The following is a 71008-nucleotide window of genomic DNA, read 5'->3' as shown; positions in this document are numbered from 1 at the left end:
ACGATATTTTACATCCACATAGGCTGTGGGTCTATGTCAAAAGCTAAGCGCATTTTCTGAAGCAAAAGACAAGCTGTGCTCGACCATTTGCCTTGGCATTCCCTCTAGACAGGACCTTATGCAACACAGCGGATTGTATCTCGAAGGGAAATGTGGGGGACGGTACAGTCTTGTCGTCAGCTCTGTTAGAACGGACTTTCAAAATGTGCAACAAGGACAAGAAGAATGAATAGTTCCATCCAGCCGGTGTTCGACAAGCAATAAAAGCAAACAAAGGTGAATACCCAATTCAGTGACAGAGATGAAAATGCGTGATACTTAAATTATGATACCTGATAGGTTGTAAGCTTTACCTTGCATTCCACTGGTGCTCAAAGTATCTATGAAATAGCTCCACAAACAGAGCAGTTTGTAAATTAAAATGGCGCTATTCCAGCTATTGCAGAAGATAGGAAGTTGCACAGGAGAACTTCTTCCAGCGACTCATAGGTGGGTACTATTAAACATTGCTTACTTCTTTGCACAGGAAGTGGGCAGTTGACGAAAGGAATGCATGCACATCTGTTACCTAATCTAGTCCCTTTATTCAACGCGCGGCATGCTTTGTGTTGTTTGAGGTATGGGCATCGTCAATGAAGTGTACTCGCTGCAAAGACGTCCCACACACGTTCTTACTTGGCTCACTGATTCAGGATGTGCGTCTTGCTCATTTATTTTTGGGCAAGGGAACGTGTCAATACGGGATATCTGATGAGTCAGTTTCGTCGCGCCTCACTGACCACTGATGCGTGAGCCCATTTCATTTTGGCAAAAGAATGCGAGTCAAAATAGTTTTACCTTTGCTTCTAAATCAGGGAGTAAGTCTCAAATCTATGTCGCTTTGTTGTTCTTAGATAACACCTCGCAAGCGGACAGTTGTTATGCTCAGCCTAGATTTATATCTTGAATTGGGGTTTGCGAGTCCCAACAGAAAGTGCGCCGCTGTCTCAAGTTCTTTGCTAGGTGCTTGTACATGCTGAAGGGTAAACTTAGAGGAAACCAGCAAGTGCATCTAACTGCGGAGATGATGATTACTAGATCGTAAGTACCTCTAACGGGTGATTGCTCCCATACATGTGTGTCCGCGCCCTCCGTGTACTGCTGCACAGTTGAACGATTTTTGAGCGCAGCTGTGCCTCTATTTGGAACCTGCAAGTGATCAGATTGTGGGTTCTCGGCATTTTCTGTGCTCCTCTGTATGCACGGCTGGGTTGTCGGCATTTTCCGTGCTCCTCTGTATGCACGGCCATCTTCAGAAATTGTAAGCCCAGGAATGGTATTTTTCTCCCCACCTCGTTTATTCCACAGGCCAGAACTCATTCGTGCTGTCCAACATGCAGCTGGTGCGCAGAAAACAATGGTCAACCTTTTGAAGCTTCGTGTCATTGAGCAGATGATACAAGACCAGAGAATATATGCCAAATTCATCAGCAGCGTCCATATTGGTCAACGGCGAGCACCTTCTGTAGCGAGTGAGACCCTACATAGACCAAGAATCATAAGCGTACACAGCGGGCAAGATAAGGTGTTTGCGGCGTCCAAAGCGCTCAGAGCATGTTTTGAGTTCTCAAGTACACACTCCAATATCCTAGGTACGCTGGTAGACGGTGCGGTTTTTCTTGACGCTACTTTCACTGCTGGCCTTAAGAAACTGGGCATCTCGCCGTCTGCCGAATTTACGAGCTACACATCTAGGAGTTTGAGAAAAGCGATATTTTTTCATTTGTCAAGGGCGTGAGCGCGATTGACGTTTTCAGGTCCTGCAGCGTTCTTAGAAACGGGTAGCGGCGAACTCGACTATCGCCCCTGCCATCAAGGTAAATATGCTGATATACAGTAGAGTTAGCGAATGGTATGCCACTTCAGAAAGTGCGTAGCACCTTGTTTGCGAGCCACTTGGTCTGGTGGACATTGAAAGCTTGTGTGCTCAACCATCGCCACGATTGACTTGTCATCAGTCTTACTGGTATTGTGGCAACTATGCAGACACTACACTAATGCAGAGAGTGAGTCGTATTCTGTACGCGAGGCATCAACATCGGCTGCTGTTATTTCTGGCATATGTGTACTCCCGCTTGTCTCTTACTCCAGCTTCTCATTGTTGGTTCAGTGACTTTGTGACCACGAAGAGCGTGTGTTGATCGTGCATACACTGGGTTGTCTGGGCGCAACGAGATCTCCTTAAATTGCACGCGCGCTCATGCTTTGTGGACACCGTTTTCTGCTCACTTTGTCATTCTTCCTGCTGCTGAACTCTTTAACTACTTTGTGAATGCGTGCGTTGAAGTTATAGGGAAGCACCGACATGCTATGAACCGCTTGCGTCTAAATTGAAGAGTTGACGTTACCAAATGAAGGGTTACAGAGCACGAGGTTGGCTTTCAAATTCACCGTGACAGCGCTATTTGCGATCTACTTGGTCTCCGCAGTCTGCCTCCGTATATCTTAACCCTAGCATTTTCAGACCCGATTAAATTTTAGGGGGTGAGTAGGATACTGTGAAGATAATGGCCGGACAAGAATTAGCTATATTGTTAAAGTGCCTGCTGCGAAAAACAGGGGGCTACAAAAGGTAAGCAAAATTCTTTGGACTTACACTTGCTGAATACATTTTGTGCCCAGAGAGTGCGCCGCTTGTTAGCGCTTGTATAGCGTGCAAATGGATGCCCGTCGGAAATTGCTTTTTTGGCCTTATTGGCGTCTGCTGAAAGCATCAGAAATTATCACAGGACAAACAATAAACCATCGATCCCCGCATAAGCTGTTTATAAGGACCTTCAGTCGCAGGTGCCTTGTTGCTCTGCATCTTAAACTGAGCGTGCACATATCAGAGCCAGTGGTCTGCTTATGTGCAGACAGTGAGTGTGCTTTCCGAGTAGCCGCATCCGCGGTTGATAAGCGCAGGACCGTTGCTATACTGCCGAATATCGCGTCAAAATGTCTGCGCAGCATTCTTTTCTTCGTGTACAAGGTTGCTGTGGTACTATTTGCCTCCAAAAGCTCGGTTTTCTGTTGTGAACGTTACCTCTGAGCGTTACTTGATGTTACCCTCGGATGTAGAGCTCCAGGTGGAGGGATAGACTATTATTTTTATTGATGGGCCAGGTCGTAAGTCACGTCGTTTCAGCAGGTGCATTGAGCTCGCGAAAAACTGGACGTACTTAGACTGCCGCAACTTTGGTGGAGTCCAAAAAGGTTCATTGGGGGGATCGCTGTACCGGATGCACAGTTGGTGGGTTCAGCGGCTAAGTTTAGCAATACGAGAAAAAGAGATTCATGTACAGGAGTGGATGCATTTCGCCATATGATAAGCAAACTAAGCGTTTTGTAGAATGAAAAGGCTTGTAAATACCAAACACACTGTTTTTAGTAGAGCAGCATATCCACAATTTTCGTTCACAGTGGGATCCTGAGGGTGGTTTCTAAATTCTACAGGCTGTGAGTGTAACGTTATATTTAAGTTGTCCAGGTAGGCAAGACTTTACGTGGTGGAGCTGTCTACGTGAGCTTTTACGTTGTGCTGTGGAGTTGTGTTATGTGCAAGCAAGGGCTACAATGTCTGCTTCGCGTAGTTGAAGTACTGAAGGGCAACATCGGTAAGTTGCTTGCATGATGTGCTAGGTTCAGGTGATTACTACGTTTTTCGCATCACCAAACGAAGCCACCTGTTTCGACAATGAGCGTAAAACCTGCAGGTAGTATGCACAGAGCAGCTTCGAACTTCCCACCACATCTTTAAACGAATGACATTTTCCTAGCTAACTGTCCCCATAACAATTTTTTTTGGATTGTCATTTGCTGTAAACAAAGCAGTGTTCGGTTCACAAACAGAGTACTTGAATGTATCTGTCTCAAACTGAATCTTAGCTCGTACGTTCCGCCCTTCTTAGTAATTGCTGCAATTTTATGCAATAATTGACAAGTAGAAGTGGAAAGAGCTGAGCTGCAGGGATACGTTGCGTGCTGTTGTGCGTGCGGGCCGTCAATCAGACTATGCGTAGTGTTTGAGGCCGAATGTAGGAGCGCTTGGTGCATCAACAGCAAGTGCGAAAAGCACCTCATCTAAGGCACTATTATCACAAAGCTTACATCTTTTGAAGGGACCCTTCGATGATGGATTTTGCTGTCACTCGAGGTAGTCTGAAGAGCCTCATGAGCCACAGTTGCTTCAGGTCGCGGGGCTCTGATACAAGTATTTTGCCCTTCTCGGTCCTATTCTTCCACTGTATAAAATGCAATTGCTTGCACACAGTATGGCAAGCTTGGCTAGCAGCATGGGGAATTGCCGATAGCCTAATCCGAGAGCACAGGAAGTAGGTAACGCTGTCATGGAACATTTTTGCTCAGTATTCCAAGATACTGCGCTGCTTCCACGATCTTTGCAGTGAATATTGATTTATTTGCGGTCAATATGTGCAAGGGGCGCAAGTGGTGTAACTGCTCTATGTTCAGAATGCGAACAGAAGCGGCTGCCTCTTTTATTAGTGTTTGGTGATTGTTAAGCGTTGGGGTGAACTTGACCATTCGCTTTGTGCTGTTTCGTTTGCCTTTGTGATTATCCAGGCTGTAGGCCCTCAATCTTCGAAAGCCGCAGGCTGACGCTGTCGCCATGCCATCTGGCGTGCATCTTTACCATTTGAGAATACCCGTTGGACAATTGAAAGGCGCGGAGCTTGATAATGACGCCTGCGCAATGTGTTTATTATGGCTCTTTACGTATTGGAAGTACTACAGTGCTCATCTTCGAAGCTCAAAATGCATGAAACGCCTCATAGATGCATGCGAGGGAGGCTCCCGTCGTGACACATACATTCCGTCCTCACAAACAGAACATATTGTAGTCCTTCAGTAAAGATTGAGTGTTCTGCTCAGAGCGGGCGTGGGCGCGGTAGGAAGTACGTGAAGTGCATTTTTGATATACCTGAGATGTCGCACAAAACAGCACCACAGCTAACAGCTAATCAAAGACGTCATATTGATCAATTGAGTCGCACCTTGCAGTAGGAAAACCTAGGCGCCTGCTGGGTGCATGCTTCTTGGTGCGCATAAAGCGTATACTGGGTCATTCAAAACTGTTCGTCGAAAAACTGTTTTTGCCGGAATTTCCGTGGATGCAGGGGGTACGAACTCCCTCCCAAGTGCATTGCTTTAGTATTAAACCCCGAGTGCACGCAGAATTTTGTTGCGCTAGCCACACTCTTAGGTTTCGTTGTAAGAATTGAAATAACTTCGTTTCCAGAAAGGGACGCGATGCCATCATGAGAATTTCAGGCTACTAGGCTAACATCGGGTCCCAACTTAGGTGATATGGTGGTTCCCGACGAGCTTTTTGCTTTTATCCTCGTTGTTTGTGCACTAATGTTGAACGCGGCACCACATGAGCATGCAGCATGTTTGCACATTTTCAATGAATGACTGTCAGCTTCTTGCCCCGGCTCTGGCCCAGACTGTACGGCCTCTGCGATTCGGCTGTTTTGGATCGTCGTTTATTTGTGTGGAGCTCATAGGTCGAGCAGAGTGCGCTTACCCTTTGCGTTAGGTGCCCATCATTTGTCGTGGCATCTTTTGATTCTCGGCATATCCAGCTAGTGTGTTCCTAGTAGAACCAAGGCAATCCCAGGCAGCGTGTCACGCCTATTTTTTGGGCGAATCTCCCGACATTTCAGGTCAGCGGCTTCCAGCGGCAGCGACGGGGTGCTCAGGTTGTGCGTCATCGGCTTTTTGACGCAGCAGCAGACACTTTTAGTAGACGCAGCTACAGATTTAGGCTTACAACGGCATAATTTCGAGGTAGGCGTGTTGCAATGAAGCTTCTGTTGCCACTGTTGACTGCTCATCAATGATTGATCAATGCAGGACGTATGCCAGATACCCCGTCGACGTCTAATTTCCAACGCCGATCGAATCAGGGCTTGCTTCGCTTGACAGCGCGGAGTTGTACAGGGCAGGACAGGTGAGAATGTACATGCTTTGTAGAACGTGCGTTTTGAGGGCGGTTGTTGATGCTTTTGACAAAATCTGGCACAGCCTCCATATGAAATTTCCCAAATGCGTGGCGTTTTGTTGTTTGCACGCCTCAATATAGTGCACCAGTTTTGAGGCGAACTTTCCTCTGTATAGAGAGTGAGTTGGGTTGGAGAGGGTGCTGCAGCAATCCTTGCATCAACTGAGCTGCATCCTCCCTCATATACTTTTTTGTCCATTATATTTGGATTGTGTTTTTAGTAATACGCTTTCATTGCTTTTGGGCGCAATTCAACGCACAGGGAGTGCGGCTTTTTATGGGTAGCGGGAACGTAAATTCTCATGTTTTAACGCGATTAGTAAGCGTTGCTGACAACTACATAATATGTGTTCTAGCGTGTACACGCTGGCTTGCTGCTGCAAAAGCGAGTGCGTCTGCATTGGTCTTCTAGAACGCTTACTTAGGATATGAACCCGCATTCAATACCACGAGGCTGCCATTGCTCTTCATACACACCCTTCTGGTCATGGCCGCCAGCACGTAAGTTTTTACGGATGAATAGCTTCTCTATAGAGGTAGCTTTTCTTTTCCCTGCGTGGGATGCCAGAGCGTACGCTATTCTGTGTATCACTTTGTTTTCCGGAGCAATGGTTATGCAGAAAGCGGTTTTACTTGGCGAAACAAGGCGTGCAGTTCAAATTTGCCCAAGGTTTTTTGAGTTACTTGCAAAGATCGTGCGCCGTGTAGTCTATGTAGAGCTTTTCTGTGCACCGTGAATTGTGATGGCAAGCTTTAAATCTGCGGGCGCATGCCTGGATACAAGTGTTATTGAAAAGGTAGCTCTGTGACGTTAAGTTGGGCGGATATCTTTGTTTTGATAGCAGGCTACAACATCTGCTAGCTCATTTTCTTGCCGCATGTGGCCTTTTTGCGTGACAGGTCAGTTGCATCGTTGGGTATTCGATCAAGCAGGAAGTGCGTCTCATCTGCCCACATATCTAGCAAGAATTGTGAAGCTACCTTTTGTTTACCGTCCCGAACGTTCCAGCTCTGCCTCCTTGCTGCTTATTTACACCATAGCAAGTAAGTCATGCAGTATATTGACAACCTCGCATATTGTAATATGCGAACACTCATACCCGAATCCCGGAGCTAGCAGGCAGGTATACTTTAGTTTACCAACGCTGTCCGTAATGGCATGAGCCTCTGACCTATGTTGTACCTTTTTTGTAGCACTGCCTGAAATTTTGGTGCTTCGCGAATGTCGGCGAAGTGTTGCATTTCGTCGATCCTTAGATACGTAAATCTTCGTTTGCTAGATTGTGAGCCGAATAAAGTACTTATCCGCCTCGGGACATGGCAGGTACATAACAACTTGCGTGTGGCAGGAAGGTCTGCATCATGCTGGCGTGAACAATCGAAAGGAATTGTAACAGCTGGTAGAGCGGCTGAACCTGGCAGATCGTGCGTATGGTAAACCCTGAAGTGATTGGCTGCCCTCTTCCTGAACCTGGTGCGGAACGGCTGAGGAAGGAATTAGCAGTAATTATCACGCTTGTCATCGAGCATTTTGCTCGTCTCCAACCTCCAGATGTAAGTCAGCAAAAACGGTTCACATTCCTTGCAGCGAGTACGTTTGTGGTGATTGCATTCAAAGAAAGGTGAATTGTGGACAGCTATGAACAAGCTTGCTGATATTGTTCCACTCATCTACAGGAAGCATAGCTTGCAGAGCTTTTCTGGCCTACGGTTCAGGATGTTAGTCAAAGGAGCCTGTCACTTGTTGGTGTACGTAGCGGTGCGTGAGCTATGGAGGCCTTTGAAGAGCTTGCTGTGGAGTTCCACGACCGGAGAATCTCTATAGCCGCATATCAGGAGTTTGCTTTTTACAAGCGGCTGCTTCCATGGCTTTTGCTACACACGTACAAGCGCATTGTTTCTAGGCCAAATCTGCCCTCGTCATGAGCAGGCTGTGCGCTGGAAGTTTCTTTGAATCGCGTTTAACTGCAACTCAACAACTCTGCAAGAAAGCATTTGTGTCAAATCCCGTCACAGCAACCTTCGTCGTGAGGCTGGATGCCTGAATACTCTGTGACAGCGTCGTGATGCGCGCTGATGCTTCTGGCTAAATGCACTCAACATGACGGCTACACCTGAATTTCCAGTTGAAAGATGCGGTCCTGGTGGTCAGTCGCAATTTATTTCGTTGCATATCAACTGCAGGACTAAACTCAGGCATTTCCCAAATTCGTATCCTGCATAGGAATTGCATGATTCTCGGCTGCCCTCGTCTGCACGTTGCTTTAGATGTATAGCAGCACCCAAAGGATGCCGGAAACCTTTCGTATACCCAGGAGGTGTGTTATGTGGCCCTAACACGCTCTATGCGTAGAACCCGTGCAGCAGAGCAGCGCTTCACATAGCGAATGTTGCTGCGGCATTTGCACCGCGGTATATCGGCTGTTTCAGCACCTCCCGACAATTCAGAGCGTGGGTTGTACTCGCTTCTAAAGAATCTGAACCAAGATTCACGGGTCGCCGCGACGCATCCTGCTGCAGCAGTTTGAGCACATTGATTTCGTTACAAAGCAATCAAGCACTGAGCACCCCATACTGGCACTTTTCTGGCAGGTTTCCGTATGCATAGCAAGTGGGTTGTGCTCCTATTCAAACAGTGGTCTAGGCATAGTCTGCTGGAGCTGCAAGTTCTGTGCGACTCCATCGACGTATTCTGCTGGAGAACAGCAATTTGCTCTTACTCTTTGCACTATGCGACTATGGGGCGGACTTTGGGGTCTTTGCGTCCTTTATCCCCGTTGTGAAGGGAGTGAGTGACATGATGCAGCTGTGAGCGACTGACCTCAGCTTGCATTTTGGCAGTAATTCCACGTTAACTCATCACTCCACGAGCATTCTTCTTGCACTATTCACAGTTATTCCCCATCTCATATCGCTCTGCACGCTGCATCTCTTGAGCGAGACTTTGCAGTTCCTCTGCTCTTTTTGTTGCGAAGCCCGTGAGTAACGCATTGTAGCCTTGAACGGCTAAGTTCGTTTCGTTCCAATTCTCTAGTTGTCTTACGCTACCTCTTGGCTGATTTCTACACTGAAGGTCTCGATGCGTTGCTTTATACGATTGGGTCAAATCCTTGCTATACTAGTGTGCTGACGTTCTGCCTTATCGTGGCTGCTCAGCGTTGTGCAGTCCCTGGTTTTGTGCTTTATCAATTATCAACAACTTTAGGAAAGACGTGCAAATGTTTTGGGGAGCTTTTGCCTCGGCACGGGTCTTTTCAATGTCGTTGCTATAGCGTCTTGACTTACAGGTCAGCATGTGGCGTCCAATTCCGTGCCTTTCTGCGGCAGCCTGTGAGAAAATGGTTCTATGGACATAAGCAAACTGTTTTCCAGCTTGGAGCAATACTTGTCAGCTACGACGCACATTTTAGCTGCGATTTGTTTTCTATGCATTTTGTCAATTTTGTGCCTGCTTTTCACATCCTAAAAAGTAGTCGAATCTGCCCCCAGCCTGTGAGCGGGAAATTTTAGAAGCTCGTGCTGTTGGCAGCCATGCAGGAGAGATTGAGTTATTGTTGCTCTGTAATTTGTGGCACGCAGGGCAGGTCTGGCGGGGCAGAACGTTTTCGATGGGCAACTTAGGAGTTTGTATGTCTACGGTTCTGTTTCTAAAGTAGCCAGGATGCGCTTGAGACACTGTAGTGTACATAGCCCTGCTGCAGCTTTCCGCAGTACTAGGGTGCCTGAGTTACCGCTTATTTTGTTTTATCTATATATAGCAATGGCTTGCAGCGTTATGAAACCTTTTCCCTCAATGGGCGCTGCTCTCGATATTTTCTGACACTTTTTTCGTTTCCTTCGAACCTCAACAAGGTTCATGATGACCTGAAAACGTGTGATGTGTTGCTTCCACATTGTGTCACCCTGTCGTTATTCATCAACAGAGAGTAAGGTGGAGGCAAATAGTTCGTAAGGTGGTTGTCTTCTGGGGTTATGTGCGGCATGTTTTCAACTGGTTGGTGTATTCGCGACCCCTGATAATACTGTTCGCTATGCAACGCCAGCTCGTCCGTTGATACACGAATTCTGCAACCAACAGCTGAGCCTTTGCTTCCGAAATTTCAGCGCGATTCGAGCCCGCTTGCCCACCGCCCTCGTCTCCGTCCACATTTAGGAGGTATTCTGTTGGTTGGCCCTTCATTCAAGCAGTGCGGCGTTTACAAGCCCAGGTTTCTATGCTGTTTCGCGTAAAGCAACGCTCTTCACTTCAACCTTAGATGGTGCGTCGACGCTTAGACACTTCAGTATAGTACCTAGTTTTTCATGAGACTTGCACTTGGCTTGCAGTTCAAAAATGTTGTTGCAGCGGCAAAGTTGATACGTAGTCTTCTAGACATGTAGAGTGTGCGTTGTAGGATTTGCTCGAAAAAGGCAACGGCATTTTGCACCGGTTACTCCTCAAATTGAGAACGAGAAAGCTGAGCCTTTTAAACGTCATTCGGCGAGTATATAGCCATTCTTGTGATGCACTGGCACTAGGTGCGCAACTGCTGTCGATCACCAAGGTCTGCTGAATTGGATCCCGCCACCAGCCAGTAAGTTGGTCTAGATTGAGAACTTTGCACACTTCCTGACCACCTGAATTCACAGGCAAACGGAAAACCGTATGGAATCAACTGACTTGATCACGTCACCAGGATGTGCGTGGATTAGCAGACACATGGCAATTAGCCCTTTAGTTCACGTTGGCATAGCCACGCAACTAGGTGATCATGGTGCCCTTTTTTGTCTGCGCACCCAGATTCTCAAAGACCTTGAATTCTCTGCGCATAACTACCCATTTCAGCTGCCGATGTCTGGAGTTTTCTGGACGTGTCTTGCGTCGCTTGGTCTTTCGTTGTATGTTCGCCTGCTAACGCAGGAGGTATGTAGGAACACCGGCATAGCTTGGTCTTTCGTTGTATGTTCGCCTGCTAACGCAGGAGGTATGTAGGAACACCGGCATACTAAAGTTTGTAGCCGGCTTGCAGCTTCAGACGCTGATTAAATTGTGTTAAATAACAGTGCCCCTCACTACTTAAAGTTGTTACTCTTTCGAACTCAGGAAGTGTGCTGGTGCACCTGCACACCATATACAAGGCCAGTGAATCAGCACCGGCCTTTGCAAGGCAACGAATTCAAATGAATGCGGCCAGAATATTTTGCGGCTGTTGTTCGGTGACCATCCAGGCGGTGCGTTCGTGCGCATGCTTGGTTTTTACGCCAGCATTCACGCCAAAATTGTTGGATATTTTCTTGTTTCCTGGAGACGTTGTCTTCGGTAAATCTAGCAAGTACGTTTACGTAGTTGTCACCAAAAGCGCAGTTTGCCTATTGAGAGTGGGCGACACAGTCACAGAGTTCCGCTGACACTTGCTTTAACGCTCTGCGCGCGTGCCAAATCAGGCCGTACGTTTACGGTATTCCGGGTTGCTAACCCATTATTCAGAAACGATGCCTTGCTTTAACGGCTCCATAGATCGGGGCAAGTTGCACTGATCTTTTTCACCCCCACATCTTGCTCTCTCCGCAATGCTTGGCAGCAAAGAGCATATTTACAGGGTAATTTAGTATTGATCGCAGTCAAATGAATTCAAACGCATTCATCATTTTGCTCCTGGGATGGGTCGTTTTGTGCAAATTCAGGAAGTACGTGGCGATGCACAAAGCATAATTGCATTCATGACTACGTTGTCCACGCATTGTGTTTCCGGAACCTTACGTTGCCGCCCTTCGCCGTCTGTCGAGTACGCATTACACAATCCTTTTTTTCTACTGCGAAAAACATTAATTACGCTGAAGTCGATATTTTTTTGCCATAGCGAGTGAGCTCTCTGCGCGTTTTGGACTGTTGTCATCTTATCAATACTAACGCAGGGTAGCTGCTTCAATGAGCACTGCATAAACGTTTTCTAGGCATTATTCACCGGACGTGTTTTCGCAAAGCAAGCGTATGTTTTTCTTCAGTAAGTGAAGAGACTGCGGAATACGCGGGCAGATGCTCAATGTCGTAAGTCATGCACTCACCAGAACAGCCCTGCTGTCTACTTGGTCCAATAGGAAGTGCGTCTTTCCTTTTTCTCCCGAAAAAGACTCAAAAACTGGGTCTTGTTTTGTCAATCATTCCTCTTGTTAATGTGAAAGATCTGCTTAGCTGGCGCATGGGATATATGAAGAAAGTGAGTCGCATTAGCTTGCGTGTTTTCCTGCCGGACTTCTTATGCTTTAGAAAGAAACTTTGGAGGCTGTCTGTGTCCCAGGACGTCCTCAGTATTCCAGAGGGTGCTTTTATAGCGGTTATTCCATCAAAGATTGTCAACACTCATACTTTGCATTTAATTGTATTGCTGTGGTCCACGCATTCCCTGTCTATAGTACAAGGTTAAGGACTGCCAGATTGTACGCCAGGAGAGTTTACGTAGGAGTATTTGAAAGTTGACGCCTGCCTAGCCCATCAGATAAAGCTCAAAAAGTATACCGGCGAAACAAACAGTAGCAGTTCTCAGTGAGTGCCTACTGGCTGGCTCAACTGTCAGCAAGTGCGGATTTTGAGCGAAGTGCAGACGTATTTTAGCTTCAGCGCGTCGACAGAGCTGTGCCAGGTAATTGTACGGACATTCTTCGGGAACGTTTTTGCGTTAGCAAGCTTTCCCGCATGCACACAGCTGGAATTACTTCTTAGGTAGCTTTGCCTCGCCTTGTGTCTTCGTAGGAAGTGCGTTTGTCCTAGGTTTAGCATGAGCCACATGAAAAACAAAATGTTTCTGTATGAGGAGGGCTATAGGATCTGTGCTGCAAATTGTCGCTTACGACTTTGGAATGGTATCAACTTCGCACACTTGCAGCAAGTGTGTTTGTCATTGAACAGCCATGAAGATAAGGTGTTTCATAACTCTTGCATTTGTATGAGCGCACACTTAATATGCTGCTTCGTGTAACTATAGTCTACAGCGATGCGACTGATTTCGTTTGACTACCTCAATCTTACCTTCCGACGAACCGGTGGAGACAGTCTTTGAATTGCAGGATACATGAGGTCGACAGTGTATTAGGGACTGACATGAACAGATGGTGGGTCAAACTACCCTGCCGATTGCTGTATGGTTGTCGTTGTCGTATTAGAGTAGACGTCCTGTTCACTGGTCGTGTCTTCTGAACTCTTCGGCGACGATGCACGCAAAGATAGTGCGTACCAGGTAGCACACTTTCTAGAGCGTTTCCATTTTCCGAGAAAAATGCCTGGTTTGTCTTCAGTGCATTCATTCCAGAAATCGCACTCACCGTATCTCTAACACGATCTGGCTAGTGACGTGCCTGCCCAGCATACGTTCGCTTTATGCTCTTTTGCTGATTTGGCGTAGGTTTGCCACTCTTCTGTCTTCTACTATGCGTTTGAGCACTCTTCGATTTTATCAGGAGTGGCATTCACAGTTGGTATCCACCCTTTTAAAGTGCTATTGATGTTCAAAGGGACCGGTAAGCTCCAACATCCAGGTAGTTCGTTGCATCACACTTAGCGCAGCATGTGCACAGTCTCTATCTATGACGGTGGTAATGAGCACCAGTGGCCACTGCGGTCCATGCATGCACTTATTTTAAGGAATTTGTGGGCTGTGTGCCTGTCAGGAAGTGCGCCACGGTCACTTGTACAGCTTGGAATCTGATGCCAGAAACGGTTGTGGTACACGTTTCTGCTTTCTTGGTACTTTACTTGCGTTTCATAGATAAAGGGAGTGCGTTGCTTTTCTCTTTGTACGGCGTCTCAAGATCTAATGGATTCATGTTGGTATTCGCTTCAGCCTTTTCGTCGTTGTGTGTCTAGTTTGTAGCGCCTTGCATGCTGCGACTCTAAACAAAGCATTTCCGTCTGACCATGCATTTGGGGCTAGTTCGATATACCGTGACTCTTTGCTGGTTCTTGCATGGTGCCCGCCGCATAATCTCGTAATAGAGACCAAATGACCAGTATATTGGTTTCATGTCATGTGTTTTCAGCAGTGGGTAATTGCTCCCAAGTGCTGCGATTATATGGCTCACGTTACACTGGAAGTCCTTCCTGGCGAGCTTTGTGCCTGCGCTCAAGCCATACTCTGCTCTGCCGGGGTACGCAAAGACACAGACGAAAAAATGGCAGCAGTTTTTGCTTCGTGATATACTATTCTGCGATGAATCACGAATGCACACAGACGTTAGTGCGTGAACGCGTACCCGTGGTGTAGTTGAGCACTCTTCAATAGCATTAGCCAGATGTATTGTTTTTTTAAGTCTCATTCCGTGTACGATGCTCTTGACAAAGGTATCCTGTGCCCCGTTTTGACAGCCAGTGCGTTGGAAACAATTCGTAGCCGAAAGATATGACGTCTGCAGTGCTTTGCAAAAGGCGCAGCAACTGCCTTACCAAGCATGCCGAGATGATGTCCCTTGTCGCCTTATTTCCTGCAATATCAGCTAGTACGTCGTTCGCCAATGCCGTAGACTTGGACTGGATGCACTTCGTTTTTTCGGGGCAACGAAGACGCTTGTCAGCAACCACTGGACATGCGTGGGTACATAATTGACAGGTTTCTATCAATTGTGTAGATGTAGGGGAGTACTCACCCGGGTTTCCCGCATAGACACGTTTCTCCATGCCGAATAATGTCGCTTCGGGCAAACAATACAGTGGATATGGATACAGTCACACCCCAGATCCACAGTTGATTTGCCGGTATCTCTAGCCATACATGTAGTACTCCAAGGTGATTGTGCAAGTTTCTGCTGCATGGCTTTAGTTCGTGTAGTTCGTGGAGATTCAGACTGTGCGGTGCAGTTTTGGCTTTGAAAGAGTGTTGATTTCTTCAGATTATTTTTGATATGTAAAGCGCCTGTTTAGCTGCGCCATTTGTTCTTCCGGGTTGGATCCCCTACAATATCAGGAAGTGAGTCGAGGAGCATGTGACTAAAGGCGCAACTGTTCAGGTTATCTTGGCTGCAATTCGACACATTTCATAGTGATCATGCCGTTAGTGGGTGCAAGGAATAACCGTGGAATTGCAGGAAGTGCGCTGGCGCGTCTGCATCGGAACGCTAGACATATCAGACTACACTGCAATGCAAATCAATTGTAAAGCACGGTTATATTGGGATTTGACAGTGCTTTACAGTTGGTTTGCATGCCTTGACCAGCATATATCATGCTTGCAACTTCAGGAAGTCCGTGAACGTCCCTACAAAGCAGGCACATATCTGAGTTTTTAGATGGGTATCACAATTCTGAGTGATTCTACTGTCCATCTCCTATGGGCGCCTGTTTCGTACCTGTGCTGCGCGGAGGAGCCACAAATGTTCACAGCAGTTGCCTCTCCGCTTTTCATGAAAACACAGAAGGTATGTCTACAGACAAAGCCTCACGCCTTCCAGTGGCCAAGCCGTTTATAAATCGTCTTGCTTTTGCCACTTTTCATGGCACCCGTTAGTGCATGATGTCTTCAACGAACTCAGAGAGTGCGTGAGAAGCAGCCACATACAAGCGATGCTGAATAGTCGAGACTTGCCTTCAAAGCTTCGTTGTACTAAATAATTTTGCAGTTTAAAACTTGCTGGCTGGTGCCTTCGCTGACATTCCAGCACCTCACTTTCTTGTATAGATTTGGTGCTTTTGAATGGACATGGTACTTAGATCGTCCAACTAAGTATTCCTTGCAACTGCAGATGGTGCGTCAATGCAGTTTGCTGCACGAATGCATTTCTTGTTGACGTCGTGTGCTTCGCGTTTGTAATTCCGCAAATGTGCCATTTGAAATTGCGGGGAATCATTTTCCGAAAATGCAGAGTGTGCGTTTTGTCGTCAGCTTTACAAGAGCAAACGATATCTTTGATATGTGCTCAACGGTGTCCTCGTGCCGTTCGTTCGTTCAAGCTGCCGTTTCTTATAGCTTTGGGGAGCCGGAGGACTATCGAACGAAACTGACAAACATGGCAGGGGTTTTGGTGAATGTTGGTCTTTGTGTGGATATGAATATTTGCGCCATATGTTACTGCAGCAGTCGTTCAGTGGGGTGGGCATGCCAGCCAGTGCGTCTATGTAGACAAAGCGCCCATGCCAGAGCACGCTATCCTCGCTAGCTCCCGCACGTTGGCGATCTCAAGCAGTTGCTTTATTTCGCTTATCTCCTGAAGTTGTTGGGCTGTAAAAAATCAGAGCGTTCGTAAAATCACGTATATTTCAGACACCCAGTTGATTTTGCAGGCGCAGGCTGGTAGTTGTCAAGTGTTTTCAAACGCAACGGAGCGCATTTTTTCCGGGAACAAATCATTTTTGTCTTCTGCCACTTTTTGCAAGTGTAGACGCTTGGAGGCGTCATGAGATCATGCACTGTATCGTTTTCTGGGAATATAGGAAGTGCGTTGAAACATGGATATCGCCTGTAGTAATCTTTCTTGTTCTCGCGCGCAAAAGCTTTGATCAATTCCAGTTCTCTATTCCGTCATTTTGTTTGAAAGCAGAAAGTGCGTCGACGTCGCCGGGAATGTAGGCGCATGATTGGCCCTCAGATAACGGCAGCTACATACGGATGATTCGAATGTTTCACCCAAAGTTTACAAAGCGATCCCGTTCAAACGCAGTATGTGTGTTGTAGACCCACGCCAATCGAATCTCATGAAAATTTGTGTGCATAAAGCATGGAGAAGTGTTATGTTTGGCTTCCTTTGTCTCGAAATGTGCGTCCGCACCAAAGTCGCACGGGCATAGCGATATGTTAAAAGTCGTTCGAGAGTGATAATCGGCGGACAGTGCTATGCGATTAGAGTTGCAAATGAGTTTAATTTCCGTCGTTTAAAGGTGGCATCCTGCACAAATTCAGGAAGTATGTGGGCCCCAGAAAATGTGGTAGAGAATCATTTCGGTTGTATTAGCCACCACAGTGGCACGTTGTGTGGGAATTATTCCTGTTGCTACAATGTTTTGTCGCTTTGGTGTGGCCCGAATTGAGGAAACGAGATGCTAACACAATGTCTATTGTCTTGGCCCTAGCATACATGTTTTCTGTAGCTGGTACGTGGCCTGCTCAGTCAGTGCTTAGTCATACTTCTCCTATGGGCGCAGATGAATGCTTCGAGTGGCAAACACGGCACATCTCCGTACTGTAAACAAGGGGCGGCAGAAGTAATGTAATTTTGTTCCATCGTAGGCCACTTTAGTCTTAAGCAGACTTGCCTCAGCATTGAGAGTTTGTTCAAACAGCTTGTACGTGGGCTCGACCCTGGGTGCGGGAAATGTTTGGGTCCGCCTCTAGTGGATTGTATTTAGGTCGGCGGCTTTGCGTTTCCTGGGACTTGCGGATCTGACACAAATATCATTGAATGCCTTTCAAAAGCCAAGGAACAATTTTTTTGGCATTTCGTTCGCCACTTCCTAGCTTCGCTGTTGGTTTATTTCTTGCCAGTGAAAATAACCGAGATTCGCCCGATATTTGTGACCAATGTGCTGGGTGGCAGGTTATCAGCCTATGGAAGTCTAACCAGGATTTTCTATTCTAGTTCTAGTTGATAGATTCAAGCGCGAGGAGGAAAAAAGAGGGTCCCTTGGTGATTGGATTTCTGGCTGGCCGACAGCAAGTAAGGGCGCGGAGCCTGGTAATGAAGTGGGCCTAGCAACAGTACATCAAATAGAGTATTCTAGATAGCACCAAAATCACTCAACAAAGTGCCAGAGACGTTTGTTGCTTCTGAGCCTTCTCACATGCAATACGTATGTCAGTATGCAATTCGTATGAACTTGTCACGTTGCAACTGCGTTTTTTGCGTTGTGCATTTGAAGAAAGTGCGTTTTTATCCTGCACTTTGCGTAGCAAGGCTGGATATATGGACAACGGCCCTTTGTGTAGCTTGTCTTCCTTCTCAGTGAAGTGCTAACTGTCTTCTCTTTGCCCCAAGCTACCTTTTATCGCGTTGCATGTATGCAGGCGTTTGCCCAGGCGCATGGTATGCTTGTCTTTCGAATGGGTTGCATTTTGGCATGAGCAGCTTGTGGGTCGCGCATAAAGCCGCAATTGCGGCATGTGCAGATCCATGTGTGAGTCCGATATCGTCGGAACTGAGCAGAGGTGACAGACTGTTGATATAGATAGTGCGCCAGAGTCACTTTAAGGCTTTTGGGTGTATATATCTCTTGGGAACTATCAAAGCGTCTAACCATGAGTTGTTGGCGAATGCCACAAAACGCTGTGTGTTGCTGTCAATATTTCAGAAAGTGTGTATAACATGCTCTCTTTGAGCAGTTTGCGTACTCGGCTGATGACGCATCCTTTGTACGTTGCTGGCATATTTACTAAGATGCCTTTCCGCGTCGCTCATAATCTTTTAGAACCGGCCGCGGGGCGAAATGCTGAAGGTACTTCGGTGAGCTGTGGCCCCTCCAGCAAGTGTGTTACAAGCCTCCACACACTGTGTCAAGTGTGGTATATTTTTGGAGTGTCCAGTGCTCACCTACAGTTGCTGGTAAGCAACTTACGTGCGCGTGCTCGCGGCGTGTGCTGGCTACTCGAGCCCTGTGACACCAAGAGCATTACATGTGTTTCGCGATGCTGACGACCCAGAAGAGCAGCCACTAGGGCTCGGCATCGCTCTTCTCATAGACGTCAAACCGATTCTATCCGGTCCCTCCATGATGTAGCAAAGGGGAGCCTGTATATGAGACGCAGAAGCGTTTTGAAATCCCGGCATCCGGCATACACAGGATGTAGGTTGCGGCCGCAGCATTACAGTTGCAGATCAAGAACTCTGAGGATTTGAGGGGGTTTACCAGCACACTTCTGTCCGCTCTGTGGATTCTTTAAGAGCGATTCGGCGCAATTCAATTATGGCGCTCCACTGTTGTAGCCGTACATGGCAGGCCGTGTTGAGCTGGGCGCTCCCATGCGTCTTTGTACATGTGTACTTAGCTTGTCTGCGTGCAAGTTCCTCACGGAGTTGGCACTTGATGATTTAATTATTGCAGCTGCGTTGTATTCTCTATCAACAGGCGATTCACTAGGTGTAAAGCATCAAGGACTTGATCACGTAGATGAGGCATCGCAGTATGTCGCGCATGTGAACTGTAATGTCTGTCAGATGCTATATGGGGCTTAAATTATTACACAAAGCAAGCGGGTTGCGTTTGCCGCTGTACGTTCTGTCCTTTGCGTGTGCGGGTAGGTGGCTGGGTGTTTGGGTGGGTGGTTGTTTGGGTGGCTTCGTGGGTGTGTATTGTACCTATTCCCGTGGTGTGTGAGTTCATATTGTTGCATTCTGCGAGCATACTTCAGTGTAGGTTGATTGTAACTGCGATGTATATACTTCATCTTCTTTCCCGCCAATATGTAAGTGTGAGGAAGTCCAATTATTTGAACTTCTTCACAGTTACATTTCGAAAGCCTTTATTTCTTCGATTCGAAACGTGTGTTGTGCTTCATCACCTCCATCAGCAACCAACTTAAATAGTCCGGGAAATTGATACGGTTTGAGCTATGCGCAAAAGATTGCTTGTACCTGCTCTCTGTGATGCCTCCACACTTTGCTCTTCTTGCAGTGGTCACGAGAGTTCGCTTGACATTCTTACTTATGCTTGTGTGGCCTGCCACCATTCCAGTGCTCTTGGACACAGCTGAAACTTAGGAGGCTGAAGGGTTGTTCTATTGCAGCTTGTTCTTTGAGTCTTCAGACGCGTCTTTTGAGTTGGTGTGTCTGCTGGTGCCCGCGTTTGTCGGAGCTAGGGGTATCGTGGAAACCATGTGTTTTCTGTCAAAAGGCTGTACGGTTGGTATAAATAAGGAACCTTAGTCATGTGGGCGAGGCAATTAAATGAAGTGCCATGGCAGTTGTAGTTCCTGTCAGCCCTCTGAATACACTGGCGAGCTTGAATAAGTCATTCTTGCAATTGCATTTTGTTTCTTTGGTGCCGCCTAATGGATGTCGCAGCTGATGCTTATGTTATCCGAAATAATGCCTTAACCTCTCAATCAAGAGGCGGTACTTTAGCCGAAAACAGCGAGGTGTATCTAATTATGTGGAAGCGGTGCTGAACTTTAGCAAGTATGCCTTTCATCCCAGCTGATGCAACGTTCAAACAACTGGGCTCCACGAAAGCACGCAGAAGTGCGATTCCGGTCACTGGAAAGCCCTGGCTGCATTCTAACCAGGCCCACTTCTACAGCTACAGAACAAATGCGTTTTTCCTTAACACCTTGCATTCTTTAATGCTCTACCTGCGGATTGCGAGGTCTCGTGGTACGTGCATGCAACATGCCAACGTGGTCGACTATGAGGACAGCGGACAGCATTTAGTCACATGGAAGCGGCGCTGAACCTTAGCACTTCTCTAGTTACAACACAACCGTGTCCATGTTCAGGTAATATCGAATTAGGCCCGCATCTACAGAAGAAGAAAGTGAGTGCTTTGCTTGAAATCTTGCAATCTTCAAAGCTTTCCTGAGACACTGTAGTGTCCTGTGGGCACGTACATGCAACTCTCCAGCGTGATTCACTAGGTTGTGCATCGTCCAATATGTTTTCTCACTCTTCCACTGTAGCGTGCTTTTTGTTGCAGCTTGCAGGGCTGAATCGAATTGGGTATTCTTTGATTCTTAGGACACGTCGTTTTGGTCACTTTTTTCGCTGGCATCTTCCAATAGTGCAGCAGAAGTTCGTGGATTGCCGGTAAGTTGCGTCCTTGAACAGACGTGAGCAATTAAGGTGCAAAATAGGGAGAACATAACTGCTGGACGTGGCGATGCGCAGTTTCTCGCTTGGGAGCTGTTGCGCTTGTTAGATCACATATCAATGCTGTAAAAGTGCGCTCGAATGACGGAGGCTTCTAAAATCAAGGCAAGGCGGTTGTGCTCGCTTCTGCGAATGTTCTGCGTCTTACTTCACTAGCTGCACTGCCTTTTGAACAGTTCACTGCTCGTTTTGCACAATTCAGTTGATCCCGTGGGCTGTTTTTTGTCTTCTTAGTGTTTTCTTTTTTGCACATGCCTACAATTTTGTTTTTTGGCACCCCCAAGACCCAAGGCTGACGCTTGTATAGCTTGAAGGTCCGGCGTTAGCGACCTCCAGGCGACATGCTTGAGACATGCAAAGAATCGATGCTCTCGCTCATTACAATGCGTTGCACATGCCATGTGAAGGCTTTGTCAAACTGTAGTCATACTAGTAAGCGGCATGCTTGCTCCGATAGGGCATAGTAGAACTCCGTTACGTATGTTATCTTGGAGGTTTTTGGGTTCATACAGTTTTTCCTCGGCGTAGTTCATTCGACACTTTTGATTTTTCTTTGTGTGCTTGTCCAGTAATTCGTCGGAGCGCTGCAAAGTTGCAGCGAGCAGAGGTTCATGGGCGTTTCTGAACCTTACATAATTGTAGATGCATTGCGTCTTGGACCATCTTGTGGTATGCCAGGCGTGAACTGGGGGGCAACGTCTGCTCACGACGCAACCGATATTAATGCAATGGAGGCCTCTAGCTGGGCAGACTTCAATGCGTGCGGACAGCGGGTCACATACGCCATTCTGCAGTATTGGAAGACTTATCTGTTTACATCCAGATGAGGTTTTTGTACACAGTTGCATATGGTCAGCGAAGTTGAGTTCACTTTGAAGTTTTCCTTGCTGCTTACCCGCTGTTTCTTTCTATCGTACTTTGGCTCGCGGTGATTTGCTTCGTTTCCTTGTGTGCTAGAAATTGTAAAGCTGACGCTTACTTCAGTCGTGTTATTATTAGTAGCAGGACCTACACGTAGTGCGCGGCAGTACGCAGGCCAAGATCAACTGGATGCGGCTATGCAGGTTGGTATTCAAGGCAGGAATAGTTGTTCTCTACACGCAAGCATACTCAAAAAGAAGACCGGAGAGACCTTTGCATAGACTTGGCGGATACTGCGTTTCCGTCAGTCACACTTGTTCAATGTATTGGACTGCAATTTAGCTGCTGCGCGTTTGGCAGGTACAGCTGCTCTTATGAAGCCATTTTCCTAACTGCAAGCTTCCAGATACAAAGAAAGTGTGCGCCACTTCAGTGCACAGTTTTCGATGTTTGCTGTAGTAGCGGTTGGGCTTTTTAGACTTGTGGTTGTGTCGCCTCAGCGTAGCTCAGTCGGCATTGTTGACTACTCCGTAGGCGTTTTCCCCGTTTTCCATTGTGGTGTTTGACACTTTCAGCGTGCACGACTCAGTTGGCCCGGCAGCTTGCCTCCCTTTTCGTCTGCGGGAGCTTGATGTCCTTTTTTGTTCGCTCTGCGCAAATGTGGGACCTGGCGCTGGTCTTATTGTGCATATCGTGTCGCCGATGGACACAGTACGTTTTGTGCACGGTAGTGCGCAGAATCTCATCACTTGGATGTTGTGATTTACGGCGTGGCTTATGGCACCTGTATTTCCTACTAGATTATAGTCCTACTGGTGGGCCACGCGTGTGCCTTCATAGGGTAGGAGTCTACATACACGGCAAACCGTTTGTGTTCACTTTTTTGCAGTCTCCGAAGTTGCTTTTGTCCAGCTGCGTTTTTCTGGCTGTATATGCGATTCAGACGTTTCGCGAATATTTTTCTGTGTGCATTCGCCTCGCCTTTGCGGCATTAGTGAGTTTGGATGGAGGGTGATTTATGGCATTTCCCAAGGCTATTTTTGTGTCCTTGGTTGATACTCCAGGAATGTTCAGGGTGGACTTCATTTTGGCTTGAATGCATGTGATCTTAATCAACAGGAAGTACGTTGGACGTAAAATGAGAACCATAGTTGAAGGCGCATATGCATTCTCTGGTTAACACAACGTAAGCGCACTGCAACCGGGAGGTAAAAGTCGGCAAATGCCTTCAGCTCTGAATCGACAGAAGGCGGCCTTACCGTGAATGGCACTACGGTTCTTGGTAACGTAACTGTGCAATGAACCGTGGCGCACATGGCTACTGTAGTTTTTGATAGAGCGCTGCCGAACTCTAAAACTTCAGCAACTTCTCTAGTTGAACTGATTTCTTTTGCTTTGCAGCATTTTTCCAGCATGGCCTAGTAAATTTTCTGTCGTTGTAGCACTGCAGAGCGGCAGCTTGTATTCCTGTAGACTATTTGCCTACTGTCCATGCCCAATTGGCTTGTTTGTCCCGAGATGGCTCACAAGTGTACTGGCTGGCAATCGTTTTATCGTGGGCGCCAGATATATGTGGTCAGAGGTTGACGCATTAGGCATGACGCAGAAATCCAAAGGCGCTGATGCGGATGCGATAATGACCTACAGAGCGCATGGCAGGTGCAGCTGTCAGACCGCCAACTCCATTTCAGCCGCTCCCTATTCCCTTTCCGATGCCTCGAAAAGCATCACCTGTTCCATGTAACTCAATGCTCTGATGTAACCTACCATCATATAGCGCATGCTCCACAAATCACAGTATGGAGTCGGTTTCCAGCCACTGGCTGTTCTACTTGCCGCTGGTCAGTTATCACAGAGCGGCGTGGACTGTCTTTCTCCGAAAGAAAAAAAAACATTCGTGTCATGCCAAACAGTCTAGGCCCTCACCTCTGCCCTTACTGCTTGTCCTCGTGCCTTCCAGTGCAGCTCCTCCCAGCTCTATTTCCTGTTGTGTCGCCTTGGCGCTCTCAAAACACTGCTCACCAGGTACTGCAACCCTGTCGTTCTCTGCGTTTTCAGGGTGGTCTCCAGAGCCTCGGCATAGTTTGTGCTCTCCTTAGTTTTAGTGGTTTTTGCTTGCTTGTAGTGTGAGCGCATGCTTGTCGGGAAGCATGTTGACACAGCCCAGTACAAACGCCCAAGCTTTGCGCTGGTTATTTGCCTTTTGTTGTATCCATAAAGCTCGTGTTTATGCTGGTGATTCGACCACTTTGCGGGTCCTCAACGCTCTTGGTGCATTGCTGAATAATTACCACTTGGTGCATTGCTGAATAATTACCACTGCTCATCACCTCATGTGGTTGCACGGTGGTTTCCAGAGGTTCCGGATAGTCCACACGCAACTGAGGGTGAGATATTGTCCTCCAGTGTTTGGTTGTCTCACCGAGGTTGGCTGTAAGTTGTTGCATGGTCCCTCGAGACGCCACAACCGTAGTGGAGGCACAAATTTGCTGGGTTTTCGCTGTTTGATGTCCTCTGTCGATCCGTAGAGCTTATGTTCATACCACTCAACCATTCGGGCTGCGGCACCTCGACGCTGTTGATGCAGGACTCACCAGTTGTTAACTAAATTGTATGCTTTTGGGCTACACAGGTTCATAGCTTGTATTGCCTGAACCCTTGCTGTTGCGAGGTGAGTTTCAGAGTTTCGACATGCTACACAACTGACAGTGTAGGATCTTGCAGGGCTCTGATGTGACGCAATTCGAAATGCACTGACGTTTTTTTTGCTCTGGCTGTGCTGTGAGAGTCGTCATGGATTTATTTGCGTGCAAGAGCATAGTCCGGATGCTGACAGGAAAACACGAAAGATGCCGTAAACTGTCAGGCGTTTCTTGCTTCTGGTCAGTCTGAGCAATGACGCGGCCTTGCCTAAGTTTTTCCCTCAGACACGCCTGCCATGTGGCGGCTGGAATCATTTGTTGTTAAGCTTTCATGGCTCAATGTAGTGCGTTGCATCGTGACGAAGCGTCTTCGCTTGCAAGCCATAGGAGGCCCGTGATCCGACGAACCTCTTAACGTAGATTTGTTCTAAGCATTTTATTAATCCTAGTTAGTGAGTGGCTTTCTTTGCGTCGAATGTTGGAATCGCGAACTTCCTCATTTGTTCGGCATGCATTGAGGTTTCCTCTGTATTAGATGCGCTGTTCACCGTCCCTTTTCTGAATGTCCTGGACAGGAACTGAATTTATTCTTAGCTCCCTGTTAAGCTTTCCGCATGCCATTTTCTCCTTCCAGTGGAACACCCTGAGTTTTCTTAGCTAGACTGCACTTCGCATCTAGTCAGTTCGCATCACCATTACTGTGCCCCTCTGCTAGGGGCTACGGACAGCAAGGACCGTTGTAGCCCTGTTGACATCAAAAAAAGAGACGACAAAGAGCAAGGGCAGTTTCTATATGCTAAAACGCCTAGTTCTCATATGAAATTTGCTTCAAAGTAGTAACAGGTGTTTCAGACGGGCTTCAACTAGTGCACCAACTGCATGCTTTGTGGTGTCGTTTGTTTGTCTTCTGAACGTTTTCTAGGTGTTGCTTTTCTTTGTTTCCACGTTTTTACCCATAATGATATTCTCTGTTTCCCTGGTTTTTCCCGTCGCATGTTCTTCCCCCATGTTCTGTAGCACAAGGAAACGAACAAGCTGCTTTGTTACAGTTGTGAATTAACGTGTTTCGATATTGCTTATCACTTCGGGTGACTTCTGTAGATGACCCTTGCAACGGCGGCCCTTGGTTGCGGTTCAGCAAGAGACAATCCATAGCAGCCGGCATTTGCCTGTTTGCCCCTTCCCTTCCGCTTCGCAGTTTCTCTGCTGGAGCAAGAGTTGCCTATTAGGAATTTACTCACTATTTTGGTTTAGTCTGGAAAAAATGACAGATGGTTCCAACCTTTTTACAAGCTTGCAGTGCAGCCTGCTGGTTAGAGCGTTGCACACTGGGTGTGTGACATCAGGAAGACGAAACGCTCCCGCGATGCGTGGCCCAATTCAACAACTGTAGAAACTGATGCCTTTTCACCTATCGGAGAACACAGGCTTTTAAAACGCTCGTGTCACTTCCAGTTTGAGAGCAGATGCTTCTCGTACAAGGCCTTTATGTCTGCAGCGTGGCCCAGCATCGCTGCAAAAGGTTGACGACTTCTTCGTAACCATCATATGATTCGAGGTGCCCATTGGTGCTTTGGAGGACAATTGACTAGAACTCAGTCATTTGGAGTTAATTGCGTCGCTTGTCTTGCAGGGAATTCGGCTTGTCCGCTGAGGGAAGCTCTCGTTTCTTCTCTCCAAACTTGTTTCAGCGCTGTGGAGTATTTTGCGCATCTAGATGAAATTGTAGGAACGAAAATCTTTAGATAAGCAACATTCTACGTAATGCCACCTGAGGGTGGATTGACACGGCTTGCGTTGGATATCGCTGCCACTCTTCCTCTGACTCATTCACGATCCTTCTTTGATTTCGATTCAGTTTAAAATTTGTCCAGTCGTGAAGGCACCGGCAGCGGTGAAGTCCCAGTTCTACGCAGAAGAGTGGAGACCGTATCATTCGTACTTCGAAAATGAGAAACACCAGAATATGCAGGGATACGCCATAGTGCTACGAGTTTTACTATCGTCCGCTTTTACTGCTGCAACTACACTGACTGCCGCTATTTTTGTTTTAGAACCAGCTGTAAGCGGCATGTGCTCTACCAAAATGTGACGCAACTGCTTTGCTTAGTGCCGTTTTGGAGCCGATGTATGTCGTGGTAAGAAAGGAGTTTATCCATCGGCTTCAAGTGTTTCCTAAGGTCCTTGTAGATGCTCTTACACTCGATCTGTTGGTTTCCGCTCCATACGCGTCCCACAGCGTTCCATATGCAATTGTAATACGATTAAGCACGAAAGCTTTACCTACATTTTCGAAACCACTGTCTCCAGACGACCTGAGCAGAGTTTGGCCTTTGCAGACCCGTCCGAGCCTCGAATCTCGACCCACTGCGCAGCCGTCTGTGGAAAGAATATTATTAGTTTTGTTAACTTCTCAAACGTCAAGGAACGCAAAGCTAGCGGTCCAACGAATGGCTGATCTCCAGCAACTTGCTTAAAATTTTGGGCCTGTCTGAACCTTTCGAGACCGTCCGCCAACCACGAAAGTCATAAGCAGGTGGTAAGCCTCTTGAGAAAAACTCGATTTATCGGCAAAGATACATGGTTCCTCCGGCCTTTAAGGGCGAGCGTACTGCTACATGCAGTGCTATAACGGGATGGCGCTGGAGCAGAAACATCCCACAAAATTAAACTTGCTTATTTTGGCAATAGGCGAATTCTAGGTAGGGCGCATCGTTGAGTGGAGCAATATTTACATTGAATAGTACGAGATTTACAGACTGCACGGATGCGAACAAAAGCTGCACGCTGTAAAAGTGAAAGCCTTCACGACCAGATCGTGGCTGTCCTTTACTGGTAGAGATGTGCTCTGACGAGTACTGCACTTTCCATGTGACAAAGAGTGCGTCAATGTATCCACATGAGGAAGTTCTGTTTCCTGTTGTATTCTAATACGCCAGATTGATAGAAACACAAGGCACCCATTGGAAAAGCAAATGTAGGTGCACTGAGTACTCTGCTAGCTAGAAAAGCAATTGAAAAGGCTACGATACTACGCGATGTCATCACTTAGCACACACTGAGCGCGACCGTGTGAGGCGAACAACATACAAGGAAAATTCGTCCCCGGCAGTACGCGAGAGACACATGAAAATAGAAGAGCTGCGATTGGGCATAACAGGGCTAAGGCCCTCTCCCTGGTACTGAAACGAACAGGAGGGTAAGCAACTGCACTAAACAGCGTCCTAAGCAAAGCGGTCAACAGCAGCTCTCGTTCCGTAGCAATAATAATAGACAAACTGGCGCGGTACTTAGCTGAGACCAAGCATTCGAATCCATGTTCCACTATCATTTGTGGATCGCGAGAAAGAGTGAATAGACAGAACTGCCTGCATCGAGCCTAGAGCCCTAGAGCCTCTAGGCGAATGTCAGGTGAACTGGAAAGAATATTCTTTTCCGTCGTGCTCATTTTGTAGTTTGCTGTTCTAGCTTCATCTGAAATAAGAAAAATTCCCTTTTCAGTCGTGCACATCGTCAAACAGGTTTTGGACTTCTACACGGTGCCATTGATACAGACTCTCCCAGTGACTGCCTCAACAAACGTACGTGCGGACCTGACTGCCTCAACAAACGTACGTGCGGACCTCTTGAACATTGCCCTAGACCTCTACGCGAGTGGCATCTGAACTGAAAAGGATACATTTTCCCGTCTCGCTCATTCTCTAGTTTTCTGTTTCAGCTTCAACTGAACTTGGAAAAATTTCCCCTGTTCAGTCGCGTGTAACATCCAGCAGGTTCTGGAGCTCTATAAGGTGCCACTGATACGGACTGTCCGAGTGGCTACGTGCTGAGAGGCAAGTAAGCCAATCTTCAGAAAACAGTGGATCATTCACATTCAGACTGGTGTATTGCGTTAGTGTCTACTTGACTGCATTGGCGAATCAGATCGATGCTCTACGCCTGGGGCTGCCTGGGGGCATACTGTACATACTGTACATACTTCCGGCTTTTTTCATCTTTTCCTTTACACTACGTTGTTTATAATTTTTCTTTTTTAATCGGCATCTAATTTCTATGCTGGGGACGGCAAATTTACTGCAACACTGAACAGCATTATGCATTTGATCCGTGCCCCATAGCTTGGACTGTGCGTTGCCAAACTGCGCACCCTGCTTTCTGTTACGAGAGCAGTTTACCTGGCAAACGGTCTTTCAAGGATTCTGGTACATGTAGGGCGCCAACAGTACGAAATCACTCTGCGGAACATGTCCCGGGCGTCAATTCCACCGGCGAGCTTCATTTCACCGCCCACGAGACACGACTTCGGAGACATTTCGGTCTTCTTGCAGCTTACACAACATGGGGGAGCTTTACACTCGTCTTCCGGAGTATCTCGAAGCCGCCCTCGATCGGTGGGCGTCGCCTTTCACAAAGCACGAGTAGTGCTACTTTCCGTGTTAGCAGCTATTGCCATCACCCTCGGTTGCTTCCGTGCCTTCTATGGGTGGGCAGGAAACAGAGCTGCGCTTCGACAACTGGCAGCTAGTTTCCCTGGGACAAATGAAGACCCAGAACTATCCGCCATACTCGACATGTGCTTGGACATGGAAGAGGAAAGGGGCAGCTCAAATCAGGTAGGTATGTTTTCGCCCCAACAAGGTCATGTCCCTTCCCCTGGCATTCCACCGGCAAGTCGACTCCATCAGCGTCCCCTCCAGGAGTGGGATGTCCCAGAGCAAGCACAATGGTTGACCAACACAGTGAAAGTGGCAGATGACGGCCCTGCTGTGGAGGGGCTCCAGTATTCATTGACAATTTCCATGAGCGAGGCCCCTGAAGGTAGCTTTTCTACCGCAGGGACACACACTCAGTCACATGTTCCTTCATGGGCAGGCAGTTCGGCTTCATCATTTGATGTTGCGTTGAAATCGTCGGTTGATCTTGCCAAAGATGCACACGCCGGCGAAGACACAGCCCTTGACACCTCGAGTCGCGTAATTTTTGAAGCGCACTCAGAGGCTGAGCAGCACCCTTCATTTGGGGTAACTCAACCTATTTCGGATTATGCGCATCAAGCATTAGCCAATACAGGTTCATCACGGAAGAGACGCTTTGATGAAGCTGATCTGAGCGATCTGCAGAGCCCAGTGGCTCATCAGGAGGGAGTAGAGGAAAGAAAAGAAAGAGGGAATGCGCCAGCACCGCACGGCGAAGTCCTTGAAGTTACAAAGGAATCTTCAGGATTTGGTGGTCCACTGCGTGATATTGCCCCTGGAGAGTTGCTAAAATCCGTAGTATTTGGTAGCTATGATGTACAAGGCGATAAACGCGCGGGTCGGTCGGCGTTGCGGGGAACTGACTGTGGGGAAAATAATACAGGAGTTTCGTCTGACCGCCGGCCTTCTGAAGGGACGGACTCAGAATCGGAGGACTCGGAGGCGGTTTTCGCTAGGCATCCTTTTTATAAACTTCCGAAACTGGCACCATTTCTTGAAACGAATCTCTTCTGTGAAGACTCAGCATTTTCCCGGGGCTGTTTGAGTGGGCATACGTCGTTGCTGTTAATGAGCATCCGCTCAGTCTTTAAAGCGGAATGGGTCACCGAGGCGAAAGCAAGGAAGCTTGCTTGGGACGTTGAACGCTTAGTTTGCAACTTATATTATCTCCAACGTGAGCCTGTGTCGCATTACATCGTCTCTAGAGCTGTTATATTTTTGGGGCAGCGGTTCCTTTTGTTAGATGCGCTTGTCAGCGCCTTGAGCGTTTTGAGTCCGGTGGTGAATGCATCTGCGTGGTGGTCCAAGTTGGTTACTGTGATTCCATCAGAAGTACCGTTTAACAGTGGTCACACGAGTTTTGAAAGGACAAGACAATATGAAGATCTAGCTAACCGGCTAATCAGAGCAATAGATTGCTTGAAGAACGGCACTCGACTTGGAGCAAAGGAGACCGTCGAGCTGAAGCGAGATCTTCTTTGCAGAGAGCTCTCTCCTCCTTGGTTTAGGAAGGGCCGGTGGAAATATTGGCGAATGGATGACGAAATAGAGTTGAACTCTTCCAAAAAGTTGTCCTGCGGCAGGCCAGCACCTACACGAGTAAGCGACAGCAGTTGGTCGCAGTAAATTTGCAGGTATTGAGAACTGCTTCGCTTTACTGAAGGTTGCCCCAAGAGTAATCAAACTGTGGATGACGATTAGCAGGGAAAACACTGTCCACGCCTTTCGTGGGTGCAAGCGCCTTTCCGTGTTTTGTTTGCACGGCTAGTGGTTGAAGTGCTTTATTTGAGGTGGAGGACAGTTCTTGCGCACTCACGGACAAATTCCATTGGACTGCCCGCGAATGGAGTGTTGATCTTTTGCGACTTGCTACAGACTACCGGCGATGCACGACCACAGCCATCATATCTGTGGTGCATTTAAGCAGCGCGCTTGCTCATGAGACATTCGTGGTCATCGCAGTTAGCTTGAGTAAATGGTGCGAAGAACCTTCTACTTGTGGGTCTAAATGAAGTTACAGGCTGCCTTCTGTGTCAGTATAACTTGTCGAAGGCTGAGTTGTATCCATGGTAGCTACTGTGGATGAAGTGCATGAGGAATCCAAATACGTTGCTTAACGGGGGACACATCGACAAAGGTAACACTGTTAGACGTTTGCAGTATCAGGCACAAGTCAACTGTTACGTGAAGTCGAAAAGGCAGAGTGTGGGCTGCTCGGTGCTGTGGATTAAGCTCCCCCTACAGATGTCGGTGCTGGATCAGCACCTGAGATGGCTGTGCAACGCAAGCAACTTCGCAGTTCGAGAGCCGCGCTGAAGCCCAGGAAGCTGGGCGGAATTTATGCACAGATGCTAAGCGCAGGCTACTTTACTTTATTTCGGGGAAGGCCTCTGAGCTCATATAGGTCGACCAGTCTCTTCGATGTGGAGATTGAGCCTGTTGCTCAGGCTTGCTGCGGGTACAATCCCCACAAAGTGCAGTGGACAGTGCATCCATTGTGTCTGTCATTGCCTTTTTCACTGTCACGCGTAATTGGGATGTACCAGTTGGCTCTACGTCTCTTTGGCTGAAGGTCTGCGCTGGCTCTTTACATGAATGCTGCCCCGAAGGAAAGATATACCGGTACTTGAAAGCTACGAATTAGTGAAGGACAAATCTCAATCCAGCACTTCGTGTTCTTAGGTTTTCAGGCCCTGCACGCATGTTGTTCTCAGGCTTTTAGGCACTGTATGCACCAGTCAGACTGGGGAGTTGTCCCCATCCTAATCTCGCACTACAGGCATAGTGAGGGAGGAGCTGATACAATACATTCTCTGTAGGTTTTTAGGCACTGTACGCATGCTGTTTTTAGGCTTTTAGGCACTGTATACACCAGTTACGCTGGGGAGTTGTCCCCATCCTAATCTCGCGCTACAGGCCTAGTGAGGGAAGAGCTGATACACTTTTTGTGGTAAATGGCCTACCTTGGTGTCCTGGTAGTGCCACAAGCAACAGTTCCTGGACGGCGAAGTGGGATCACAGCTCCGCAACTTGGCCAGGCCGTGGAGAGGCCGCCTACATCGGTGTGTCCTGCCAACCACGGCCTGGCAATGTCCAATGCAGACCCACCTTTCTTAGTGCATTCTACGCCCAAGGATTGAAGGATAAATACCGAATCCTGAATTGGGTTGGAGCCTGTTGCAAGGATAATGTAGCAGACTACGAAAGATGCACTGGCCACGCTGCCTATTTCAACAGCTCGGGAAACAGAGGAGCTTGAATTTCGCGGTCCACAATCATCAATCCCACGGTAAGGGATCTCCTCCACAGTTCATATGTGCGCTCTACCGAAGCATTCATGTAACACAGGTGACGGAAGTACACAATGTTTCTGCTTATACGTTTTTGGCTGTACACCATTTCGTTTGTTCGCAGAAAAGTACCATATGCTCCAAGCCAGCATGTAGTAGGTACAAAAGGACCTTAGGCTCGTAATTTCTCTTTCCAAACAATAGCATGCGCAGCCGGACGCAAAACATCCGTTTTAAGGAGGCACCAAAGCAGTTCTGTAGGAACAAAGAGTGCAAAGTCTTGACACACGAACGAAATGACAATCTCAGTACTCCCTACTCAAATATGAGGCCAAGCCTCGGAAGACAAAATCTCAGATGTGCTCTTTCCCGCTACTTGTATGAATGCACTTGCAATACTCAAGTAGGACTCGACAGTCGACGAAGCAAATAAACGCAAGCAAACAATTTCCTTCATATTGAACAACAATTCTCCTCCTAAATTAGTTAAGAACAGGACATCGTGCAATTCATTATTCCAGAGGAGTTCCCTGTGCTTAAGCGGCAAAACTTCTCTATCGAGACCTCAGAGGAGCCAGCAGGGATGAAGCGAATGCCGTCTACAGATGGCGGCATATTTAGGGGAGTGGCGAGCGGCTACTGCAAAGAAGGAGACATCCAAAATCCTTACAAAGAGCGCATATACTGCATCTGCAGCAGCGACAGCAACAAATGGCCCCATCATCAACAGACGCCCCCACATGTAGAAGAAATGTGCTTATTTTGTCCGCCCTTTCCCCAGCGCTTTTGCAGCCATACGACAGTAGAGTGGTGTGAAGGCATCACACAAACTTCCTTGGTAATGCTACAGAATTTCGGCGTGTGTTATTCAAGAACGCGGAAATGCGCGTGCTTTGAAATCGGAGACTTCTATTTTGGCGCTGTTTCGTTTGCTCTAGATTTCCTGAAGCCTATGCACTTCAACAAGCAAAGATATTATTATGGCTGCCTATTACCTCGCTAGGCGTGCTTTGATGGTTCTTGGTGGTAGACAGCAGCTTCAGTAGCCGGCTGCGATTGCTGTTACTGATTCTATTGCCTCAAAGCATATTGCCTCAAAGGCATCACAACATAATGTTCATCCTGGAACGAAATAGCTGTCTTAAGTGTTCAGTGACAACCGTGTTGGCCGATTACAGAACCCCAGAAATTTCTTTCCAAAAGCCAAACGACCCCCAAGTACTCGCGGGAGTCCGTAGGCAAGGCTGTGATTCCCGTCGATGCACAGGAATTCGGAGCTTGAATGAATAAGTCTTCTGGAATGAGAATATGCTAATGAAAATTCTCAAAAATCCGAACTTATTCGTCCTCTGCCGAAAGTTTTGCTCGTCTCGTTGCTAGTTCCGAATGCTGAGAAGACCCTCTTGCCCTGCTATCCTCTCCATCTAGCTCCTGCAATCGGCTGGAGTTATTTTCGCCTCCTCTACTCCTCTCCTTTTTTCCATCCCTCAGAAGAATGGAATCAATGGCAGCCAGACGTTCCAGCAAGGGCGGATGGCTGTAGTGCCACCAAGAGTACCTGCACATCAGTTCCACCCCGCAAGAAACAAGGTAGCTGCCTGAAGACAATAGCCGCAAAGACATTCTGCTGTTTCATGCTTCTTTGTTACAAATAAAATACGAACGAGAACAGAAATCATGAGGTGTGCTGATGCCTCTTAGGTGCTCTACTGAGAACTGACCAGGGATCAGGGTCCAGTGTGGACTTGTTTTCTGTGTGAACTGTGCACAGGGCCTCCTTCAATTGCTCCCCATAGTGGAGCTGGCAGGCGAAAGCGTCTGCTTGGAATTCATGTTTGCGAGAGAGCAGAGTAGAAAACACTGACAAAACAGTGTTCACCTGCAAAATACCCCATGATAGAAGAGAAAGAGGTAAAAATAATATGAAAAATCGGACAGAGGTACCCACGGAGGTTGGGGAGGATGTGCCAACGCGAACTGAGATACAAGTGAGACTGAGCCGCAGCCGTCCCTCCCCGTTAATGAAGACAGGCAGCATCAAAGCGTACGTACCGGAGCGAGCACATTGGCAAGGAGCATGAGACCAATGATGGGGGACTTGGCATCTGCCCCGTAGCCGAAGCACTTGTAGAGGTGGTCGTTGTTCATTACTTTTCCATAGAGATAAAACGTAACGAATAGATTCATGAACACTAGAAGCAAACGCTGCATGAAGTGATTCATTTGCCAATGACCCAACTCATGGCCTGCGCATGGTAAGCACAGTGTCCTCCACATCGTGAGCGTAAATTGGAATGCAGAGCAAAACGTTGACGCCGGCAACGAATACTAAAGAGGAAAACAGCGTGTTGATGGACATTAAACGTAGTGTTACCTAGGCAGAAGTGCACACGGCGTCAGCAGCCTTGACGCCAGCATGAAGTAGTATTTTCAACAACGTAATGATGCACCCGTGTGCCCCTGCAAAGTTGACGTGTTCAGGCCTACTTTGAAACCGGGTCCACCCCAGCTACGATACTAAAGGCTGCACGTGCTTCTACGCAAATTTCACGTATCACTCAAAAAACTTCACATTGCACAATTAGAAAGTCTGAAAGGAGCGCAAGAGCAGCGGCAGCCCCAGAACAGCTAAGCTTGCAGCTCAACCAATAGCAGAGCTTACCAAGAATAGCAAGGATTTGGTCATGGGGCAGGTGCAGCAAGGTATCGAATATGACAATGCGCTTCCACCGCCAAAAACCATAGAAGTATGCGTTGCTATGGCTTGAACGCTTAGACCCATCCATTTCGTAAACTTCACAGAGAGGAAAATTCAGTTGCTCAGCCTGGGGCAATTCAAACGACTCAAAAGCACGAACACACCAGATAAGCAATAAGCAGACTGGACTAAGTCCTAGCGGCCTGCACGACGCATCAAATATTCTGCAGGGCTTCTTCGGTTGGAGTTGCTAGCAAACATCTAGTATGCATCATACGGCAGTTGCCCCTAATTGGCTGGAACGTTGAGATCCACTTCATGAGTAAGGGGCTTTCTAAGGTTCCTGCAGCTCTTACCAATGCATCAATTTTGGACCGTAGTTCTCTGTCTCCCAATACTTTAAATTTGTTAAAAAGAGGTGCGATGAAATTTGGGTATATTACGATCATTCCGAATGTCGTCAGAACAGAGAAGCCCCAAAGCTGAAGCAGCAATTGAGAGAAAAAGCCTTTAAGACGCAGATGAAACATCCTCTCGAAGTCGACGCAGGCATCCAACAAAGATGACTGACAGGTATACGATGGATTCATGCAAATACATACAAAAATAATAAGGCAGGGTGTATGCTCACCCAGAAATGAAAATTTTCTCCACCCCACTTAATAAGCCAGTTCACAGCGCACAGAATTGGTGCCCCGATGGCTGCAGTGAGCCCCAGTCCCAGTAGTTTGTCTTTAATGAATAGTATTGCGGTTTTTTTGTTGAATCCATGCTTCTCCTCGACACAGAAGTCGCTGTAAACTTGAAAGGGTGTGGAAATGCACTCTGAGACCAACCTCTGTATGCCCATGAAGGCCAGAGGACGAACAAATTCGCCGTCCCCCGCCCAGTGACCGGCCAACCGCCAGCAAAAGGGCCCGAAGAAAAAAAGAGTGGACAGCACGGAAAGACCTGATTCAACAAGCGATGATACCATTGACAACTTGATTTTGTCGGTGTTGTAGGCCGTCACTGATGCATAGCTCTCCTGGGACATTCGCGGATTCAGTACCGTTGGGGGTTTACTGCTGTTGCTGTAGCGCCGCCATTGCCTCAGGCTCAAGTACTGCTCAAATGCCTCAATCGTAAGTGAGAAACCTACGTACACATGAAGCCACGGCACGTCTGAGAACCAACTGCCTGACAAGAGCCTCATGGTCAGAAGTTCAATATGCAAACATCCAAGTACACACTCACAGAAGTGCTTAATAACATAACGTTTTACTAACACCGTGGAAATATAGTAGATTTCAAACAACCCCAGACACGAACACAAACGAAGAAAGAGGACGACAACGCATGCAGGGCTGGGGGACAGCGCTGCTACGCACGAAGTGTGTCCCTCTCAATGTGTTCTTCGTTTGAATATTTCTCTTTCAGTCTCGGCTTATGTGCCGAATTATGAATGAGCTACAGTGGGGTTGGGGAGTTGCGAGAGTTTGATTTCAAGACTGATCAAGTTTCCTCTGCTGAGCCCGCAACCTTGCCTCTCTGATTTCTGTCAAGTGCATCTGTCTCAATGCGCGCTGTCCTAAAGGTACACTTAGGCCATTTGGACAAGTCGGATCTAGTTTTGGTCCACCGTTAGTGAAGCTGCGTTCTACTCACTTAACGATGTTCAGGGCGCCTCTAACGGTACATAGGATCCTGATGCGAAGAACCGCCACTAATCCTGTGCAACGTTGCATTGACCGTGCACGTCAAACTTGGCACAAGGAGCATTTTTCTTCTAACGACCCACCTACACAGTCCCCCTCCGGCCCAGTTTGGGTGGGGCCGAAACTAACCCTTACCTTTTGTTGATTGCCATTAATTTTTCTTTGCCTTTAGTGTTTTCCCGGGCCGCGTACCTCTGTATACTGATGCGTTCTTGAAAGCAAGGCTGGTCTGGCTACAGACGGCTGTGTTTCTTGGCCCTTGCTTCGAACCTACCACCGCACGATGGCTTGTCCACAAGAACTGGAGAGGGCTAAGAGCAGATAAAGGAGTTGCTGAATCCAAACAAATTAATTTTTGAGTCTCGCGTAGGGCAGTTTTTTTACAAGTGTAGAACCAGGTGCATTCATGACACTGTGGGGGGAGGGCTCTCTTTGCAGGCAGGCTGGACGTTCGCTGGAGTCTGTACTGAAGAGTGTACACTTGTGCTAAAGAGCAAATGAAGCGGCAACCGGCAAGTATGCGGCAGGTATGCGCCGCAAGAAAGACGGTTCAGAGCTGCTTCATCGTAATGCCTTTGCAGAGAACGGTGACTGGAATAACTATTCGCGACGTTTGGATGCCTAGATTATCGAGTCTGTCGTTGCTCATGTTTGTTTGCAAACCGGTGCTGTAGTCTCTGTGATGAAGGTGCCATGCAGCAGGGCTATATATGGTTGAAAGGCTGCCGACGGAAGAAGCCCTATATACGTATAATATATATATATATATATGTCATCGCAGTGGGGGTCGGTAGAAGTCTGGTTTTCCTTCTGTTGGTACCTGTTTTGAAGAGTTCTGCTGAATCGGCGTTTGCAGCAGAAACTATTTGGTTTCATTATTACCTCATGGAAGTGACCGGCAACCGAATTGAGCATGTGTACTTTACGTCACCGTAAATAATCTCTCACTGATATGGCCTTACCCTCGGGATTTCTACACGCACACTGTTGAGGTAGAGTGCATTTGTTCTCGCGCATTCCCTTCCTTTTTTCCAGACTTAGCGCTTTGCCTGCTCAACCTGGCAGGTGAATAGGCATGCTGACCAAACCCTTGGTGTCAACGTATTCCGATTCGTCCCACTAGGGAACATGCGCAAAATCATCAGGTCACGACACCTCGAAGATATATAAAATGAACACTATGAACAAGGCAAACATAGGGCTACGGGAGGCCATCGTTCTACGCATGGAGTCAAACGCTAAATGCTCAAGGCGCAGAATTTGCCATGTACTCTGAGACGATGTCACGGGTTTTTATGCATTGAAGAGAATCATCTCCAACTTTGCGAACGTTGGACGTTTTTCGGTGTAGTATATGCGCGTGTAGCAGAATTTCCGTCTGTGCAGGCACACTGTTCGACGCACTGCCCTGTCATCGCCACTAAATCCTAATTCTGTGCAGCACGTCGCAGTATGTGCTGTGCTGGCATTGATGAGCACAGGCGCTGATGACTATCGGGCAACGCGCAGTGCCTCTTAGCGAAGCTGCGTGGCATGCAGGAACGGTTGGAAGGGCTCACTATGGTGGATTATGTACAACGTATTCTAGGCACATTGCAAATGAATTTAGTCTGTGTTCTTTGACGGCCTTCAGTTTAGGGCAAGGCATTGTGCGCAATGCAGTCGCGATTTTCCAAACACTTCTTAAAGGACAACTTGCATTTATTCCGCAATGTAGCTGCAGTAACAGGCAATCAAGACAGCGAAGACTTGTACTCGGTGCGGCGCAGTCTCAATACAGATCTTACTGTTTCTTTTTCATCGTTGATATCTTTCCCAGTCCAACGCGTTTCCAGAGCATAACCGACTTTTTCTCTTTTCATCACCATCTTCCTGCCTGTCTAGCTCGTTAACTCCGTCGGTTTCTTGTGCGCTCGATAATTGTGTTTCTGTTGGCGGGGCACCTTCTTTACCTGGAGTCATTCCTGTTCTTTTCTTCTGCGTGCTCTTTGCCCGCATTCTTTGCCTGCTCCTCCTGCATTTGTTCCTACCTTTCCAGTATTTTTTACTACTTTTTGCTGACGCTGGCGATGCTACCGCTGCCGCACCTAGTGCTGCCGTCGCGCTTGCTGTCGCGGTTGTTCCTGTTGCTGCTTCTGCTGCCGTCACCGCATTGTGGGCATGCCGGCTGCTGGTGCATCAGCAGCTGTTGCTGGCGCAGCAGGCGGAACAGCACGAGCAACAACGGCAAGTTTTTCTCCGTGAAGTTTCCCACAACTTGCCGTTTTAGTTGCTTGATTCGCGCATGAAGATTTCAAAAGAAAATAGCGTGTGAAGATTCGGCGCCCTCCGAGTCCAACGCGCCTTGAGGCCAGCAGAGAATCGCCGCTTGAAACCATGCAACTTCATCCATCTTCATCTTCAGGGTTCTCACAACCGCTAAAACTACCTTCAACATCCTGAAAATGTGTGGGCGCTTTCTGGGAGGTGCGAAAAAAACTGGCACAGCGTGGAAACCAACGGCGTGGATGACGAATTGCGAATCTTGCTGTCTAACAGAGCATTTAGGTTCCCTGCCGAAGGCAAGGAACAAGCAACCAGCCAAAAGCCGTAAGACAATACAATTGAAACTCTGTAAACTTACTGAGAGCGTCACACTTGAGGCCACGTTCCTTTTGTACTGCTTAACGTGCATGGTGTCTGAGCTCGAGCCGAGCAATTTTTTTCAGGGCAACACACGTAGTTTGCCTTATGCATTTGGGTAGCTAAGGCTCTTGGGCTGTTATTGATGCTCTAGGAAGCTCCACGACTTTGAGGCTTTCTCTAATGGCTAGGACCGTCGGTGTGTTCAATCCTGTGGGAACGTGGCCTTCCCTAACGAGCTTGTGAACGCCTTTTGTTTGCTGGAATCTCAAAGCGAGGTGGCGCAGCTACCGGATTTGCGACTCCACATGCTCATGCAACGCGTTTTCCAGCACCACCGGTCACTTCTACTGGTTGCCTGTGTTAGGGGCACTAACTGCCGCCAAGAGTAGCCGCCTCCCGCGGCTGATATTTGCAGACCATGGAAGCGGATTTGAGAAAAGAAAGCACCTTGTGGGAGCACAATCAAAAGAAAATTCAAAATTCAACCTCCTTATCATTCCGTGTTGCAGAAGCTGCGTTGCATCTCTCTTAGTGCATCTTGGCTCGAGGGTTGCGCAGCGTGTCTGCAGCCGATCACGGCATCGGGCCATCTGTTCCACGCAGTTACAATGTCCACAAAAACGTCCAAAGAGCGCTATTAATATTACAAATTTCATAACCGACTTTTCTGTTGTTTTATGTGTCAAAAGTGTAGAGGAAATGTCTCTTCGCTTGGGGCAAAATCGAACTTGCCGTGATGCCTGTGAAACATCCCGACGTTGCGGTGCATCCTCATGTCTGTATGACCCATCTTCGTGGCTCCATGTTGTAATTCACTTGCCATCCTTGACGCACATACCTCCCCAATTACTCTTTTGTGACACAGTTTCAACGGGGGGAGCTATACTATCCATTCTTACTCAATGAGCATTTGTGCGATTCCTCCAATTCCCTGATAACGAGCAGGAGTGGGCAATGCCACGAGACTCCAACTACAGCCGTAGATTCAACAACCCAAAGAAGGAACAAGCTTGAAAGACAATAAACAGTGTATAAATAGTTTCGACTACTTAAGGGGGGCAGCTGATTGCAATGGGAACAAGAATCTTTCTACAATAGTACGCAGCTCACCCCAACCTTGCCCAGGTTACTCGTAGACTGACTGCATATGCAAATTTAGCTGAGTTGATTTAAGGCAGATCTATCAAACATATTTTTGTACTTTGATTACTGCTTGTTGATAGCAAGAACTATGCATAATCAATGAGGTTATGGAATACTCGTGATCTCATGCAACTGGAAAACTTTGCTCATATAGCCAGCCCCACCTCTATGACAACAAGCTTAGCTTATGTTTCGATCTCAGGCTAGTTTAAATGCCATCTTTTTGTCCAAGGGTAACATTCTTCTGCTCTGTTTATCACAATGAGTGAAACAGGGCGGTTTCTTAGCGACTTCTTGTCGCTTCCAGGAGGCGCAAACGGCGGTCCTGGGGCAGCGAATGCTAATATCCGCTTTTCTGAAGTGCAGAGGGAATCTGTAGGTACCGCTTCGGTCAAACCTGCAGTGGGAAAAAGGGGCGAACCCGCACATACAGCTGCCATTGCTGGATCCCTGCTAGTCCTATCACTTGCCATTTCATTTATGATATTTCAATGTCTTGCCGCTCTCAAAACCAGGAAAAGAACTCCAACAATCAAGCGGAGGCTTTCAACAAACAGCCCCAACCTTTGCGCTGTACGTTCTTGTTTAAGAAGTGCATATCGCGCCCCAATACGGTGTGGCGCGGCGGCCTGGCCTGGCGTGAAATTGTGCCCACTGTACAGTATTCCATGTATGCTGCGTTGCTGTACTCTATACTTACTACAGCAACCAGACAAAGCTAGCAAAACGCAGCGAATGAAAAGGAACCCTTTAATGCACGCGACCGAACAGAGCTCTCAATCGGGAGACAAGACCTCTGTGCAACAGACAGCTAAGGAGCTCAGGCTTTCTTGGCGAAGTAGACTATTCATGCACTCAATATTTCTGGGCGTACCCAGGCGAAGAAAGAGCTCGAAGTGTCACAGGTCGAACTACAACAGAACCGCAGCATGACAGTTCAGGTTCCACTTTGCTGCTGGGAGCACATGACTTGGGGGCTTCGCATTTGTCCATATTGACGCGTGAAATACGCACTCTCTTTTTCGCTTTTTTTGCATATAGTTGTCTTGCACAGCAGTACCAGCAGAGCGTGGTACCATGCCGCTGCGCATGGAAGGGTGAACGCCAGTGTTCCGCAATATTTGTTGCAAAAGTTATGCAGCGCTCGGCTGAGAAGCCTCGCCTTCGTGTTGAAAATAGTTTCTGTCGAAAAGTGAAATACGCCTAAGGCTATGTTGGATTTTTTCGACTCATGAGCAGGCGTCTTGTGCGACCAACGACGACAATTGAGTCTGGTGCTGTACAGGACCTCAGTTCCAGAGCCGTATATTTCAGCTGCTGCATTGTGGTACACGTTGGCGAACGCTCAAAGAGGCATCGGTTCTTTAAACGCCTCGCTGATTTAGTGACGTGCGGAGAGTGAGATTACCGGAGGGTAAGGTCGAAGGAAAAGGCCCTTCTAGTGGTCCTGCAACAGAGTGCAAGAGCCACTATGATGTGCTACCATCGCGCGGAGAAGTCACATATATTTGAGGTAGTTACCGCAAGTACAGTGCGCGGCTCCATACTATTGACAGGCTAGTGCACAAGAATCCGGAACAGCAAAGAATGGGCAGGGTATTCCTCTTTGTGCTAACTTTGACTGATTGGAATGCGTATATTGAAAAGGTACACTATCTGTTTACGAGCTCGTGCCAGGACAAAAATATGTTCAACAGGAAGTCCGTCAATGCTTTATTACTACAAGACGCTGCGTTCAGGAGAAAGAATTACGAGCTCAGTGTGACCCAACGAAGAGTGCAATTAAAGAATCACATTACCAGTAGACCACATGTGCTCGGTTCAGTATTTAAACGGACTGCCAAACTTTTGTTCTTCTGCGGAGACACTTTTAGCAGGAAGCTGATTGCGTTGATAGCGTTAGAATTTGTCGTTATGGCCACGACATGACAGTTGTGGTGTAGACGCTGGGCGTCCATTCGATTTCATTAGGTTGTGCACTGCAAGCAGAGCACTGGCTACACGGCAAAATCGTACCATCACATGAATTTTTGGGAAAGGCAGCCCCGACTGTTGCTCGGTGCGCAATGAGCTGTAGATGTCTACCAATTACATGCAGTTCCGTTAGCGGGCATATAACAAAAGATTTCTTATATACTAGCACGCCAGTAGAGTCTTAGAGTGTAGACATACCGAATTTCTCTGGAGGTTTTGAAGTGCGCAACTCTTGCGTACTAGTGGCACGCACTATACAGGCTGTGATACAGCTGCTAGACCGCTGGTGACCGGCAATACAACCACAAAGCAGCCCGCTTTGAAACAGATTGCCGAGGCGACACATCTGCTTTTTGGGTGTAGTTGGAAGGCATATCATCTGCTGATAGATCAGCAATATGTCAAAGTTGTCGCACCACTACGCCCAAGAAAGAAGAGCCAGAGTTAGTAGCGAAAGTTGCAGGAGGTAAGTGGCTCAGGGGGACGCGATAATCTCGACGCACTTACAAACGGAGACACTGAACATTGCTGTTCGGCTAGATAGCAAGGGCTGCTGCGCTTTTGAATGAGAGTAACGTTGCAGGCCAGCGTGTCCATTATAATTGAAAAAGCTGCATGCCAGCATCAAGAAAACTCTCCCCTTGTGCTGGTTCTGCCTGTGCATCAATTTCTGACACCGTGGCCACAGGAGTTCCTAGGAGCAGCCAGCTGGCTAAATGCTATGTCATGCAGCACGCTCAGCACAAACAGGCCAACCATTAGAGTCACGTTGGGCATCTTTGGTGTTGCTGCCGACGCGTGGCTATCTTTGATCATTTGTGCGGATTTCAGGGGCCGGGATGCAATGGTTGCACCTGCTTCGGCCCAGCCGCGAGGGCGTGCGGCCGCTGGATTTTGCATGGTATATCTCTGCACTAAAGGGCAGACAAGACGTCATCAGCAGCGGAACCTTTAAATGTTGAGGGAGCTGCACACGTGTGGTGACTTGTGGATGACGTGACATGCGCGATTTCACAGCCTATGCGTATTTTTGCAGGTCGCTAGCGTGAGAGCTGCAAGTAGCGATGCCATTAAAGTACTCGAAGCAGTGCAGGGGACGGCGCGTACTTTGCTTTAATTCCTGTCGCCTATGCAGCGTGAAACAAAAAAGAGGCGGATTTAGGGGTGCAAAGCGTTTGGGTTTTGTGCGGGAGAGCTTGCGTGCAGGCGGAGACAGTGAGTTTGTGTTGAAGGAGCGGGTCGTGAGGGTGGGTGTAGGGCGAGGACGTGCGTGGGTGGTGGTGTGTGTTGGGTGTGGGGCGGTGGCGTTGGAGCGTGTGCGGAGTTTGGCGTCGGGACTGCGTCGGAGTATTTTGTGGAGTGGCGGAGTGTGAGGGTTTGTTGGAGGGTTGTGTGGAGATGGGGAGGGCGAGTGGACCGTGGTTGTTGGGTGTTGGTGTTAGTGCGTGGGCGGTGTTGTGCCTTGGGTAGTCCTGGGGGACGTTGTGAGTAGTGGGTGTGTGCTGGTTGGAAAGCAGAAGGGGCAGTTTTGGTGGGAGCATAGATGGTTGGGTGTGGGAGGGAGGGTATGGATGTAGGGGAAGAGGGCCGTGAGCGCGTAGATGAAGAGGGGGCAGATTGTGGGGTGCGGAGCGTTTGGGTTTTGTGCGGGAGAGCTTGCGTGCAGGCGGAGACCGTGGGTTTATGTTGAAGGGGCGGGTCGTGAGGGTGGGTGTAGGGCGAGGACGTGCGTGGGTGGTGGTGTGTGTTGGGTGTGGGGCGGTGGCGTTGGAGCGTGTGCGGAGTTTGGCGTCGGGACTGCGTCGGAGTATTTTGTGGAGTGGCGGAGTGTGAGGGTTTGTTGGAGGGTTGTGTGGAGATGGGGAGGGCGAGTGGACCGTGGTTGTTGGGTGTTGGTGTTAGTGCGTGGGCGGTGTTGTGCCTTGGGTAGTCCTGGGGGACGTTGTGAGTAGTGGGTGTGTGCTGGTTGGAAAGCAGAAGGGGCAGTTTTGGTGGGAGCATAGATGGTTGGATGTGGGAGGGAGGGTATGGATGAAGGGGAAGAGGGCCGTGAGCGCGTAGATGAAGAGGGGGCGGATTGTGGGGTGCGGAGCGTTTGGGTTTTGTGCGGGAGAGCTTGCGTGCAGGCGGAGACAGTGGGTTTGTGTTGAAGGAGCGGGTCGTGAGGGCGGGTGTAGGGCGAGGACGTGCGTGGGTGGTGGTGTGTGTTGGGTGTGGGGTGGTGGCGTTGGAACGTGTGCGGAGTTTGGCGTCGGGACTGCGTCGGAGTATTTTGTGGAGTGGCGGAGTGTGAGGGTTTGTTGGAGGGTTGTGCGGAGATGGGGAGGGCGAGTGGACCGTGGTTGTTGGGTGTTGGTGTTAGTGCGTGGGCGGTGTTGTGCCTTGGGTAGTCATGGGGGACGTTGTGAGTAGTGGGTGTGTGCTGGTTGGAAAGCAGAAGGGGCAGTTTTGGTGGGAGCATAGATGGTTGGGTGTGGGAGGGAGGGTATGGATGAAGGGGAAGAGGGCCGTGAGCGCGTAGATGAAGAGGGGGCGGATTGTGGGGTGCGGAGCGTTTGGGTTTTGTGCGGGAGAGCTTGCGTGCAGGCGGAGACAGTGGGTTTGTGTTGAAGGAGCGGGTCGTGAGGGCGGGTGTAGGGCGAGGACGTGCGTGGGTGGTGGTGTGTGTTGGGTGTGGGGCGGTGGCGTTGGAGCGTGTGCGGAGTTTGGCGTCGGGACTGCGTCGGAGTATTTTGTGGAGTGGCGGAGTGTGAGGGTTTGTTGGAGGGTTGTGTGGAGATGGGGAGGGCGAGTGGACCGTGGTTGTTGGGTGTTGGTGTTAGTGCGTGGGCGGTGTTGTGCCTTGGGTAGTCCTGGGGGGCGTTGTGAGTAGTGGGTGTGTGCTGGTTGGAAAGCAGAAGGGGCAGTTTTGGTGGGAGCATAGATGGTTGGGTGTGGGAGGGAGGGTATGGATGAAGGGGAAGAGGGCCGTGAGCGCGTAGATGAAGAGGGGGCGGATTGTGGGGTGCGGAGCGTTTGGGTTTTGTGCGGGAGAGCTTGCGTGCAGGCGGAGACAGTGGGTTTGTGTTGAAGGAGCGGGTCGTGAGGGTGGGTGTAGGGCGAGGACGTGCGTGGGTGGTGGTGTGTGTTGTGTATTGGGCGTGGGGCGGTGGCGTTGGAGCGTGTGCGGAGTTTGGCGTCGGGACTGCGTCGGAGTATTTTGTGGAGTGGCGGAGTGTGAGGGTTTGTTGGAGGGTTGTGCGGAGATGGGGAGGGCGAGTGGACCGTGGTTGTTGGGTGTTGGTGTTAGTGCGTGGGCGGTGTTGTGCCTTGGGTAGTCCTGGGGGACGTTGTGAGTAGTGGGTGTGTGCTGGTTGGAAAGCAGAAGGGGCAGTTTTGGTGGGAGCATAGATGGTTGGGTGTGGGAGGGAGGGTATGGATGAAGGGGAAGAGGCCCGTGAGCGCGTAGATGAAGAGGGGGCAGATTGTGGGGTGCGGAGCGTTTGGGTTTTGTGCGGGAGAGCTTGCGTGCAGGCGGAGACAGTGGGTTTATGTTGAAGGAGCGGGTCGTGAGGGTGGGTGTAGGGCGAGGACGTGCGTGGGTGGTGGTGTGTGTTGGGTGTGGGGCGGTGGCGTTGGAGCGTGTGCGGAGTTTGGCGTCGGGACTGCGTCGGAGTATTTTGTGGAGTGGCGAGTGTGAGGGTTTGTTGGAGGGTTGTGTGGAGATGGGGAGGGCGAGTGGACCGTGGTTGTTGGGTGTTGGTGTTAGTGCGTGGGCGGTGTTGTGCCTTGGGTAGTCCTGGGGGACGTTGTGAGTAGTGGGTGTGTGCTGGTTGGAAAGCAGAAGGGGCATTTTTGGTGGAAGCATAGATGGTTGGATGTGGGAGGGAGGGTATGGATTAAGGGGAAGAGGGCCGTGAGCGCGTAGATGAAGAGGGGGCGGATTGTGGGGTGCGGAGCGTTTGGGTTTTGTGCGGGAGAGCTTGCGTGCAGGCGGAGACAGTGGGTTTGTGTTGAAGGAGCGGGTCGTGAGGGTGGGTGTAGGGCGAGGACGTGCGTGGGTGGTGGTGTGTGTTGGGTGTGGGGCGGTGGCGTTGGAGCGTGTGCGGAGTTTGGCGTCGGGACTGCGTCGGAGTATTTTGTGGAGTGGCGGAGTGTGAGGGTTTGTTGGAGGGTTGTGCGGAGATGGGGAGGGCGAGTGGACCGTGGTTGTTGGGTGTTGGTGTTAGTGCGTGGGCGGTGTTGTGCCTTGGGTAGTCCTGGGGGACGTTGTGAGTAGTGGGTGCGAGCTGGTTGGAAAGCAGAAGGGGCAGTTTTGGTGGGAGCATAGATGGTTGGGTGTGGGAGGGAGGGTATGGATGAAGGGGAAGAGGGCCGTGAGCGCGTAGATGAAGAGGGGGCGGATTGTGGGGTGCGGAGCGTTTGGGTTTTGTGCGGGAGAGCTTGCGTGCAGGCGGAGACAGTGGGTTTGTGTTGAAGGGGCGGGTCGTGAGGGTGGGTGTAGGGCGAGGACGTGCGTGGGTGGTGGTGTGTGTTGGGTGTGGGGCGGTGGCGTTGGAGCGTGTGCGGAGTTTGGCGTCGGGACTGCGTCGGAGTATTTTGTGGAGTGGCGGAGTGTGAGGGTTTGTTGGAGGGTTGTGCGGAGATGGGGAGGGCGAGTGGACCGTGGTTGTTGGGTGTTGGTGTTAGTGCGTGGGCGGTGTTGTGCCTTGGGTAGTCCTGGGGGACGTTGTGAGTAGTGGGTGTGTGCTGGTTGGAAAGCAGAAGGGGCAGTTTTGGTGGGAGCATAGATCGGTTGGATGTGGGAGGGAGGGTATGGATGAAGGGGAAGAGGCCCGTGAGCGCGTAGATGAAGAGGGGGCGGATTGTGGGGTGCGGAGCGTTTGGGTTTTGTGCGGGAGAGCTTGCGTGCAGGCGGAGACAGTGGGTTTGTGTTGAAGGAGCGGGTCGTGAGGGTGGGTGTAGGGCGAGGACGTGCGTGGGTGGTGGTGTGTGTTGTGTGTTGGGTGTGGGGCGGTGGCGTTGGAGCGTGTGCGGAGTTTGGCGTCGGGACTGCGTCGGAGTATTTTGTGGAGTGGCGGAGTGTGAGGGTTTGTTGGAGGGTTGTGTGGAGATGGGGAGGGCGAGTGGACCGTGGTTGTTGGGTGTTGGTGTTAGTGCGTGGGCGGTGTTGTGCCTTGGGTAGTCCTGGGGGACGTTGTGAGTAGTGGGTGTGTGCTGGTTGGAAAGCAGAAGGGGCAGTTTTGGTGGGAGCATAGATGGTTGGATGTGGGAGGGAGGGTATGGATGAAGGGGAAGAGGGCCGTGAGCGCGTAGATGAAGAGGGGGCGGATTGTGGGGTGCGGAGCGTTTGGGATTTGTGCGGGAGAGCTTGCGTGCAGGCGGAGACAGTGGGTTTGTGTTGAAGGGGCGGGTCGTGAGGGTGGGTGTAGGGCGAGGACGTGCGTGGGTGGTGGTGTGTGTTGGGTGTGGGGCGGTGGCGTTGGAGCGTGTGCGGAGTTTGGCGTCGGGACTGCGTCGGAGTATTTTGTGGAGTGGCGGAGTGTGAGGGTTTGTTGGAGGGTTGTGTGGAGATGGGGAGGGCGAGTGGACCGTGGTTGTTGGGTGTTGGTGTTAGTGCGTGGGCGGTGTTGTGCCTTGGGTAGTCCTGGGGGACGTTGTGAGTAGTGGGTGTGTGCTGGTTGGAAAGCAGAAGGGGCAGTTTTGGTGGGAGCATAGATGGTTGGGTGTGGGAGGGAGGGTATGGATGAAGGGGAAGAGGGCCGTGAGCGCGTAGATGAAGAGGGGGCGGATTGTGGGGTGCGGAGCGTTTGGGTTTTGTGCGGGAGAGCTTGCGTGCAGGCGGAGACAGTGGGTTTGTGTTGAAGGAGCGGGTCGTGAGGGCGGGTGTAGGGCGAGGACGTGCGTGGGTGGTGGTGTGTGTTGGGTGTGGGGCGGTGGCGTTGGAGCGTGTGCGGAGTTTGGCGTCGGGACTGCGTCGGAGTATTTTGTGGAGTGGCGGAGTGTGAGGGTTTGTTGGAGGGTTGTGTGGAGATGGGGAGGGCGAGTGGACCGTGGTTGTTGGGTGTTGGTGTTAGTGCGTGGGCGGTGTTGTGCCTTGGGTAGTCCTGGGGGACGTTGTGAGTAGTGGGTGTGTGCTGGTTGGAAAGCAGAAGGGGCAGTTTTGGTGGGAGCATAGATGGTTGGATGTGGGAGGGAGGGTATGGATGAAGGGGAAGAGGCCCGTGAGCGCGCAGATGAAGAGGGGGCGGATTGTGGGGTGCGGAGCGTTTGGGTTTTGTGCGGGAGAGCTTGCGTGCAGGCGGAGACAGTGGGTTTGTGTTGAAGGGGCGGGTCGTGAGGGTGGCTGTAGGGCGAGGACGTGCGTGGGTGGTGGTGTGTGTTGGGTGTGGGGCGGTGGCGTTGGAGCGTGTGCGGAGTTTGGTGTCGGGACTGCGTCGGAGTATTTTGTGGAGTGGCGGAGTGTGAGGATTTTTCGGAGGATTGTGTCGAGATGATGAGGGCAGGGTGGCCGCCATTAGATGGCGTGGAATTTGGCTGGGGTGAGGTTTGAAGCGAGTGTAGAAGGTGGCTATGCAAAGCGTTGTTTTGTATGTTTCGGCAGGAAGGCGAGGAGCACAAACTAATTTGGTGATGAGACTTATCTGTTTGAGGGTTTGAGGGAGGGTTTGTATATAGCCGAAGTCTGTGAGTTACGTGTGCATAAGGTGGTTAATTGGGCTGTCTCTGCTGCTGACTAAAAACTTCAGTAGTGAAGCATTCAGTTCCTCAAAATGTTCGAATGTCTGTGAGCAGTGCTTAATAAAGAATTGGAGATGTCTGCTATCTTATAGGATATCTGTTACTTCATTTCTGCTGTGACGTCCCATGATTTGTGATGATATCTTGCGCCGTATCGTGGTGGGGCTTTATTCTACGTTTCATGCATGCAGTATGTCTGCGAGCACTGCGAAATTATGCTGCAGAGAAGTGTGAAAATATTTCTTAGAGAAACCCAGAAACAACACTGATCATAAGCTGTTCTGGGGCTAACAGTTTGTAGGTTCAGATATGTCGCAGTGCCATCCTCAATTTTAATCTTGAGTAGCATAAACCGTACGTACCTGCTGCGCCGAATATGTTTGTTTTGAGCATCGAAAGTAAACAACACTGGGTCAAAAACAACGCGCGTCCTCCACAGAACACTGGCTATATATGGATCCATTGTGAAGACTTGCGCATTGCGAATTTGGCGCCTGGTCGAGCATTTTATACTTACACATCAAGTGCAAGAGCACAGTAACAGCCCCTCGCAGCATTAGTACTCTTTTGATGCTAGGTGGCTTAACTTTATGGTCAAAACGTAGGAATTTGTTTTCTAAAGCGGCCACGTCTTTGCGCTTTTGAACTTATGTGGGGATGCGTAAAAATGAGTTTTTCGTCAACTTTCTGTTTGTTTTGCTGTGCTCGTACATGTATATCTGCTGCATAGAAAGGCAGTTCACACGAAGCTGGAGCTGAACACTCAAGCAAGCATGCGTGTTGCAAAGTAGACCTGTCACAGTCGGTTGAGCACTGCCAGCTTGTGGGTTTGCAGTGTTAAAAGGCCATCAGTGATCACAACTGAATGAAGCTGTTCCCCGAACTTCGCTCTCCAGAAAGCCCGTTCTCCTCCTAGTGTACCAACAGCAACCCTGCGTCGATGCGTAACGGCAGAAAATAGTTGCAACAGCATGTAATAGGCTTTCAGTGTCATTTTAATTAATTGTAGCTGAGTCTATATCTTCTTGCTGCTCACGGAAGTGCGCATAAAGCTTACTGAGAACTTTATTGAAACACACTGTCAGCAATTGCACGATTATTCGAGACAAATTCCGATTTTTATGAAAACCTTCGTTACGTCTTTGAGTGCTTTCATCAAATGAACTAGCTCAAAAGTATAGCATTTACTTGCTGCAGTACACGCATTGTTCACTGATGCGATGATTCGAAGGGCAAAATGTTACAGAAAATATCACGGCAATACACCTTTTCATTTATGGAAATATGCTTTGGAAAGGCATCATATTCAGCGAGCAAAACGTATGCATTTGCAGACGCATTTGGGCACCAGTGGATTGGGGTTTTTCAATATCTTGTTCAGCTTGTGCACGTAGGGTTGTGCACAGTGAAAGTGACTTTGTTCAGTCTATCAGCAAACTGTAGCCGTAAAACGTGCGCCAGTGTTTTTTTAGCACTCCAGATGCAGATTGACACTCTGTCAAATGCGTGCCGAGACTGCTTGAGCTTTTCGCTATCAGGATTTGCTGGTAATGTGACAGCGTTGGACGATTTGTGGATTCACAGCTGATGTCATTGGTAGGCGACTTCGCAGCGCAACGCGTTATTACGCCACAGTGCGCTATGCTTATTTTTTCCTCCATCTGTCTGATTTAGCGTCAAGGCGCCCACTAGCAAATAGCACATGCTGCAAGCAAACGTGAGCAGAATGACGTCGTTCGTTGTTCGCGTGAATGTAATGCCTGCACGGTTGTCACGTGAACGCAAAATGCTAGCTTCTACGTCGAAAACCCAGCTGCTGTTTCTGTTCTGTATCCGCGTTTTTCTTTGCATTGATTTTGACGCTTACGTGAGCACCAGATGGACCAAACAGCATACAAACGAAACACCAGGACTATTTTAGGAAGGCGGCCAGTGCAGGATTCGTTGTGACAAGCTGTAAGAGCCACAGATCAGCAGGTAACAGGTCTTGACGACTTTAGAGGGCTTCAGGTCGCGCTTCTAACTCTTAAAGGAAGTGTGTTGACGGAGTAAATATCCCTACAAGGATGTCTACAAGCATTTTGCTCGAGTATTCCTTTCAGGCATGCGACCATCGTCTATGGATGCCGTTTGCTTTAACCTCCTGTAGTCAGCTACAGATGCGATACTTTGAGATCAAGGATAGCTTCATCGCACTTACAATGCTTTCCGGATCGCTATGTGTATTAAAAAATAAGGAGCTGACTATTTGTGCCTTGTTGCGTGGCAGCTGCTTTTAAATGCAACGTTCATGGCATGACTGAGAAAATGCGGATGTGGATTACAACCCGATATACGCAATTTTATTCTAAAAGATTCAGCACGAATCCAACGTGCAAGATCACTACGCCATACATTCAATCACACACGGCCTGGGTGCATCGATCACTTGCAACTTTTTCAATACCTCTTTTGTGTCAGAGCTGCAAAAATTAGTTTTTTCTTTATTATTAAAAATTTTTATTGATTATTTTACATGATTTGGAGAGGCGTTGTTTGAATCCGAATCGGTCTGCGTCAACGTGTATGCAAGGGCGTGGAACGTCGTGTCGTTTCATTCTTTAATTGATACTTCTTGCTTGCATTTGTGTGCAAGTGCGTAAATTGGGCATATTGGTTGGCATCTAGATCATTCTCTTCAAATGTTACGCTTGCAGTTTCTCCTGCGATACCGTACTTTTAGATACGGACAGGATTGACGATGTTTTGTGAGAGAGAGCCCCTACGTTGCTGCGCTGATTGCTACAGGAAGTGCGCCTAATGAGGGCATGTTTAATAAACCACTGGCGCCCGGAAGAAGTATAGAGCATTCATACGAAGTTTTGTTGGAACGAATCTTCACGTAGCATTCTTTTGCTTGAAATTCAGCCGACCAGTCGCGAACCAAGCACGACCACTGGAATAACAAATCTTTTCCACCAGTTATAAATACTCTGTGAGCTGTACACCGAGCACTGCAGCTTGGCGGGGACGTAATGCAAAGAAAATATGGAAAAGCACATGCTGAAATCTTTCCACAATATCACAGAGCTCAGATTACGGCGATGAAGGTTCGATGTTGCCACTTAAGTGTATGGCACCGCGGTACATCTGGATGACTAGAAATGCGCTTCCCTGTGAGTTCATGAGGAAAGAGGACACTGCGCTTGCCTTTCATGTGTATGTTGGTACTTGATTGGATTGCCGGATGTAACGGTTCCGCGTACTGCCTAAACAGATCCCAGACGGCATAAACAAAGATGTATTGGGTACACATGTCGTGGGTTTACAAGCATGACGGAACTGACAGGTTGTAGCCTCGCCTGCAGAATTTGCGTCGGCAATTGTTTAGACGATTATGCTTTCAATTTCGTGTCATTCCTTAGCTTAGTTGCAAGCTGGAAGAGTTTCCTGTATACCGGAGCAGTGTTGCACCTCTTTGCTGCGCAATCAGCGGCTAACTCCGTCTCATTTTGTGGCATATATCCTTCTGTCGTGTTTCAGCCTTGCGTATTTAGGGCGTGAGTCTCTTTATCAAGCTAGAAGTTTCTTTTCATATCTAGCCGTGCAAGTATGGACAAACGCTCATGACAGTTGCATTTTGTCTTGAGCTGTGCTGACCAGCTGTGTTCACTTATATTCTTGGGACAGCCCATGCGCGTGTAGCTATGCCTGAGGATGCGCTGAAAGTCGGTTTTACATGCAGGTCGACACAATTTGCCAATTTCTCGATGGGCGAATTGATGACGCATTGAACAGGATTTCCCGTGGTGATGCATATTCACAAATTTTTTCAAACAGTTGAATGTTATCTGATGCCTTATTTTTTGCGCAAATAAGTGCTCACTCGCACCAGATTTCATGTAATTTTGAGCGCCACAACACCAGCTCCACTAATGAACAAACCCATGCAGTCACGTTCGTTGTATTTCTAAATTCAAACGTCCACAGAAAGTCCCGCGATAAATAGAACACTGTCTAGGGCCCTCAACTCATCAGGCTGAACCGTGTTCCGCATTTCTAGAGTGTACGCGTGCTTTCACAGAAACTTGCTTGACCCTAATTGCCTGTCAATGTTTTTAGATAGTTTAGAAAGAGTGAACATGAATTTTAAGTGTCCTGGTTCCATATTAGATGGAATTGGTGAAAGCTGTGCTTGCATATCAAATGACTAAATGCATGAGATCATGTGCGGTTAGATATTTCAATCCTGCAAATGAATACTGAACGTCAAAAGGCATCAACGCCATCTACCAAGAAAGCCTGATGTAGACAACATCATGAGCGTGAATATATATTAGGGTAGGCCTCACGCGTATAATGTTCAGCGCAGCAACATTGTTGGGTGACTGTGAACATGCTAGTAAGGCATCAGAAAACGCTCTCGATTGCTCCAGCAAGTGCGTCGCCTCAGCGGAGGTCAGGCTGTGCCAAAACGCTAATTTTTTAGCACTGCAGTAGAGCTCGCACTAGGATCATTACGACGTTGAAGATACCACGCCGTCTCCGAGCATTTGTAACGCTCTATGAGCTAGTGTTGTGGGGAGAAAATTAACACAGCATTTGCGCGCTTTCAGGCAAGCATGAATTATCCAATTGTGCCAGATAGTGTGTTTTACCTCAAGAATCTACGTGCTTATTGATGAATGGTTTTTGAAGTCGGGGGCACGCGACAAGCCAGCTTTTGGTCTTTGCCTGCAGGCTAGGGAGCATCAAAACGCTAGACGGCGAGTCAGCGCAGATGCGGGTGTGTCACAGTGCAACTACGGAGCAGGTCCGATGTGACTCGAGCCGTTCAAGTGTGACTAGAGGCACTGTCTGGCGCAGTGATTTGCCGCAGGGAGTACGTCTGCTCTTCTCAAACCTTGGCAGACGGTTGATGGAAGAGTACAGGTTTTCGTGTGTTTGAAGCTTTGCGGTTTTGTATTTACTCCTTTTGAAGAGAGCGATGTTTGTATTCATTCAAGTAGTAGGTATACAGGAGCTTTTGGATGGAGTGCTCTTGAGTGAGCTTTAATCATGCACGTCAGTGGGTTATGTTTCGATTTTTTTCTGCTGGTTTTACTTCTTTGCTTGTGCCTGTCTCACACCACCTCCAAAAGAAGAAAAGGGATTAACGTGGTCACGTGCACCTCAGGAAATGTTTATTGTGCGAATACAAGTTAAACACACCGTGAGTTTGGGCAATCCAGCGGTATTCGAAAAAGTGAACACTATTGTCTTTCCCAGCCAGTACGTGTCCTTCATTAAAAGGAACGCGTGGTAGGAAAACGCTCAGTGCAACGTGCATCATGCATTGATTTTTGCCTTTATTTCTGCCCAAACAAAAGGTTTTGTGAAGCGGACTTATCATTTTCGCGTGGGCCTGCAGCCGGCACGAATTTGCCAAATCTAGGGCATCACGGAAGTCGGCGATCGCTACAGCCAGCAGGCCAATGCAACATTCTTTGTCTGAGCAAGAATGGGGCCGAAGTATTTATGGAGCAAACCTTCAAAGGAAATACTTCGTTGATAGCTCCAAATGCAAGGATTTGCCATTATCGAGTCGATACCTATTCCACTTTCAATCCAGCTGTACTACCACTTACGGCCTCCAAGTGTTGTTTTCCTAGGACACTTCAACAGTATGTATCGTGCATGGCGTCGTGCTCTCTTTTCCGCGTGTGTAGCTCAATTTTGCTGCTGTGGAAGTGACGAAACGATTACTTCCACGCACCCGTTTTTTGCACGAACGAGCCTCGTGGCTCGCTTATGATTTTTTGTTTCACCATGTCGAGGGTTGTCTACTGTATGCTTGAAAACTACAGACGCTGTATGTGTATAATTTACAGCTACTTCAAAGAGTTCTTGCGACGCAGAGACACTCATGTGGCACTGTGGCATCGAAGGTGAGTAAAAGCAAGGGCGCATTCTTCATTGAACTTCTGGAGATCCAGTTTGTGCGTTTTCTTATTTCCCTTGATATTTTTGCTGTTTCCAAAAGGCACAGTATACGCAGCTACCCTACTGGTATCGCAGGCCACGACTTCGCAAGTTCAGTTTGATAATGACTCGTAAGAAGTCTTAGTCGTGTATATGATACAACCAAACACTTGAAGGCAGTTTTTCCAGTCGCTGTCGCAGATTACTGTCTCGCGCTAAAAGGCAACTGTTCCCATTTTGTATGCGTGCGACGCAAAGGCGGACCCAGAAACCGAAAAAGCGTTGTTTGGAAGCAAATTGAGCTATGCGTTGTCCCACAAGCTTCTGTAAGCCCTTCTAGCTATGAAGAATTCGACTTTGTAATCTCGTATGTGACTGCCTCACATATGACTGCTGAAGGCTGAAGCGTTGCTTGACTGGAGAGCTACAGCCCCCGGGACGATTCCCTGCAGTATCGATCATAGGAGCGCTGCGATTGAAAATACTGCAGCATTTGGTGTATGCGGCATGTCCGCGTTTTTCTGCTAAATGTACCGTTAAGGAACTGCACTCATATTGAAACGTTTTGCATTAAATGATACACTATTTTGACCGTTGGACAGAAAGATGCCTCTGGCATCGATCAAAAACATACGGAGACTTCGCGTACACCAAATGAAGTTTTGCAGGTACGCAAAGCCAAAAATCAACAAAGGCTACGCGTGGAGTGTCTTATGCCACTATCTGCGAACCGTTGGTACAGGCTGCCGCAATCTAAAGCCAGTGAGTTTCCTAGACAGAAAGAATGCACCGTACAGGTATGTGCATGTGCAATGCAGACATGTATTTGGCCTTTGAGGGCATGAGTGATGACCTCAATAGCATCATTTGGCTAGTAAACTTTTGATATCTGTCCAGAAATCGCATGCAGGCCTCAAAGTAAGACCTAGAGAGTGGCAGTTCAAGAGTTGCGCCACGCTTCACAGGGAGCAGTGAACGTCATTTCGCTGCAAAGCTGTCTGCACGACATTGCAGGCAAAATGAACATTGCCTGCGTTAACCTCAGCATTGTGTTTTCATCATGCCTAGCCAATACTGGCCACGGCCGTGAAATTAAATAAGAAGGAGCGTGGAATTGTAAAGGCTTCGCCACGTTCCACAGAGAACATTAAACAACACTCAGTTTTTGTTGGACACTGCAGACCATCTACGCATGATTTGCGTGAGCTTAGACACTAATTTTATTCATCGCTTGTAAGGAAATAATCATGGCGATGTACTGGGTAGAGATTTAGTCAAATGCAGCGCTTGCTACATCACGTGACGTAAATTATAGTTCAACGTTATCTATAGTACTGCCACATAAAACAGGCTGTTATAATTTGTTTTTTGTGTGGATATGTGTGGAACGAGTGGAACGCTGTTGAGTAGAAGACATCCGAATGTAATGACTACGCCGTTGCGTTCCAGTATACAGGGTTGCGTTCCAGTATTCAGGTGTAATGGTGCACATGATGCCGTCCACGAGAATTTGTTGCCATTGTAGTTGTCGACTGCAAGCGCTAGATTTCATTTTTCTTGCTCGCCATACACGCCGTGTGCAACATTGCAGCAGACGCATCCACTGCTTCATAAAATGCGTATGGGCTGGCATATTGTTAGTTTGCAATGACGCTGATGACATGACTAGATTAACCATATGAAAGCAAGCTTACAAGCAGTGCGTGGCGCAGCACCGTTTGCTGGGCGTGTTTAGACGAAGACGCTGTACTAGGCGTTTCCGAGCTCGACAAGGCGCTCTGCGTTTCGTACGGCAACTTGAGAAGGGATAGAAATACTAGCTACATGTGTCACCCCACCATGCTGACGTGCATTATCTTGTGCTACTGCATTGCAAGGTCGTGAGCATTCTGGTGACAGCTCTGTTTTCGTGCTATGTAGCCTCAAAGCTGCATAGCACTGTATTTCACAAGCATACCTGGATCGTCGAACCCGAGGCCTATTCTTTGCAAAGAAGATATTTAACTGAGTGCGGTAAAAGGACAGGCTGTAAAAGGCACGTGTACTAGCAACATGATCCTGTCCTTGGATAAGTTTGCCCTGAAACGCCTTGTGCGTGCACTAGGATGCATAGAAAGCCTGCGCATGGCAAAAGTTTGCCTCAGCTTCGTTTCGCCGCAAACATGGAAGAGAGGGTCAGTAAGGATCCGACTCTTCATGCACAGGGGTGCGGCAAGGCTCCCATAAGGTCTTGCCTGCAAAGTCTTCAAGGAAAACTTTATGTGAATTTTCACACCTGCGGTACAGTCGCACCTGCCGCTCGTAATATTGCTTGTGTATATTGATGGTTGCTACATTTTTATCATTATATGCCACATGTGTGTCTGTTGCTTACACGTTTCTTGGAACCGAAACCCACACAAGCATATCCAAGATGCACATGCTGCAGCGACTTTCAAAAGTTTCCGAGGCATTTTGTTTCACTAGGATGCTATTTGAATTATTGTGATGTATTGCATTGCGAGACAGGTGGTGCGTAACTCACCGAATGCCTATGTACTCCATTTTAGTTTTGGCTGACGTCTCCACTATGCAGTGACTTTGCAGGGCACTGCGCTCCGCGTGTCGAGAGATGCACAGCATGTCTTTGCCCTCCACCGGGAAAGCACTGAGGAATTATCCTTCATGACAAGTCCTTAACTGGCCGAGTACTCGTTTGCTGCCTACTGCAATGTGGAACCCAGCAGCTCGGGTTGCAGGCTTGCGAACTGGCTGTCAGCTCACAGTGCTGCCTGGTTCCGCCTCTCCGGCTATGACCGGCATCGGGAGTTGCATGCATGATGTACTTTTATGTGAGAGGAAGCAATTTTCAGCACTTTGTGTTTGAGCCGTGCAGCGGAGTTTTGCGTCTCCTTGCCCGCCTTTCGGCTACATATCTTCATGATTTTTGCTCGAACCCCTTTGCATTCGCAGTATCAGGGGTACTCCGTGGTCCTAGAGGATGGGCACAATAACCGCACTGCTAGGATTATAGCACGGGAACGCGCACATTACATGAACACCAACGCTTAGAGGGACTAATTAAAGGCAGGGGAGATAAGCAGCTCCACGAATTGTAGCTGCAGCTGGGACATTCCTTGGAATCGCTTTTTCGTGCAGCTCGTGCCTTTACGGATATTGTTTTGCGTTCCCCCGCATATACATTGTGATTTTTGTGACGGGATTTTGACGGTGCCTGTCCGCGCAATTGAGCCTTAGAGTGCTCGTGGCGGATAGAAAACATGGCGCGCTATTAAACTCGCCAGTACCTTGAACACTTCTCTGTTGAAGCAACTGGAGCAGAAGCAGGGATTCGCTGGACACTGAAGGGCTGGGTGGTGCCCAGGAGCTAAGCCTGATTTGCTTGGGGAGGGTTGGAGGTTTGAACAGCGACCATTCTGCGGGCAAACCAGCTACGCAAATATCGAAGTCGCGTACGTAGGACTTTGTTGGTGTCGCAGCCTGTGCGTTGCTTTTCTAAACCAGTATGAGGGATGTTCTGCGAGCGAAGGCACAGTTGGTGCATTGCTCATGGTCCAGCGACAAGCACGCGCGACGAGTAGATTGGGCGCCGTTCACAAAGTCACGAAAAGAAGTGCAGAGAACCATTTGTTTGTGGTGAAGCATTGAATCGTTGGGGATGTTGCAGTGGCGCAGGTCAGTTGCGGAGTGCGTACACGTTTGTCGAGGTCGTTGTGGCGAGGCTTGTGGGGTTTTGCAGCCTGTAAGTGACTGCAGGGGTCCTCTGAGTTGCGAGTGCGAGGAACAGTGCCTTGAGAGCATCAGAAGGAGAGTTGCGGCTGGCTCACATGCAGACGGAATGCACGCATGAGCCCTACGCGGCAATGGTTTGCCAGTGCATCGTTGGGAGCGGATGGAGGGAGTGTCGAAACTGTCGTGAGAAGCTGGATCTGTCGCGTTGTAGGTTGCGGGTCGTTGTTTTGGATATTTGCATGAGTGTTGCATGGCGAAACAGGCCTTGTGCGTACTCCGCAGGGCATTGCTGCGTCACGGACCGATTCAGAGCAGCTTGTTGCGGCGAGATGCTGTGGGACGTGCACGGCGGACAAGAGTTTGGCGTTTGCGGTGTGTTCGGCAAATGGGTGTGGAGTGTGAGACGCAAGAGGCGGTTGTTTGTGAAGAGCACAATTAGGGAATGCGATTGAGGTTTGGGTGGTGTTTCAGGCTGTATGTGGACATGGCGCGCCGCTGTACGAACTGTCCAGCGAGCAGCGCGCAGTTTGCTGATCAGTAAAGCGCATGTTGTTGATAGGTAGGACCACACAGAGAAGCTGTATGCAGCGGCCTGCTGGGGGAACATCACCAGAAAGATGCCCTTTGGTTGGCGAAACTGTGGTGCAGAGACTTGGCGGGTGTTGATGCTGCAGGGTTATGCGAAAATCATTGCGGCATTACACGTGTTTGGTATTGCAGCCTGTGGGTCGATATTTTGGGCAGCTGCATGCGTTGTAGGTTGGTTGGCGTGGTGGCGAAGCAGGATTATGTCGAGATGTATGTGCGTTGGCGCCGCTGTCCGTGCAGGAAGTGCGTGTTTAGGTTGCGTCTAAGAGGAGCAGGGCATAGGGTGTAGCGAGGAAGGTAGAGGGCTCTTGGTTGAGCAGCACGTGACTGGAGGGACGGATTTGCCCGAAGGTGCTATGGACTGTGAGAGCCAAGCAGGCCGTCATGAGCAGCAGAGATTTTGAAGGGGCGGAAAACTGCAGGGGGACGCGTCGTTTGTGGATTTCGCAGGTGCACCTCGACGCCAAACAGAAGGCTTCAGCTGTGTAGCTTTACCTTTGCGTTGACTCTCTTTCATAAGCCGCCACTCATATCGCTGAAGCAGAAGCAGACTTGCGACATACCGTGCAATGCAGCATGCACAGACGTGTAGAGGGCAGTGGAGCAGAAGCAGGGATTCGCTGGACACTGAAGGGCTGGGTGGTGCCCAGGAGCTAAGCCTGATTTGCTTGGGGAGGGTTGGAGGTTTGAACAGCGACCATTCTGCGGGCAAACCAGCTACGCAAATATCGAAGTCGCGTACGTAGGACTTTGTTGGTGTCGCAGCCTGTGCGTTGCTTTTCTAAACCAGTATGAGGGATGTTCTGCGAGCGAAGGCACAGTTGGTGCATTGCTCATGGTCCAGCGACAAGCACGCGCGACGAGTAGATTGGGCGCCGTTCACAAAGTCACGAAAAGAAGTGCAGAGAACCATTTGTTTGTGGTGAAGCATTGAATCGTTGGGGATGTTGCAGTGGCGCAGGTCAGTTGCGGAGTGCGTACACGTTTGTCGAGGTCGTTGTGGCGAGGCTTGTGGGGTTTTGCAGCCTGTAAGTGACTGCAGGGGTCCTCTGAGTTGCGAGTGCGAGGAACAGTGCCTTGAGAGCATCAGAAGGAGAGTTGCGGCTGGCTCACATGCAGACGGAATGCACGCATGAGCCCTACGCGGCAATGGTTTGCCAGTGCATCGTTGGGAGCGGATGGAGGGAGTGTCGAAACTGTCGTGAGAAGCTGGATCTGTCGCGTTGTAGGTTGCGGGTCGTTGTTTTGGATATTTGCATGAGTGTTGCATGGCGAAACAGGCCTTGTGCGTACTCCGCAGGGCATTGCTGCGTCACGGACCGATTCAGAGCAGCTTGTTGCGGCGAGATGCTGTGGGACGTGCACGGCGGACAAGAGTTGGGCGTTTGCGGTGTGTTCGGGAAATGGGTGTGGAGTGTGAGACGCAAGAGGCGGTTGTTTGTGAAGAGCACAATTAGGGAATGCGATTGAGGTTTGGGTGGTGTTTCAGGCTGTATGTGGACATGGCGCGCCGCTGTACGAACTGTCCAGCGAGCAGCGCGCAGTTTGCTGATCAGTAAAGCGCATGTTGTTGATAGGTAGGACCACACAGAGAAGCTGTATGCAGCGGCCTGCTGGGGGAACATCACCAGAAAGATGCCCTTTGGTTGGCGAAACTGTGGTGCAGAGACTTGGCGGGTGTTGATGCTGCAGGGTTATGCGAAAATCATTGCGGCATTACACGTGTTTGGTATTGCAGCCTGTGGGTCGATATTTTGGGCAGCTGCATGCGTTGTAGGTTGGTTGGCGTGGTGGCGAAGCAGGATTATGTCGAGATGTATGTGCGTTGGCGCCGCTGTCCGTGCAGGAAGTGCGTGTTTAGGTTGCGTCTAAGAGGAGCAGGGCATAGGGTGTAGCGAGGAAGGTAGAGGGCTCTTGGTTGAGCAGCACGTGACTGGAGGGACGGATTTGCCCGAAGGTGCTATGGACTGTGAGAGCCAAGCAGGCCGTCATGAGCAGCAGAGATTTTGAAGGGGCGGAAAACTGCAGGGGGACGCGTCGTTTGTGGATTTCGCAGGTGCACCTCGACGCCAAACAGAAGGCTTCAGCTGTGTAGCTTTACCTTTGCGTTGACTCTCTTTCATAAGCCGCCACTCATATCGCTGAAGCAGAAGCAGACTTGCGACATACCGTGCAATGCAGCATGCACAGACGTGTAGAGGGCAGTGGAGCAGAAGCAGGGATTCGCTGGACACTGAAGGGCTGGGTGGTGCCCAGGAGCTAAGCCTGATTTGCTTGGGGAGGGTTGGAGGTTTGAACAGCGGCCATTCTGCGGGCAAACCAGCTACGCAAATATCGAAGTCGCGTACGTAGGACTTTGTTGGTGTCGCAGCCTGTGCGTTGCTTTTCTAAACCAGTATGAGGGATGTTCTGCGAGCGAAGGCACAGTTGGTGCATTGCTCATGGTCCAGCGACAAGCACGCGCGACGAGTAGATTGGGCGCCGTTCACAAAGTCACGAAAAGAAATGCAGAGAACCATTTGTTTGTGGTGAAGCATTGAATCGTTGGGGATGTTGCAGTGGCGCAGGTCAGTTGCGGAGTGCGTACACGTTTGTCGAGGTCGTTGTGGCGAGGCTTGTGGGTTTTTGCAGCCTGTAAGTGACTGCAGGGGTCCTCTGAGTTGCGAGTGCGAGGAACAGTGCCTTGAGAGCATCAGAAGGAGAGTTGTCTGTCGCGTTGTAGGTTGCGGGTCGTTGTTTTGGATATTTGCATGAGTGTTGCATGGCGAAACAGGCCTTGTGCGTACTCCGCAGGGCATTGCTGCGTCACGGACCGATTCAGAGCAGCTTGTTGCGGCGAGATGCTGTGGGACGTGCACGGCGGACAAGAGTTGGGCGTTTGCGGTGTGTTCGGCAAATGGGTGTGGAGTGTGAGACGCAAGAGGCGGTTGTTTGTGAAGAGCACAATTAGGGAATGCGATTGAGGTTTGGGTGGTGTTTCAGGCTGTATGTGGACATGGCGCGCCGCTGTACGAACTGTCCAGCGGGCAGCGCGCAGTTTGCTGATCAGTAAAGCGCATGTTGTTGATAGGTAGGACCACACAGAGAAGCTGTATGCAGCGGCCTGCTGGGGGAACATCACCAGAAAGATGCCCTTTGGTTGGCGAAACTGTGGTGCAGAGACTTGGCGGGTGTTGATGCTGCAGGGTTATGCGAAAATCATTGCGGCATTACACGTGTTTGGTATTGCAGCCTGTGGGTCGATATTTTGGGCAGCTGCATGCGTTGTAGGTTGGTTGGCGTGGTGGCGAAGCAGGATTATGTCGAGATGTATGTGCGTTGGCGCCGCTGTCCGTGCAGGAAGTGCGTGTTTAGGTTGCGTCTAAGAGGAGCAGGGCATAGGGTGTAGCGAGGAAGGTAGAGGGCTCTTGGTTGAGCAGCACGTGACTGGAGGGACGGATTTGCCCGAAGGTGCTATGGACTGTGAGAGCCAAGCAGGCTGTCATGAGCAGCAGAGATTTTGAAGGGGCGGAAAACTGCAGGGGGACGCGTCGTTTGTGGATTTCGCAGGTGCACCTCGACGCCAAATAGAAGGCTTCAGCTGTGTAGCTTTACCTTTGCGTTGACTCTCTTTCATAAGCCGCCACTCATATCGCTGAAGCAGAAGCAGACTTGCGACATACCGTGCAATGCAGCATGCACAGACGTGTAGAGGGCAGTGGAGCAGAAGCAGGGATTCGCTGGACACTGAAGGGCTGGGTGGTGCCCAGGAGCTAAGCCTGATTTGCTTGGGGAGGGTTGGAGGTTTGAACAGCGGCCATTCTGCGGGCAAACCAGCTACGCAAATATCGAAGTCGCGTACGTAGGACTTTGTTGGTGTCGCAGCCTGTGCGTTGCTTTTCTAAACCAGTATGAGGGATGTTCTGCGAGCGAAGGCACAGTTGGTGCATTGCTCATGGTCCAGCGACAAGCACGCGCGACGAGTAGATTGGGCGCCGTTCACAAAGTCACGAAAAGAAGTGCAGAGAACCATTTGTTTGTGGTGAAGCATTGAATCGTTGGGGATGTTGCAGTGGCGCAGGTCAGTTGCGGAGTGCGTACACGTTTGTCGAGGTCGTTGTGGCGAGGCTTGTGGGGTTTTGCAGCCTGTAAGTGACTGCAGGGGTCCTCTGAGTTGCGAGTGCGAGGAACAGTGCCTTGAGAGCATCAGAAGGAGAGTTGCGGCTGGCTCACATGCAGACGGAATGCACGCATGAGCCCTACGCGGCAATGGTTTGCCAGTGCATCGTTGGGAGCGGATGGAGGGAGTGTCGAAACTGTCGTGAGAAGCTGGATCTGTCGCGTTGTAGGTTGCGGGTCGTTGTTTTGGATATTTGCATGAGTGTTGCATGGCGAAACAGGCCTTGTGCGTACTCCGCAGGGCATTGCTGCGTCACGGACCGATTCAGAGCAGCTTGTTGCGGCGAGATGCTGTGGGACGTGCACGGCGGACAAGAGTTGGGCGTTTGCGGTGTGTTCGGCAAATGGGTGTGGAGTGTGAGACGCAAGAGGCGGTTGTTTGTGAAGAGCACAATTAGGGAATGCGATTGAGGTTTGGGTGGTGTTTCAGGCTGTATGTGGACATGGCGCGCCGCTGTACGAACTGTCCAGCGAGCAGCGCGCAGTTTGCTGATCAGTAAAGCGCATGTTGTTGATAGGTAGGACCACACAGAGAAGCTGTATGCAGCGGCCTGCTGGGGGAACATCACCAGAAAGATGCCCTTTGGTTGGCGAAACTGTGGTGCAGAGACTTGGCGGGTGTTGATGCTGCAGGGTTATGCGAAAATCATTGCGGCATTACACGTGTTTGGTATTGCAGCCTGTGGGTCGATATTTTGGGCAGCTGCATGCGTTGTAGGTTGGTTGGCGTGGTGGCGAAGCAGGATTATGTCGAGATGTATGTGCGTTGGCGCCGCTGTCCGTGCAGGAAGTGCGTGTTTAGGTTGCGTCTAAGAGGAGCAGGGCATAGGGTGTAGCGAGGAAGGTAGAGGGCTCTTGGTTGAGCAGCACGTGACTGGAGGGACGGATTTGCCCGAAGGTGCTATGGACTGTGAGAGCCAAGCAGGCCGTCATGAGCAGCAGAGATTTTGAAGGGGCGGAAAACTGCAGGGGGACGCGTCGTTTGTGGATTTCGCAGGTGCACCTCGACGCCAAACAGAAGGCTTCAGCTGTGTAGCTTTACCTTTGCGTTGACTCTCTTTCATAAGCCGCCACTCATATCGCTGAAGCAGAAGCAGACTTGCGACATACCGTGCAATGCAGCATGCACAGACGTGTAGAGGGCAGTGGAGCAGAAGCAGGGATTCGCTGGACACTGAAGGGCTGGGTGGTGCCCAGGAGCTAAGCCTGATTTGCTTGGGGAGGGTTGGAGGTTTGAACAGCGACCATTCTGCGGGCAAACCAGCTACGCAAATATCGAAGTCGCGTACGTAGGACTTTGTTGGTGTCGCAGCCTGTGCGTTGCTTTTCTAAACCAGTATGAGGGATGTTCTGCGAGAGAAGGCACAGTTGGTGCATTGCTCATGGTCCAGCGACAAGCACGCGCGACGAGTAGATTGGGCGCCGTTCACAAAGTCACGAAAAGAAGTGCAGAGAACCATTTGTTTGTGGTGAAGCATTGAATCGTTGGGGATGTTGCAGTGGCGCAGGTCAGTTGCGGAGTGCGTACACGTTTGTCGAGGTCGTTGTGGCGAGGCTTGTGGGTTTTTGCAGCCTGTAAGTGACTGCAGGGGTCCTCTGAGTTGCGAGTGCGAGGAACAGTGCCTTGAGAGCATCAGAAGGAGAATTGCGGCTGGCTCACATGCAGACGGAATGCACGCATGAGCCCTACGCGGCAATGGTTTGCCAGTGCATCGTTGGGAGCGGATGGAGGGAGTGTCGAAACTGTCATGAGAAGCTGGATCTGTCGCGTTGTAGGTTGCGGGTCGTTGTTTTGGATATTTGCATGAGTGTTGCATGGCGAAACAGGCCTTGTGCGTACTCCGCAGGGCATTGCTGCGTCACGGACCGATTCAGAGCAGCTTGTTGCGGCGAGATGCTGTGGGACGTGCACGGCGGACAAGAGTTGGGCGTTTGCGGTGTGTTCGGCAAATGGGTGTGGAGTGTGAGACGCAAGAGGCGGTTGTTTGTGAAGAGCACAATTAGGGAATGCGATTGAGGTTTGGGTGGTGTTTCAGGCTGTATGTGGACATGGCGCGCCGCTGTACGAACTGTCCAGCGGGCAGCGCGCAGTTTGCTGATCAGTAAAGCGCATGTTGTTGATAGGTAGGACCACACAGAGAAGCTGTATGCAGCGGCCTGCTGGGGGAACATCACCAGAAAGATGCCCTTTGGTTGGCGAAACTGTGGTGCAGAGACTTGGCGGGTGTTGATGCTGCAGGGTTATGCGAAAATCATTGCGGCATTACACGTGTTTGGTATTGCAGCCTGTGGGTCGATATTTTGGGCAGCTGCATGCGTTGTAGGTTGGTTGGCGTGGTGGCGAAGCAGGAGTATGCCGAGCTGTATATGCGTTGGCGCCGCTGTCCGTGCAGGAAGTGCGTGTTTAGGTTGCGTCTAAGAGGAGCAGGGCATAGGGTGTAGCGAGGAAGGTAGAGGGCTCTTGGTTGAGCAGCACGTGACTGGAGGGACGGATTTGCCCGAAGGTGCTATGGACTGTGAGAGCCAAGCAGGCCGTCATGAGCAGCAGAGATTTTGAAGGGGCGGAAAACTGCAGGGGGACGCGTCGTTTGTGGATTTCGCAGGTGCACCTCGACGCCAAATAGAAGGCTTCAGCTGTGTAGCTTTACCTTTGCGTTGACTCTCTTTCATAAGCCGCCACTCATATCGCTGAAGCAGAAGCAGACTTGCGACATACCGTGCAATGCAGCATGCACAGACGTGTAGAGGGCAGTGGAGCAGAAGCAGGGATTCGCTGGACACTGAAGGGCTGGGTGGTGCCCAGGAGCTAAGCCTGATTTTCTTGGGAAGGGTTGGAGGTTTGAACAGCGACCATTCTGCGGACGATCCAGTTACACAAATGTAGTCAATGCTGTGTCAGGGGATGTCTTTTGCGGAACCCACAGCGGCTTCGCTGTGAAGATGATTTTCTTTGCCTACTGATGAGAGCTGCGTTTATTTTGACTATTACGATATTGCATATCTGCTGTTGTAGCCTGTACGGTATTTCTGGCATATTTTTGTTTGAGTTGCAAACAGTCGTGGAGGCAGGAGATTGCAACGCGTCGACCATCTGCAGCGTTTGTCAACCGTTGTTTTTGCATCTTTTAATTTGAAATTGATGCAGTACATCACCGCGTGTGCATTATACAAAAACGCGCACCTCAAGCAGGCCGTGCTGTAGCCGGTGCGTGATTAATTCCGAGCTATTCTCTTACACTAAAAGTGCAGTACCATGAACACCACCTTAGCTTACATGGAAGACAGCATGGTTAATCGATTCAGACACAGTACTGTTAAGTTCAATTTTTGGTCTATTCAGAAAGCAAGACGCCGAGCCGCATGGAGTGTCGATTCACCTGGAACATCGCAAAATCGCTGAGATTTGCCGCATGCGCCGCTGTAGCCCGTGTGTCACTCCCTCATAGCACTGACGCCGGTGCTAAAGCCAGCAGCACGCTCGCCATATTGAAGGCAGTGTAGCATTGCTACAAGATAGAGACGCAGTCAAGCGAAGCTGCATCGCAGCTACTTGTTTAGCCCATCGAAGCGATGACTTTCATGAAGCATCACAAGTTCACCATTTCAAGTACCTTCAGTGCTCCTGGCTACTGCATGGCTACTGCAGCGTGCAGTTATTGTGGCTACGCGGCTCACGTGGCATTGCAGAAAGTACATCGTTTCACGGCAGCTTCGTGAGCAAACCAGTCAACTGTGTATCTGTTACACTTGAATAAAAGGGTCTTATTCGTCATGGTGATGAAATCGCGACAGGGAGGTCTGAGCAGTAGATCCAATCGAACGATGCTTAACAGCAGAGTGCATGCAATACGAAAGTGTGGTCAGAGAAAGCGTCAGCTGATGCCGCTTCAGCCAGATGTGGGCATCAGTGGTACATGTGATATTGTAGCCCGTGAGACAATACGCCACGCCCCTTGCGTACGTGGCCGCAATGGAGCACTTAGTTCACCTGGTAGCATGCTTTCATTTGTACTGGGATTGTATAAAAAGCGTTAGGTGGAAAGGGCTAGCGTAAGCAATACCGAGTCTTATTCGTGATGGTCCTCAATGATCTGGGTTTAGAAGGTGCGTTGAAGACACTTGTTGCGTGGTTTCAAAGGGCTTTGGTTGAATGGCACATGACCTTATTATTCTCCACATTACTGTCGAAAAACCTGCATGGAAACAAGCTTGAAGTCTGAGATGTTGTCAGCCTACTTTACAGCAGTCGCATGAGTACTGCGGCCAGAAAGCAACCTGTTTTCTTACCGGCAATGCATTATCAGGTTAATGCACAGGTTACCTGCGTACCGTTTGTGTGAAGAAGCTGGGTTGTGAGAGCACCCTGACTGCTCAAGTGTTTCTACAAACCAGAATGTGGTGAAACGCTTACCAATCCTGGTCAAAACAAAGCGCGTGAGGATTGGTGCGGAGTGGTATGTATTGCAGAGAGTGCGCCTCTACTTGATGTCTGACCTGTACGCTAAGAGCACCAGCAGTCATTTCTGCCATGCCTCGAGCAGCACTCAACAGAATGTTTAGAATAAATGCACAGACAACAGCTCTAGACACGGCAGAAAATTGTTGGAAACAGTATGTCAGTCTGCTACGCTTTCGTCCAGTAGCGAATTATTTCAACTGTCGTGTGCGATTTTGCAAAGACATGAATAGAAGGAGTCTTTCGGCCTTTGTGGGGCAAACTAGACAAAGAAAAGAGAACTGAACAGGGTGAAAACTTGATATTTGCGAGTTGCACGTTATCAATATGTCGCACGCTCTTGGCTGATATGTTGCACACTCGAAAACCCAGAGCTGGAAGAAGGAAGCTTGATGAGAAGGATGTATTGGGCACACGTGTCACCTGCTGAAGCGTCATCTTCATCTTCCGGCAGGACGCGACTTTTGAGCTTTGGTTACTGTTACGTTTTCTTTCGCTTCACAGCCTTGTCGCTGGAAACGGGGACCCCTTCAATGTCCGGCGAACAACGCACCATGAGACGTAGTTTGTGAGCTGGCTAGAAATAATCTCTGCAGAATCCTGCTCCGAGAGCAGGGCTGCCTGACCAATACAAGCCGAGTGACTAGTGCCTGACAAGCGGGTGGAATTAAACAATCATATTTCTTGACTTCTACGACTAGGCATCTGTTCTGTTATAGGTGGTGTGTTACGCGTCATCGTTAACGTTTTTCATACAGACGATAGCGCATGCGCTTGAAGTAAAATGACGAATTGCTAAAACAGTATTCTGAGGTTGTTAGCAAGGTTTCAAGAAATTCATGTTTATAAAGAGCCGACTGGCTGTAGTATGTGAAATCAGCAAGCTTGTGAATTGTCAGGGACTGACCGGATGTGAAGGTCTTGACAAAAGGTCACATGACACTATTCATTTACGGAAAACTCAAAATGCACTGTGGGAACAAAGCATTCAGCAACAGTTAACTGGCCTTATTTCACTTAAAAAGTGAAATTCGGGTTTGAAAAGGCCAATATTTCCATGTGTGGCCACGCTTCATAACAAATGCGTAAACGCGGCACACGCGGTTTTGCAGCATGTGTGTGATGGATTCATGCCACTGGCATGAAAACTACGAGAAGCAGCACGCGTTCAGCATGACTCGTCGTTCAGCTTGAAGAGCACATCACGTGATCTTTACAACTCAAGCAACCGCAAACGAAATCCTCAGCCACAGAGTATCTAGCTCGCAAGCTCGATAAGGCTGGCATCCAAAAGGAGGGCGCATAGACGTGTCGCAAGCTGAAGCAGCCAGTGTACAATATCTTTCTGGCTCGGCACATGCGCTACTGGGACACAGCGCTGATCTAAAATACTGGTTTGCATGAGTGCTGCGTGGAGCTACTTATTTGGTTTGTGGCGGATGGTTCATCGTTAGGTGCACGCTAGAAGAAGTTGAGCAGAAGACCACTAGGCAGTGTGTGCTGTGCAACAGTCAGCAGATTGGTCTTAGGTCTTTGAACTTCTTAGCTGTTAGAAAACTCGCCTTTTCCGCTGTTGTGTTTTTGTGGCAAACTTGAAGACTTGTTTTGGTGATATCTCTGGCGTTTCAGAGAGTACGTAACGAGAAGGAACAAAAGAGGAACAAAAATTCGTTGATGATGGTCCTCACACATCGAACTCATGCTGTGCTTATTTTGACCTAAGGTAGTTCGCTTCCAGTACGTGCGTCAAAAGTTCTGCGCTTAAAGTATTAGAAGTGCAGCTAGGAGCACTTATGCTACGGCGAAGGGCAAACATCTTCAGTCATATAACTCGACTCTCACCACTCGAATTTGGTGCAAGGACTAAATTGCTTGAATCAACGTCAAGATAAAGCTTTTGTTGCTAGAAAGATGCGCTTTGTATCCTTCCATAGCAGTTGTGCCTAGAAATCGACATGGCAGAACATAGGTGACGCTGAAGTCGGTGAGGCAATCTACTCCAGGTCACCGGCATAAGTACCATAAGGTGCAACCGCTTTGTTCAAGTGCCGTATTGCACAAACTCTCATAGTGTCCGTAGTGATTGTAATAATGCATTGTGAATAGAGCACCTTTGAGCAACAGCAAACTGACCCCATTCTACTTGATAAGCAACGTTAGGGTCTAAAGACGCCAATAATTTCTTTTCTGGCTACACATTGTAACAAATGTGTAAACGTGGCACACGCGGTTTTGCAGCATGTGTGTGATGGATTCATGCACACTGGCATGAAAACTACAGGAAACAGCGCGCTTTCAGCATGATTCGTCGTTCAGCTCGAAGAGCACTTCACGTGATCTTCACAGCTTAAGCAGCCGCAAACGAAGTCTTCAGCCATAGAGTATCTAGCTCGCAATCTCGATAAGGCTGGCATACAAAAGGAGGGCGCATAGACGTGCCGCAAGCTGAAGCAGCCAGTGTACAATATCTTTCTGGCTCGGCACATACGCTACACAGAACTTAGCTAAAATGCTGGTTTGCATGAGTGCTGCGTGGAGCTACTTATGTGGTTTGTGGCGGATAGTTCATCGTCAGGCGCAGGCTAGAAGCACTTGAGCAGAAGGCCACTAGGCAGTGTGTCAGCAGATTGCTTTTAGGTCTTTGAACGTTTTAGCCTTCAAAATGGCTGGTTGTTTTCGCTTTTTTCTGTGGCGGACGTTAAAGGCTCACGGCAATGACGTCATCGGCGTTTCAGAGAGTACGTAACGATAAGAAGTCAATTTTCATTCTAGAACTTTCACTTTTGCAAGCTCACGGGTTTGCCATGTTTGACAGTGTACTGCCGGTTTAGCACACGCGAGCTTTATTGAGAATCGTGTGATGCTGGAACGCAGCGTTTTTGTCATCTACACAGCAGTTGCTGCCTTTTGTGAGTAAAGCCCGAGCACTCGCGATTGACCACAATGCTCCTTGCAGGTGCCCATATAGTTTCTGTCTGACAAGATGGTCTTTGCGTTGTGCAAGTGGAATGAAAGAGAAAAATGCCTCGTTGAAGTGCGGCTGGGTTTTGACGAACACAATTTGATTGCACCTGCCAACTTGTTAGGGCTGCATTGAACCTCGTTTCTGCATTATCAAGTATCTTCTTTAGAATACAGAAAAAGCCATCGGCGGTAGCGAAAATTTTGGGCGACGCTAGGCACATTAAAGAAAGGTTTTCTTGGCATCT

General features: G+C 49.1%; 3 protein-coding genes across 3 annotated transcripts; 1 reads left to right on the top strand and 2 right to left on the bottom strand.

The window, feature by feature from the left end:
• Positions 1–28547: 28547 nt before the first annotated feature.
• Positions 28548–30404, top strand: ETH_00017310 (uncharacterized protein; the record flags this gene model as incomplete). The annotated part of the gene is made up of 1 exon (XM_013378174.1): positions 28548–30404. The coding sequence occupies one exon, from the start codon at positions 28548–28550 to the stop codon at positions 30402–30404; it is 1857 nt and encodes a 618-aa protein (XP_013233628.1).
• A 3002-nt stretch (positions 30405–33406) lies between these two features.
• Positions 33407–35961, bottom strand: ETH_00017305 (peptidase family M48 domain-containing protein, putative; the record flags this gene model as incomplete). The annotated part of the gene is made up of 6 exons (XM_013378173.1): positions 33407–33626; positions 33790–33947; positions 34121–34314; positions 34731–34893; positions 35123–35248; positions 35398–35961. The coding sequence occupies 6 exons, from the start codon at positions 35959–35961 to the stop codon at positions 33407–33409; spliced, it is 1425 nt and encodes a 474-aa protein (XP_013233627.1).
• An 8634-nt stretch (positions 35962–44595) lies between these two features.
• Positions 44596–48702, bottom strand: ETH_00017300 (uncharacterized protein; the record flags this gene model as incomplete). The annotated part of the gene is made up of 3 exons (XM_013378172.1): positions 44596–46013; positions 46186–47360; positions 47381–48702. The coding sequence occupies 3 exons, from the start codon at positions 48700–48702 to the stop codon at positions 44596–44598; spliced, it is 3915 nt and encodes a 1304-aa protein (XP_013233626.1).
• Positions 48703–71008: the final 22306 nt, after the last annotated feature.

This window comes from Eimeria tenella, genomic scaffold (genome assembly GCF_000499545.2).
Source record: "Eimeria tenella Houghton genomic scaffold, Eth_scaff77, whole genome shotgun sequence".
NCBI classification, from domain to species: Eukaryota; Apicomplexa; class Conoidasida; order Eucoccidiorida; family Eimeriidae; genus Eimeria; species Eimeria tenella.
The sequence above is the reverse complement of the archived record's forward strand: the minus strand, read 5'-3'. Positions and strand labels throughout refer to the sequence as shown.